The 72,067-nt window shown below is 37.4% G+C and overlaps 2 protein-coding genes across 2 annotated transcripts; both read left to right on the top strand.

Moving 5' to 3' along the window:
* Nucleotides 1-31,203: 31,203 nt before the first annotated feature.
* LOC143616887 (serine/threonine-protein phosphatase BSL1-like) lies at nt 31,204-45,441 on the top strand. Its single transcript, XM_077089588.1, has 21 exons — nt 31,204-31,411; nt 31,509-31,569; nt 31,666-31,744; nt 31,834-31,913; nt 31,993-32,087; nt 32,223-32,322; nt 32,536-32,605; nt 34,029-34,130; nt 35,062-35,143; nt 35,221-35,388; nt 35,460-35,640; nt 36,885-37,080; nt 37,193-37,360; nt 38,551-38,789; nt 39,403-39,487; nt 39,585-39,683; nt 41,409-41,608; nt 41,682-41,757; nt 43,350-43,485; nt 44,223-44,362; nt 45,323-45,441. Exons 1-21 carry the CDS (start codon nt 31,204-31,206, stop codon nt 45,401-45,403), a joined length of 2,646 nt encoding a protein of 881 aa, XP_076945703.1. The 3' UTR covers nt 45,404-45,441.
* A 12,126-nt stretch (nt 45,442-57,567) lies between these two features.
* On the top strand, nt 57,568-62,514 carry LOC143616886 (rho GTPase-activating protein 2-like). The gene is made up of 4 exons (XM_077089587.1): nt 57,568-57,878; nt 59,962-60,082; nt 61,051-61,401; nt 62,112-62,514. Exons 1-4 carry the CDS (start codon nt 57,568-57,570, stop codon nt 62,502-62,504), a joined length of 1,176 nt encoding a protein of 391 aa, XP_076945702.1. The 3' UTR covers nt 62,505-62,514.
* Nucleotides 62,515-72,067: the final 9,553 nt, after the last annotated feature.

The following is a 72,067-nucleotide window of genomic DNA, read 5'->3' as shown; positions in this document are numbered from 1 at the left end:
ATGATTTTTTGTGCATGTGACAAAGGAAATTTTCAAGGGATCTAACTCCCAAACAACGGTCCGATCCATTTGCATTTATTTTATGCGGATGATGCCCTTGTTATTGTACGTGGTCTCAAGCGAATGTTCAGAACATCGGCAGGCTGTTACAGTGTTTTTATTTTGTCTCAGGGCTGAAAATCAATTTCAATAAATCCAATATTTATGGAATTAAGGTGGATCGGGACGATTTGGATTCGTTGGAGAGTGTTAATTTGAAAAGAATTTCTAGTTGGGATACGTTTGAAGCACGTCTGTCTAAGTGGAACTTCTCAATCTTGTCAGTAGGCGGTTGTCTCATCTTTCTGAAATTGGTTATGGAAACTCTTCCAAATTATTTTTTCTCTCTCTACAAAGTCTGGATTAATATCGATCAGCTTGAAGCAAAATGAAGGAAGTTTTCTTTTTGTGGAAACTCGAACTCGGCAAATATTAAAATATGTTGGGTTAGTTGGAATAGAATCACCACCCCAATCAAGGTTGGTGGTTTGGGCCCATGCCTTTAAGAAACGAGAATATCGTGCTTCTTAAGAAGTGGTGGTGGAGGTTCGAAATTAAGCCAAACACTTTATGGCATAAAGTAATTTGTGATTTACACAAACTATTATCATTTTGATATCTACATTCAAAATAAAATGTTTTTGACTAAAAATACAAGTTATTTGAATTAGTTATGATAAAGATATGACCCTAAGAATGTGTGAAAAGATTCTGGATCATTTTCAAGGGTCTTTTCAAGTGCGTATGAACTTATGACATGTAATCCCGCTTAAGGTATGTGCGGATCTTCAATGGAGAGTGTCACTTGCCACATTAGAGGTTGTTTATCTCTTTGGTCTAGTCAACTAAGTTAGCCGTTACGAGACCTTGGTCGGTTTTCTGGCCGTTGATTAGGTTAATTTGTAAGTCGAGTTATTTAAACCATAATATTTAATTACCCTTCATTTCCTAGGTTTGTTAGGATTACGAGCCTCAAAGGGATTTGTGAGTTTGATACGGACCAAGTAATAAGTCACTAGGGTACTCAAAGAGTCAATTGTGCCTTATCATTCTTTCAAGACACGTTAGAGGATTTTAGCAAAAATGACCATGGGACCTCCCTAATCATTGTCTAGTCAGTTTACCCTTAAACCCTGGTTTCCTATTCTTGTTGACACCTGAACGTCTTTGATAGTTGTTGAGAATCCTAAGGTGGTTCGCTTTCATCATATCTAGGGTTGTTAGCGAACAGGACGTCCGGCGAAAGTCCGGTCATCCGTTCGGAAGTAAGTTCGTTTATGTTCGTCCGTTGAATAAAAGAACCGGACATGGACAAAAAATTTCGTTCAGTAAGCTTAGTGGACGAACACGGACAATGGCCAAGTTCGTTCTATAGTGTTCGTGAATGCCTGGTAACGTTCGTCGGATTATGTCCGGTAACGTTAGTCTGGTTACGCTCGTCGGTATTGTAAGTGTTTAGATCTATCTAGTATTGTAATTTGATTGTGGAATTTCTAGTGTTATTAATCACACTTTTCTATTACTACATATGTCTAATGTCTCTTATAGTGATCCATTTTATGTTAATATATTAAGTGTTAAGTATATTTGGATATTATATGGTGTAATTCCGAATTTGTAGGTGAAGTTGTTTGGATTTATGTTTGGAATTAATATGTATCTGTTTATGTTTGTTCATTAGTGTTCGTTGTCCATTAATGTTGTAGCATTCCGGAAAATCCCATAATTATTTTGAGCTAAATATGTCAACTTTGAAAGATGAGGGATTAAAAATAATCTCAAGGACAAGTAAATGGGAAAAAAATGAGAGAAGAAAAATAAAACATCTTATGTTAAGGAAGTAAGAAATTTCATCCCACATGAAAAAATGGAAGAAAGTGGAAGCATTCCACATGGGTATAAATAAGAAAGAGAACTTTCATTCCACATGGAAAGAAGAAAGAAAATTGAAGCTCTTAAATGTTCTTATATGGCTAACCACTCTTCATAGTCTTAGCGGAGGGTGCGAAGCACCCGACGCACACACGCACGCGCACAGACTCGGACACGGACACAGACTCGGACAATGGGTGTAATGTGGCGTTTTGATGGCGCACTTTGTACTTCGCACGCTCGCATCGCCGCAAGCCGCATACGCGAAGCAACCAAATTTGCATGCATGACACGTACGGACATGTGGCGACACGTGGCAAGCCGTCTGATGACTCAGCAATTTTATTGGCAGTTCGCGTCGCGCAAACGGCTAGGACACTTGTCCTTCGTGCTACGCGAAGGAACTGAGAATCAACTATAAATAGGATTGGTCACGGCACTTCACAAATCACACTAATCACACATCACTTTCACACGTATAGCATCGTTTTGCGTGCCGTATCTTGTAGTACATGCCAAGCTCTAAAGCTCTGACAATCTAAACTCAAAAACACGATATAGAGTAGAAGTGCCGCTCGATCGGTCTTAGACAACTAACTCCAAATACCGTATGAGGTAGGGGTTCTGCTTAAGTTATTATTTTATTATTATAATGGCTTAGACCATAGTTGGTGGTATAGCCCGAACCTTGATTACAGATAAGCATAATATAACTTTTCATAAGCAAAGGCTATAGTTAAATATTGTTTCTTCATTATTAAGAAACGTAAGCATTTACACACAAAGGGTATAGTTAAAATAATTATTCTTTATGGTTAAGAAATATTCATTCACAATGATTATAGTTAAAGTAATGTTTCTTCTTGAAGAAGAAGCCTGGTTTAAATGTTTCTTCCTGAAGAAGAAACCTAGCACATAACTGATAAACAAACAAAAGGACTAAAGGTCCAAATGTTTTATACAAACAAATGATTTGCCAAGGTTAAAGTTATGCAAAACAGACTACAGGCCTTAGCTAGATCATTGATCTAGATATTTATACAAAGGTTTATCGTACTATAGGTCCGAGATAACAATCAATCAATCAATCAGAGAGCAGAAATCAGAAACATGAATCAGTAATAGAAACTGATTACAGACAGGGGTCAGTAACTGAAACTGATCATAAACAAGAATTAGTGTCAGAAACTGATTACAATTATTATACGTCCTAAACTTTTACAACTCTTTTAGAGTCTGACTGTTTGCATAGGATTTACGAATCCTTAAAACTTTGTGTTACAGGTATTAAGAAACGAGCATACTCAGATTAAGAGTATACATGTGTCTGGATCCATTCATACAAGGTGTCTCGTATTTACCTGGGGCCATGGTGTATATGATTAATTGTACATGTACTTAATCCCAATTAAGTTGGGTGCCTAATGAGTTGTCACAAAGGTATTATTGTTGATTTCACAATGGTATTGAAAAGATTTCACAACTGAGTCAGCATCATTCACCGGCTGTGTGCTGACGTATCCCCCCCCCCCCCATTTAAGGGAAACAGTAAATAATATAACAAACAAGCAAGATAGATTAGAAGATTAGATATATAGTCAATAGAGATTATCTGATGGATCAGATATTTTATTCAGAATATTATAAAGAACCATATTTTCAAAGACAGGTGTTTGAATTATCAAAACGGGTATTCAATTCCCAAAGTTTTCAATATAATAATATTTTATTTTAAAGACTTCCGTGAAAACAAACCCGCAACTCTGATATATTTTCAAAACATATACCAACTAACGGGTGTCACGCCTAGGCCCTGAGTCAAGGTGTGACAAATTTTCACATGCTCGTTTGTCCATTAATGTCCATTAGTGCTCATTAATGTTAATGTGTTTGTTTGTCCATTAGTATCCGTTTGTCCATTAGTGTCTGTTAACGTTCGTTTACAATATTAACGGATGAACACGGACGGACACAGACAAACTCAATTTCTTAATGGACGGACAAGGACATGAAATTTTGTTCAGTAGAGTGTTCGTGAACCGTCGGTTTGTCTGTCAAAAGCTTAACGGACGGACAAGAGCGATATCCAGACTTTCTAGACTGTGCTACTATGCGACTGGTAGACTTGTCAATTGTGTGAAGCTTAGTTGCGTTAATCCATTTTTAAAGTTTAGTTGTGAATTGCAAGATTTTGATATTAATATTTATTTATAGATTTTCGCACATTAACAGTGTAAACCTAAATTTAACTTTCCCATATGACATTTTCTTTCTCCTTTGCTCACAACTACTCATTACCATATCATATAATTTACAAAACTCACTCAGATAATTATAGAATAATTATAGGGCAAAATGGTCTAAGAAAATGATAATCTAAACAGGGAAAGAAAAACTAAAGGAAGAAAAGAAAATTAAAGAATGAGCTTCAAAGAATAAAAAAATAAAATAAAAATGAAGAGCGCAGACTTCGAACTCGCTTACATTTGTTGTAAGGCCCAGGGGTATACCTTAACGCTCAGGGTGTTAAAGCTGAGCTGAAAAAGGTTAACTAGTGGCATGCCACTTCCTTAAATCCTTTCATGAGTTAAAGGGCATTAAATGCAATGTAGGTTAAAATGTAAATATGCTTTAAATTCCTCCGCACACAATAATTTAAAAATCAAATTTACATTAAATAAAGAGAGGTAAAACCTTAGAGTGAGGTGGAGTGAAATAGGGTAAAGTATGCAATCTAATACCTACAAGAAGTTAAGGAGCTTGAATGTATACCCTATGGCCTAAGGCTCGCGTAAAACCGACAAACCAGTTATGGGGTGAGCATAAATTGGGTAACCCGGACCAAATGTACCTGAAACCCAGACCTGCTTGTATTTAATCGGGCATTCTTCGGTTCTCGTATTCAATAAAAGTCGGTTTCAGTCCAATTCTCGGTCATTGCACGATGAAAACCAAAAAATCATGATTGACCCAAAAAGAAAATGAGAGTTCGTGTATTAGTGTATGCATGTTGGTTTTGCAAAACTTAAGTGTGAGACCGAGAGCACCTAAGAGTCTTAATGTATTAATGGGTTGGCAGATGCCATGAATAAAAAAGGATTTGAGAAATGACGAAGAAGAAGATGGGGGCGGTGGAATTGCAAACATGTGATGTGACTATGTGAGAAGTTAATTTCTCCTCTTTTTTGTTTTCAGACTTTGATTTACAAGAGAATGGAAAACAAAATGTTGTCTTCTTTTTTTATATTGTTTTAATTAATAAAACAAAAACTTTTAATTTGAAAAAAAAGCTTAATGACATGCATGGTTTATCTACCATGGAAAACCCCAACCCTACACAAAACAAAAGGTTTGCAACCGTTACTTTCCTGACATTTTGTTATTTAATATTTTCCTCTCCTCTACCATGTTAATAACTTTATCCTAATTGATTAAAAATACTCTATTTTTAATATTGACAAAAGCCTGATCACGACGTCATCCTTTGAAAAGACCTTCAAGAACTCAACAGATGAAATTACCACCACTAGCATTCAAGATGCTTTAAGTTTCAAGACTTCATATAACATCCCTATTTTAAAAAGTAATTAAATAGATAAATAAAATAGGTTTTCGTTTATATAAATGACGGGTGACGTTAGGTAAATTAATTAAATAATAAGGGGAAAGAATAAGGTTATGGAGGTTATTAGACTTGAACATAATTATTGGTCTAAAAACCTTTGGGCTTGCCTTATTTAAACCCTAAATCTCATCCTTATCCTCATCATTTCATCATCATTCCCCAATCATTATCACACACACCTATTCACACACAAATTCCCTGTACACAACATTCAAGCCAAGATTTTAAGAGATTCGTTTAAGATTTCAAATAAGCAAGGTCTAAACAATTCCGAAAGGTATGAATGTATTAGAATCGTTTATGTTCATGCTCATCTTGTTTTCATTTCTTTTAGATCTAATAAATCAATGAATGAACTTTAAAAGTTTGAAACCAAAACGAGCTCATGAAACCGACATAATGAACCCGATTTAGACGAGCTTCAATTGAATCAAAAATGATGATGATAATAATAATAATAATATATGACAACAACAAGGTGTAAGTGGCCTTGACGAGGAAAGACGCGACTGTAACGAAGGCTCGGCACAAACAGGTTTCAAAGAAGTTACTGAACATGGATCCCAAACAGCTCGGCTCAGCCGAGAAACCTTGAACCCAAAGAAAAGACGAACCCGGGCTGGCTTAGTGGGCCTCATATCCGAACCCAAACCGTTCCCTGTTCTTCACGCTGGTCACGAACGGCTCGAGTGCAGTAGGAACCATTTAACTGAACCAGATATGATTCCCTTTAAACCCTATGCGACCTGGATTATGAACCCCCCGTATGCGATCCATCCGAGAAGAACAAATCGCACGACTCAAAAACCATGCGATAAGAATTGATGCGATGCGATTGGAACCTGTGCGATTCGTTCCTCATGTGATTGGTTTGCAAGCTTTGAATCGCACGACCTCATGCGAATTGGTTTGAGTCGCATGACGTCATCCTTGCGATTTGATTAAATGCAACTCGTTCTCGTGCGAGTTGATTGTGTGTGACTCAGTCAATCGATGCTCAGACCTGGTCCAGCCCCTTGTCTTTTATGGTTGTCGGAATCAAGGGAGGTAGCGACGGTGGTCTTCAGTAGGTAAGGAAAGGAAGAAAGAGAAAGAAGGGTGAGAGGGGGGGGGGGGTACGGTTATAAAGTTGGGTTTGGGTGTTTGGAATTTGTTATATAATAATAATAATAATAAAAGGATGGCAGTGATGCGAGAACTTGAACCCGAACCCGAACCCGAACCCGAACCCGAGACCCGACTCGTCTAACTATCCGTGACCCGCCTCAAACAAAGGAATGAAAGTTGAATATGAACCAAACACCAGAACCTACTTGTTAAAGAAATGAAATTATTAATGGAGTTAAATGTAGACCCGACACGAACCCGAACTCGCTTAACGCAACGCTGACTCATAAACACGTTAATGACATGAAGTAATAATAAAGGAATGAGCATAACAATACATACATAAATAAAAAAATATAATAATAATAATAAGAGATCCTTAATAATGCAAACTAATGGAGTCGGTCCAAGAGTAATATAAGGTTAAAGTATATTAAATTAACTAGGTTTTATCCCCCGTATTACGGGGGTTGTTTTCATTTTTCATTTGTAATATTTATATATTTTTTATATTTTAATTTTATTTATTGTTAGAAAGTTAATAATATACTTAGGTTTGATGATTAAAGAGTTTCATAAACAAATGAGATGTTATAACTCATTTAAAAACTATCTGGTTTTGGTGAGACCCATGACCCGCTTATTTTTTTTACTATCAAATTGTTTCTCCATTATAAATAATATATTTTTTAATTAAAATGAGACATTAATTTTAGTATATCCCTATTTTGTAAGATTTTCGTATCAAATATTTGATAAGATTAATTTTAATATAATGAGATGTTATAACCCGTTTAAGGGTTATCTGGGTTTGGTAAGAACCATACCTATAAATTCGGGTCAAATGTATGAGAAGACTCCATTTACAAATAAAACAATCTGGTGTCTTGAGAGTATGTAGGAAGCGTTTTTAAGTAGTAGCAAACTCAAGATGTTAACTTTGTGACAACTGAAAACAAATACGAGAACTTTTATACTAAGTTGATAATGTTCATTGAGACAAAATGTCAAAATTACTAATGTTAAAATAGCTTTTATATAAAATTGATGATTTGACGAATTGCCACCACTCATTATAAAATGAACACAAAAAGGAGAACTAAAAAGTGATTCGATAGTATGAAAATAATAAAGGAATGTTGTACTTAGACGTGCCATGCAAATGTTTGTTTATTTTATAAGCATAATACTTTTTACTATAAAATTGTTTATTAATCATAAATAATATCTTTTTCATTTTAAATTAGATATTAAATTTTAGTATATCCCTATTTTATATGATTTTCATATCAAATAATTGGTAAGATTAATTTTTAATATAATAAGATGTTATAACCCGTTTAAGAGTTATCTGGTTTTGATAAGACCCATACCCATAAATTTGAGTTAAATAAATGAGAGACCTCCATTTAAAAATCAAGCAATCTGGTGGTTTCCATAAAAGAAGGGAGCTACCACATTGCGACACGTAGGATTTTAGGGGTTTTGTTTATATATATATATATATATATATATATATATATATATATATATATATATATATATATATATATATATTATAGATATGAACGGTTAAAGAAGAATACATGACGGTTCATTAACTTAAAAGTTAACCCCGTTAACTTTAGAGATTAAATAACAAGCAAATATAGATGATTAATACGTGTATGTTATTAACAGTTAGTCGAGCACGGTTGAAGAAAGGCATTACAATTAAATCAGGAAGGAATCGTCTATAGGTGAGTTTTAGCCCCCTTTTTCCTTAAATGTTTTGGGGCTATATGCATACTCAAGAAAGAAGATAAAGACGAGCGAGATATGTTTAAAGGAGAAAGTAAGTGCGTAGATTAGTAATAAAATTATTTAACTATAAATATTAAGAAAGTATTTTGAATGTGAGTAAGTCATGATGTGGACATCCGGGGGGGTCATAGTACCTTATACCTGTCCACATCATGAGTACTCGTGAGCGATGTGCAGACATGTACGCAATAGACAGAGGCTCTAGTTAAGGAAACAACATAGTTCTATGAACGGAAAGCACATGCACGAATACAATAAAGGACTAAAAGCCTATACTGTGTTCGGGCACGTATAGTGATAGTAATGTGGTCTAGTTATAGATACAACGAACTAATTGATTAGAATAATATAAATAGTATGGTCCAGTTATGGATACTATGGTGAGGTGGTCCAGTTATGGATACAATGATTAGATGGTCCAGTTATGGATATAATGAATAGGTGGTCTAGTTATGGATACAATGAATAGCTGGTCCAGTTGTGGATACAGTGAATAGCTGGTCCAGTTATGGATACAATGAACAGGTGGTCCAGTTATGAATACAATGAATAGGTGGTCCAGTTATGGATACAGTGAATAGCTGGTCCAGTTATGGATACAATGAACAGGTGGTCCAGTTACGAATACAATGAATAGCTGGTCCAGTTGTGGATACAGTGAATAGCTGGTCCAGTTATGGATACAATGAACAGGTGGTCCAGTTATGAATACAATGAATAGGTGGTCCAGTTATGGATACTAAATACAGTATCTATTAATTATGTGTGTATAGGTAGTACGATTGCATGACATGATAATGTGATTGCATAGATATATGTTATATGAATGCATGGTCCAGCTATGGATACTATTTTGTACGGGTAAAAGTTAGTGAATAGAACATAAAGAAGGTAGGGGACAAGTCCTATCAAATACCTGTGTAGAATAACAATATGTATATTGATGTGAATGAATGATTGCATGTTCGTGTGTAGAGCCTTCGGGCCTCATGCATGCGCAATAAGTTAGGATGGCAAATCCATTTAGTTGGATATGGTTCGATTACGAGTAAAAATAGAAGGCTCGATTATGAGCAAGTACGTACGGGACTAGTTATAGACGAGTGCTACGTTGCGTATGAATAAAGAATGTGATTTAATTATAATTTGAAATTTTATGAAAAGAAAGAATGTTAGAACTCACTCAGCGTGTAGCTAACTTTTAGTATGCATGCAGATATTATTGATGATCCATATTGAAGATCTAGTGAGAGTTAGAAGTATTTTAATAAAGTTTAAATTTCCGCTGCGGTTTGTATAGACTTCCGCTGTAACAAACTGAATTTATGAGTAAATCCAACGTTAAGTAGGGAACCCGGGCTCGGGGCCTTACACTTCATCCCTATGCTTGTCAAGTGTCTTCCACACCACAGAGTTTAGAGGCGACTTATGGATGCTTATTTTTAAGTTTGGATCTGAATCTAAACAATTCTTCTCTCTGTTTCTAACTTTGGTCAACACCAGCACGGTAGTCCTAGGGGATATCATCGCTCTTGGTCTTTGATGGGTTACCCGAACCACCGGGTACCCGAAATGTATATTAAAGTCCCGTGGTTGTCGGTTCTTGGGTTGGGTCAGGTTCAACCCGGTTCGGTCTGGTTATCTCCATTTGCACAACCCTAGTTATGATTTTTTGTTAAACATATAATACCTAATTTAAAAAAAAATAAATAAAAATTCTTTGCGGCGCTAAACCCTAATAATCGGTGTCCTATATATATATATATTCTTTCTTTGATAAGGATTGAACAAAGTCTGTAACGAACATGTCTTTTTACGGTATTATACATAGAGCACCAGAGCTTTTCATCATTGTAAATGGAGGACCTGATGATCGCATCGATGTGTTAATCGACATCGACCCCCAGCGCTCATCAACAGCCCGTGATTTCACTGAAGAAGATGATTATGATATCTTGTTTCTTGATTATACAACTTGCTACTTGCGATTCACACACGATAACAACGGGTCCGTAGTCAACGCCAGTTTCTTGTATTCTGAATGCGGCGAAGCGTTGGACTACGTTGAGGATGAACGTAATCATAATGCATCTTTGAGCTATGCAAGGCTTGTGTTATCGTGGGAACAGATTCGTAATGACTTACCAAAGGCTATTGAAGATCTTGCACTCAAGACGTCTACGAAAGAGAAAGAAGAAAAAGATAATGACGATGAGGTTTGTGTAATTTGTTTGGATGAGTATCAAGACGGAGACATGATTGGAACAATGGTAGCATGCAAAGATTGCATCAAAAAATGGTTGTTAAGGAGCGCTGCTTGTGCCATTTGCCGGGCTTGTGCTTTTGGCAACTATTCGTCTTAAATATAATGGTTTTTATATTTAGAAAATGGTATGCTTTTTTAGACTTTGTTTTCGAAAATGGTGTTACCGACAGATTGTGAAGCTTTTTGCCTAATTTCCAGACATGTGTCAGATTGAATTGGCAAAACTTTAAAGCAAACCATGGTCTGAAACCACATATTGGTTTTATTAACATGCCACGGTGGGTTTTTTTTTAATTGTCACTTCCGTTGTTTACAACCACGGTTTGCTTATTGCAATAACTTGGATCTAACCCCTAAGGCTGGAAATTGGGCAAAAAGCTGCACAAACCGTAGCTTGAAACCATGATTACACCAAAAGTAAAGCGCGCACACAAAAAAAAATCGGTAATAATGTAGTTTACTCTTCATGATGAATATAATATAGTTTATGCCTCTCTTCATAAAATGAAAAAAACATTCTAGCATTCCTCCTCTAATAATAAGAGGATGAATTTGATTTGCAGGGCTTAAATTGTAGATTTTACTAATCTCATGTTCTAATCGTACAACCTCTATTAATGTATTGGATCTCCATCAATTAGTTTGTATGCCATCTTAAAGGCATTATGCAGATAAAGACTGCAATAATAAGAATCATAGGAATTCAGTTGGTATATTTAGGGTTGACCATTGACTTTTTGACTTCAAAATATGTGAGCATCAATAGTTCATTACAGTTGGTTGAAACAGAAACTTAAAAAAAGAAAAGGCTAAAATGAAACAGATTCAACTTGTCAAGCAGATCAAAAGTCACTCAAGGTGCATTCACGATGCACAAATGGCACACTATTTGCAACTTTTATTTCCAAACCGTTATAGCGGGTCAACACTTTTTACCATCTATATTCAAACACCCTCCTAAGCACATCTTCAGCAGCCTACAAACAGTCCAATTTGAATGAATGAAAATCAAGAAAATTAAAAGCTCTACATAATATATGCTCTTGAAGTCCGGAGTAGATGCACCAGATGTGATACCAATTGTCACATGGCCCTTTGGTAGCCAGTTTTCTTTTTCAACCAAGTCACCATGCTGTAAAAGTTGAGATAGTTAGAATGTAAATAAACCATAAAATAAATTATATAGTAGTAAATTACGTGTATAGGTACAAGTGTCGTTATAGGTTATACGGTTTCTAGGACCCACTCTCTCTACAGTATCAACCCAATAAGATGGAATACCCTGATCATCTGGAATCTCTTGTAGATGTGAAGTATTGCTCGAGTTCCGTAACATAAGATAAGTTTTTTCATCCATCAATTTATACATAGCATCTTGTCGTTCCTAATTCATACAACTAACTTAAGATAAATTTTTTCATCCACGACTTTGCAACCTTGGTGAGAATAATGAATGATGTTCTTGAGGAGTTTATACTTTATAACTCTTAGGGAAGTGGGGGTGGTCCGTTATAGCGTGGCCATCACGCGTGATGGTCACGGGAACACCGCCGCCGGTCCTCCCATCACGCGTGATGGGGGGCCGGCCGTGATGGCCATCACACACTCAAATCCAATTCGACCGTTAATGTGACCGTTGAGGGGATAAAAAAAAACTTAATTAACCTATATAAATATAATCAAATCCAACTCAAATCTAACTCAAATCCTCTACTACAAACAACATTCTAACATCACACAAATGGAGGGTTCAAAGAAACGTGGCTCGGGTTCAAAGAAAACTCAATCCCGACCAAAGGTTCGACAAAATCTTGGCGAGCCGGCGAGATTCCGATTACAAGATGAACCCGACACAACCCAACCATTCCAACAACAACCTTTTCAACCACAACCGTTCCAAAACCAACCATTTCAATCTGAAACATTTAATTCACCGTTTTCATCGACACCGTATAAAAACCAACCGTTTATTCCACCTTTTTCTAGCCAAATATTTCAAAATAATCCTTTTGAAACGTTTCAATCTCAACCGTCACAAACGTCCGTCGATCATTTAGAGGATAACAATGTGATACATCAAATTGCACGTGCTTTTCGTGATGAAGACGACGATGTGGATGAAGATGAACCCGCGGAGGAGGGTGCCATCGTCCGTAGACCTTGGTCGTCCGCGGAGGAGGTCGCCTTGACCAAGGCTTATTTACACGCCTCCGAAACAAAAAAACACGGAAGCCAACAAAAACGAGAGTTGTTATGGAGACGTGTTATTGCACATTTCGAAAAACTTCCCGGTGCAACTGATCGAAACATGGATAAAATGACTTCCAAGTGGGGAGATTTGAATAGAAAAATGTCAAAATTTAATGCTTGCTACATCCAATTGGTAATTATTTTTTTAAATTTATTAGTTATTTTTTTTATAATTTATTACTTTATTTTTACAATTTTGATATATATATATTTTTCGAAATGTTTTGTAGAGCTGAGATCCACAAAGCGGAGCAAGCGAGGCAACTATCATAAAGAACGCCTTGAGCAATTATATCAAGATTTTCCGATATAAATCTTTTCCCCACTTGGATGCGTGGGAGATTGCGAGACACCACCCGAAGTGGGAATCGGTTCCCGTGGTCGCATGGACGGACCGACGGCTCCAAGGAAAAAAGGATCTTCTTCAAAAAGATCAAAAACTTCCGATTCGGAACTACACAACGTCTACCGACGGCTTGTCAAGCAACACGCCGAACATGAACTTGAACGATCAACCCGGAGACGATCCTGACGAAGACACACCCACACCCACATGGCCGCATCACAAGAAAAGTGGGGAATCGTCAAGATTAGGAAAGAAAACGGTGGCTGAGGACTTCAACGAATACAAGTCGGCTAAGTTGGCGGAAATGGTCGAGACGAAGGAGCGAAAGCAACTAGCTCTTGCTTCAAAATTAAAACGTGACGAGGCGTATATCAACCATTTGAATGTGAACCAAAAAAACGCCGATTTAACATTCATCGTACAACCGCACGAACATCTTAACGAACCCTTTAGATCGATCTTACTTCAACGCAAACGCGAGCTATGCGAGAAGTGGGGTTGGGAAGCGCCGTAGGTTTTTTTTTTTGTCGGTTTTTTTAATTTATTTATCTTTGTAATATTTATTTAATCTTGTTTTATTTTTTATTTAATTTAACCTTGTTTTAGTATTTATTGTCAAAAAAATAAAAAAATAAAAAAAAATTCCATCACACCACCACCCCTACCAAAATATGGAAAGTGGTGGGGTGAGGTGACACATCGTGATTGGTGGTTGCAAGTTATGGTTTTTAAACCACACCCATCCCCCTTATTATGATCATTACTAGTGATAATGATGATCCGTTAAAAAACTCTTTATATTCTCTAATAAAGGTACCTAAAGGGAAATCATAATTGCCCCTTAAACTAATCAATATTGACAATTACTACCATCAAGTAATTGTCGAGACCAGTTGTGTCATGTTAGTAAGGTTACTCAAATAATCCATAAGGTCACATTCGCGGGTTATTTCCAACAATAATATGTTATAACATTATAAAAGTTATTACTATGTAATTTTATCTAAGTATCTGATCCAGTTATTAAAAACTTATATGCTTGATAGGTTAACAATGTATATTTGAACTTTATTATTTAAGATAATTTGTTATTTAAAACTTGTAAACAAAAAACATACAATAATAACTTAAAATTACCCATCGAGTCACGAGTAAACTCGAGCTCAAAGTGAGTCGAAACCGGTTCATTATGTATATTACATTCATATATGATGGATGGTAGCTACTCACAAAAGTCATGTTGCCTGAATAATCTCCTGCGCATCTCTCTTGATCAATACAATGCTCAGGCATCGATTTAATCTGAACCCTTTCGTCTTTGTTTCCACTGTCAAATCTTTCTTCAATTGGTGAGATTGGTTATCAGTTTTTAATTATTTTTTGCTGTCGGAAACGGCCCATCTGTTTGTTCGTCTTCTTTATTCTTCATCCATCTTATATCTGTTTTTGGTTAAGACTATTGTGATTTTGCTCATTCTGATTCGTTTGTGATTAACAATATATACTGATGGATAAAACAGCTCTAGGTCGAACAAATTGATGCTTTTCTGTAATTTTCACACATGATTATAGGATAAGCATTTGTTTAATTGGAATTACGAATCATTCTCTTGTAACTTTATCATTTGATGATTAGAATTATAGGGCTATGGTTTCTGCAATTAAAATGCAACAGGTAATATATATATATATATATAGCTATATGTTCATCAGGGAAAGAAGGGAGTGTGAAGAGGTATGTACCCGCCTTAACATCGAGCGGGGCGGATCAACCCACAAGATATAGACAAGAGGCTTGAAATCAAGATATCATGAAGGCACAAAGCCAAAACCTATGCTCACGGCGCATATCACATATGCTCACGCATCACATATGCTCACGCATATCATATATGCTCACGCATCACATATGCTCACGCGTATCACATGCTCGCGCACCATATATGCTCACGCATATCACATCTGCGCGTGGCGCATCTGCGCGTGGCGCATATCGCATGCTCACGCATTATATATGCTCACGCATATCACATCTGCGCGTGGCGCATATTACATATGCTTGCGCATATCACATCTGCGCATGAAACATCTGCGCGTGAGAATAAAGAGAAGACTTCGCGCATCCTCAGGATAGGCGCATATCACACGTGCACATAATCAACCTCGTCCTTATCCAAATCAGGATAAGGACAACCTTGATTGTGCTCGTCAGACAACCTTCCAGAAGGTATCCTTTAAGGAATAAGAATATGCTGATGTTGACAGCTGCCAATGAAAGGTGGACAACTCAGCAAAACCCATGTGCTACCACGTGATTGCACATGGGTCAGGTAAAATGCCTGGGTCAGAGAATAATCAATGAAAAAGCACCAGGTGTCCTAAGGACACGTGGCGCAAAGCAACAGGAGGAGGCCAAAAAGGCCCTAATGGGATCTGAGCCCAATCATTGGAAACCCTAACACTATAAATACCACACCACCTCCACAAGGGGAGGTAAGCAAGAAAATACATTCCAATTCCTTACTCACTCTCAGATTATTATTATCTTCTCCTACAATCTCTTATTCTCACACCGGAGGGTTACCCCAAAGAGGACCCTTCTGTCCCTTTCTGAGGGGTAAGTTCACGGTGCTGCTCGTTTTGTAGGTGGAAGAACTCATACTCCGGAGAACCATCGGTGAAATAGCATACTCATACCCGAGGAAAGTTGATCGTCTACCAGTGAGCCGATCCACGTTTCTTCATTGGCGCCATCACCTGTTACAACGGCAACAAAATCTCATCAGTTCTCTCTGAAAAACTTCACCATGGTTTCTGGTGTTCGAAACAGCGATCAAGTTCTGGAGGATATTGAGCGTGAGGATGTTATGTTTCTGAGGGTGCCGCGTGATTCTGCGCGCACCACAAGTAACCATCCCTTCATCACAACTCCTCATAGCCAGACTGAAACTCCTCCAGACGATCTCACGTTCCAAAATTTGACCGGCGCGAAACAAAAAGGACCAATGGGTCCAGAAGATGAAACAAATGACCCTAAAGAATGGCTCATAAACGAACAACGGCGTTTAATGGACAAATACAATGAGCTGGTCAAACACAAAAAGTTAGCCGACCTAACACAAAGGCTTGCGTTTGATAAGCAAACCATTCAAGGAACAACAAAAAGGGCGCGCGTGCCGGAAGATGGTCACTCTGTTCACACTGAACACGCTGATTTTAGTGATAAAGAAGTGCACAGCATGAGGAAGACGCGAGATACTCATGCAGGAGGCTCACAGCTCCGCGCGCACATGAACATGGCGCCTGGAGCCAAAGCCGATCTGGATCTGTACACACCGTACAACTCACCAGCGAGAGGGAAAGTGGACGTAACCACACCGTACAGGCCAGCCATCTTGGTGAAGCATTCAAAATTCACTGAGCGCATCGCGAAGGCTCCCATTCAGCACAAAACCAAGATGCCAAGTGGGTTGAGCAAGTACGATGGCACAACAGATCCAGACGATTTCTTACAAGGTTTTTATAACACTGGAAACCTAGAAAGCTGGACGATGCCAACATGGTGTCACATGTTTGCTCGCTGCCTCACGGGCGCGGCGCGTGTCTGGTTCGAAAGCTTGCCGACTGGGCAAATCGATGGGTTCGAAGAGCTATTGGAGAAGTTCCAAGCTCACTTCGTACAGCAGCGCAGACACACGCGCGACCCTGATGACATCATGCACTGCGTGCGCAGGAATGATGAAACGATTGAAGACTACATAACTCGTTTCAATCAGGAATCTCTTGCAATTGGAGGTATCACTGAGCAACTCTTGCGCGTGGCCTTTATACAAGGTGCGCGCAGTGATCAACTCCGCAGAGCTCTCGTGAGCAGAGATGGCATGCCAACCACTTGGGCCAAGCTAATGGAAGCATCGCGAGTCTTCGCGCGAAATGAAAAACAAATTGCCCAAGATAGAGCAAGAGAAAGAGGGCACCAAGCAGAAGCACCGCGCAACAACGAAAGGAGGGGCAAACAAAACTCTGTATGGTCCAGGTTGCAACAAACCAGTTTTTCTCCCGCAGAAAAGCAGGCGCAACCAAGCTCACCCCAGCCCCAAAAAGACAGTCGTAATCGCGGAGAGGGTGACAAGAGGGAGGGGGGCAGAGAGCCTAACAGACCTCTACCAAGAATATGGACTCCCCTCACTAAAACGCCTTCACAAGTGTTAAGCACAGAGAATGTCCAGTTTAAAAGCCCTAAGCCACTACACTATAAGGGACCACCAAACAGTGGCAAGTATTGTGAGTTTCACAAGTCCACAGGGCACAACACCGATGCATGCCACCATTTGAAGGATGCGATTGAAAGAGATGTGAAATCAGGCAAGTTGGCTCACCTGGTGAAAAACCCAAGACCAGAGAATGAACAACCAGATGGAGCCTCAGCCAGCAAAAAGTTCAAAAGAATCTGTGTAGCCGAGGGAGGAAGGCAAGGGCAAAGATCGAGAAAGAGAAGCGCGCAAGTCCAAGGAGATTGGCGCGAGCAACAAGTAATCTTCCCAAGAATCAGGGGAGGCCCTTCTATCAGCAGTCCTCTAGTCATCACTACACACATTGCTCATTATGAAGTGTCAAAAGTCCTGGTGGACACTGGCAGCGAATCAGACATCATGTATGAGCAATGTTTCAGGAAGTTGGATCCAGCAGACCAAGCAAGGCTCGAAATTGTGAATGCACCAATCTCGGGTGTTTCAAATGAAATCATTCACCCCTTAGGTCAGATACAATTTGAACTAACTATGGGGGATGAGAAACACAAGCGAGCTGAAATTGTCAACTTCTTGGTCTTGCCCACCACTTCATGCCACAATATGATCTTGGGTAGAGGAACGATTGCCCAATTCAACGCCATACCGTCGCCAGCGCACGGCGCGTTGGGGTTCCCAACACCAACAGGTGTAACATTTGTATACCGAGATCATTTGTGCGCAGTGACAAGTATTCCACGGGAAGGGAGAATGAAACTTCCAATGGCAAACAACGCACCAGAGGAATGGATTCTCAACCCAGAATTCCCAGAGCAAACAATCACAATTGGAGCTACGATATCAGACGACACAAGGTCGAGAATGAAAAGATTGCTCACAACGTATATGTCGGTCTTCGCGTGGCAACATTCCGATATGACTGGGGTTTCGCGAGACCTGGCGCAACATTCTCTCAACACGTTCAAGTCCGTAGAGCCAATTGCTCAAAATAAGAGAATCATGGGGGATGAGAAGGCAAAGGCCATGAATGAGCAAGCAGAGGATCTACTGCGCGCAAACATCATCCGCCCAATACAATACCAGACATGGGTAGCCAATCCTGTGGTGGTAAAGAAGAGCAACGGGTCATGGAGGATGTGCATTGACTTCAAAGACCTCAACAAAGCATGTCCAAAAGATTGTTACCCCCTCCCAAACATTGACGAGAAGGTGGACTCCGTGGCGCCATTTAAGCTCAAATGTTTTCTGGATGCCTATAAGGGCTATCACCAAATTCAAATGGCACCACAAGACGAGGACAAGACTGCTTTCAGAACCGACAAGGGTGTTTTTTGTTACACAAAAATGCCCTTTGGTTTGAAGAACGCGGGAGCCACCTACCAAAGACTCATGGACGCGGTTTTCAACGAGCAAATTGGAAGAAACCTAGAAGTCTACGTGGATGATTTGGTGATCAAAAGCAGGGAGGAAAAACAAATGCTCAAAGACATCGAAGAAACCCTTTGGCGCCTAAAGGAAGTAAACATGAAGCTCAACCCGAGCAAATGCACATTTGGCGTAGAAGAAGGGAAATTTCTCGGTGTAATGGTCACCAAGGATGGTTTCAAGGTGAACCCAGAGAAGGTGGAGGCTATCCTTGACATGCCCTCACCATCCACCATAAAAGAAGTTCAAAAGTTGAATGGTAGATTGGTATCAATCAACAGGTTCCTAGCGAACCATGCAAGCAAATCTACCCCATTCGTTAACACATTGAGAAATTGCCTAAAGAAAAGCCAATTCAAGTGGACGCCTGAGGCCGAGCAAGCTTTCAGTGAGATAAAAGAATGTCTGATAAATCTGCCTGCGCTCACAGCTCCACTTCCTGGCGAAACTTTAACATTGTACCTGTCAGCAGGAGAGCGCGCCATCGGCGCAGTGTTGTTGGTGGATCGCAAGGGAATCCAAACACCAATCTATTATGTGAGTCGGGTGCTGACAGATCCTGAGACGCGCTACTCCATCATGGAAAAGTTAGTTTTGTCACTAACACACGCGTCGCGCAAGCTTCATAGATATTTCAATGGTCATCCTATTGAAGTTCTGACTGGTTACAACATCCAGAAAGTCTTGCGGCGTCCCGCGCTCTCAGGAAGGCTGACAAAATGGGCGCTGGAATTAGGAGAGCACACGATCGTCTATAAGCCCCGTCCAGCAATAAAGGGACAAGTCTTAGCTGATTTCATCGCAGAAATCCCTGAAGGAAAAATTGAAGAGGCTCAGCGCGAGGTAGACCCTCCGCGAGCCAATAATGAAGAAAATGTTTGGAGATTATTCACTGATGGAGCTTCAAACAATGAAGGGTCCGGCGCAGGCCTCAAGCTGGTGGATCCAGAAAGTCATGAGTATACTTACGCAATCAGATTGGATTTCAAGAGCACCAACAATGAAGCTGAGTATGAAGCCCTGCTGGCTGGTCTGCGCATCGCGCACAAGTTCGGAGTTAAAAAGCTAGAGGCCCATGTTGATTCATACTTGGTAGCAGCACAGGTCAATGGCCTTTATGATGCCAAGGAGAACACCATGCCTCTGTATCTAGAGCAGGCGAAAAAGCTCATCGAGCAATTTGACTTCTTCAGAATCATACATATTCCGCGCAGTGAAAACAAGTCTGCTGACGCGCTGAGTAAGATGGCATCAACCAGCTTCGATCACTTTGGCAAAGATGTCAGGGTAGAAGTAATGAGCAACCCGTCGGTGGGAGAGAAGTCTGTCCTTGTAATTCATACAACCCCTTCATCATGGATAACTCCAATAATGGAATTCTTGAAGGAGTGAAAGGTACCGGACGATCGCGCACAGGCGAGGAAGATAAGACACAAGTCGCAGAACTATGAACTGCTTGATGGTACATTATATCGACGCTCTTATCTTGGACCGCTCATGAAATGCCTAGATGCTGAGGAAGCAAGCTATGTGATCAGAGAGATACACGAAGGAATCTGTGGAATACATGCTGGCCCGCGCATGGTGGTTGCCAAGGCAATGAGCGCAGGTTACTATTGGCCAGGCATGTACTTGGACGCGTTAAAAGAGATCCAAAAATGCAAAGCGTGTCAGAGCTATGCGCCAAACACCATGCGGCCAAAAAACAACTTGATTCCGGTGACCTCCGCATGGCCTTTCCACAAATGGGCAATCGATATTGTGGGTCCCATACCGCAAGCGCAAGGGCGAGTAAAATTTTTGGTAGTGGCAGTAGACTATTTCACAAAATGGGTTGAAGCCAAGCCACTAGCAAAAATCACAGCCGAGGCGATGAAGCAATTTATCTGGGGCCACATCATATGCCGTTTTGGCCTGCCCATGGAAATTGTGAGCGACAATGGCAAACAATTCACTGACAGGAAGATATCCAGCTGGCTCAAGGAATTGCGCATCAACCAAATCTTCACTTCAGTATACCACCCTCAGGGGAATGGCCAAGTGGAGCGCGCGAACCAAAGCTTGCTAAATGGGCTGAAGAAAAGGTTGGAGGGAGAATCCCATTCATGGGTCGAGGAGCTACCTAATGTCCTGTGGGCGCACACGACATTAAGCAAAACCAGCAATGGTGAATCCCCGTTCAGCCTAACCTATGGAACGGAGGCTATGATTCCAGCAGAAATTGGATGCCCATCCCATAGAGTGCTCATGATGAGTAAGATTGATAACGAGCGCGAAAGAAGGTTGGATCTCAACTTACTTGAAGGGCGCAGAGAAGCGGCTATCATCAGTGAAGCCAAATACAAGAAAAAACTAGAAAAGTATTACAATCAGCGCGTGAAAGAATGCCACTTCAAGAAGAATGATTTTGTCCTTCGAAACAATGAAGCTAGCCGCGCGATACCCCCGGGAAAGATGTCCCCCAATTGGGAGGGACCTTATCAAGTCTCGGAAGAATTGGGAAAAGGAGCACACGCTTTAAAAGATTTGAATGGAAAGAAGATCCCGCGCGCATGGAACGCAGCACAGCTTAGAAAATGTTTCATGTAAAAATTGTCAAGTTTGTAATCAAGGCTTTTTAGCCATTATGAATAATGATACGCGCTATCTTCTCTTAATGTGTGTTCTATTACCTTTTGCATACATGTTTCACACTTCCCTTTATTAATTTTGAGCAATATGACAACATTGTATTGACATCAAAACAAAAATAAAACGAAGTAAAACATACATGCGCGAGCTTCAAGCTCAAACGCGTTAACGAGTTTTAACTCTAAAACGTCAGGGCCTTAGCCCAATAATATGAGCCTTAGCTCAGGGCCTTAGCCCAATAATACGAGCCTTAGCTCAAATCACTCACAAGATCCATCCTACATGCTGCGCAGCTAGACCATAAAAATACCTAAGCACAACTAAGGCAAAGCACATGCCAAAACATAGTTGTTAAGGTCTCAGGTCGAGGTCGCGCATGGAATTGTAATGGATATCAGAGTAACACATACTGACACGTAAAGGCTAAAAAACTCATAATTCCCTATAATAAATGCGCGATAACGTCGCGCAAAAGAGGAATAATGAAACGCCAAGGCATGTGTCAACATAGTCAGGATATTACAAAATCACTTAAAATATGACAAGGATTAAGTAAAATAATTTCCTTAAAACCTTGTTCTTATTTCAACATGCAAGCATATCTTATATTCAACAAGCAAACATGCAATATAAAGAGATGAATGGGGAATGCGCAAGATGCGAATAAGGGAAAAACAAAATTTCATTCCAAAACATAGAAGGTTACAAATTTACAAAATGATGAGATACAAACTGCAAATAAAAAAAAAATATGAAGGGCTTCTCAAGTCTCTATGTCGACGTCAGCCTCTTCATCGCCCTCATCATTACCTCCCTCAGCATCTGGCGCAGTCCGCTCCTCGTCATCTCCAAACTTGCCATAGTCAAGCTGTTCGTCTTGAATGGAGTCGTCTTCTATCACAATAGTGTCAGGAGCGGGTCCTTTGGCCACGCCAGAGCCGCTAGCAGAGGCAGCATTGCCCGCGCCATCATCGCCGCCACCAACCCCTTCACACTCGTCAAGTAATTTCTTTAGAGCGCCGAGATCGGGCTGATCAGCAAGCAAGGCTATCTGCAAAGCATAAGGAAAAGTGTGAGTACAAAAAGACTAGGAAAATAAGTCAAGGTAAACTCATTAAGGTTAAAATACCTGCTCAAGGATGGGAATGTGAGTATTCAAATACTTCTCCCCCACCTCGGCCATGTCCGCGCAGACAACGTCGAGCTGATAAGGGTAGTCGGATGGGTTCTTCTTCAGCATGCTATATTCACAGCCATCCTTAAACCCTTCAGCTCGACCCACCAAGCGCGAGGCAGCGTTGCAATCCATCACAAGGGTCTGAAACTCGTCTGAGTATTTCATCGCATAAGCGCAACGAGTCATACCCTGTGAGACTAGCCATTGGCGATCCTGCGCGAGGGAAGAAACAGACGTCTCAAGAGCAGGAATCTGAGAGTTTAACAACTCAACAGTTTCCTTGGTCTGTTTCAGCTCCTCTCTGTCGGACGCTGCCGCCGCCAAGGCCTCTTTCCTTTCCGCTCGCGCAGCATCGAGCGCTTCTTGGCTGGACGCTGCCGTCGCCAGGGCTTCATCCTTCTCTGCCCGCGCGGCCTCAAGCTCCTTCTTCAGGCGCGCAACCTCACTCTCTAATGAAGATTTGTCAGTGATAGACTGCACAAGCGCTTGGTCACGCGCCTCTGCATCCAGCTCCAAGTCGCGCACTCGCCGCGCATACTTGGCCGCGTCCTCCTCTGCTGCCTGCAGCTTCTCCCGCGCAGCCTGCAGCTCATGCCCGCGCTTCACGAAGGCAGCGTTGGCACTTGCTCAGTTCTCGCTGAGTTCTGCTTGGAGTTTCTCAGCTCTCTCTCGAGCGTCAGAAAGATTCCAAGCAGATACCTTAGCCTCTTGCTTGGCCTCCGCAAGAGCATCACGCACCTTTACATAATCATAGCGAAGCTCTTGGGAGGCAGCAAAGAACGCTGACCCAGCGAAAAGATGGTCGTTGAGCAAGTACACGCGGGCGCGCTCCTCCTGAAACCTCCTTTCAGCTGGAGGCACGGAGTGAGCCCAGAAGTCTTCACACACCCCCATGGACTGAAATGAGCTATCCTCAGTAATATTCCATCTCGGGCGGTATATGTGATCGGCTTCCTGCAAACACAAAGCAACGTTCTAGTCATCAAAACACTAATATGGAAGTCCGCGCAGCGGAGCAAAACGAACTTATACCTGGGGGGAGCAAGCAGAAAAGTCAGCGCCAGCCCCACGAGAAGACTGCGCCATGAAATCTCGTGGCGCTACAGGGCTTGCGCGGCCGCCATCGGAGTCTTCAAAATGGGCCTCCTAATCTTCCTCTGTAACAGGCCTTTTCTCCTGCGACCTGGAAAAATCATAACCAGTCTCGTGAGGAGGGCTGCGCGCAGGAGGAGGTGAGGGAGGTCTCGACGCCGCGAGATCAGCGCGTAAAACAGCCTCCTGCTCCTTAGTAATCCCAATGAGGGGAGATTCAATGCTTGCAGGAGCAGGAGCAGAACCAACGGCGCTGGCGCCGGCGCCAGCAGTGCCGCCAGCAGCTTGTGTGCCAGCTATAATGCCTATGAAAAAACCAACAAAGAGAAATGATTCAAGACTTGATCTAAAAAGAAAAAAGTCAGAAAATAAAAGCGCAATATATACCTTGGCGCACCGCCGTTCGCGAGTTAAACATCGCCATGAAGTCTATTTTCCCCCTTTTTGAGGGTAAAACAGGGGACTTCAAAGCAACCTTCGGCGCAGCCTCGGTACCTTGTTGCGCCTGAGGTTGATCCACCAAGGTCGCCGGCTCTACAAACATTTGAGTGAGCAAAGATTCATTAATAACTCTATCGGAATCACGCTCATAAAACCATAAAGTATAAACAAAGTATACCTGTTGAAGAGGAAACAGCAGGCGCAGCGCCGCTTCCCTTTTCCGCCGCGCGAAGAGAGGAGGTGGCGGCACCATACATCGTGTGGACAGGAGGACTGCCCACACCTTGAGGCAAAGAAGACAAGGAAACCTTGGAGGTAAACCCTTTGGTTTTCTTAAGTCCCTTCGCCTGAGTAGGAGGATCCTGAGCAACAGGGGCATCATTTTTCTTCTGTTTTTTACTGGCCCCTGAGCCAGTTTTCCCTTTAGCTTTACGCTTGAGTTGTGGCACCTCAGCTTCCTCCTCCACCTCTTCTTCCGCGAGCTCCAGCTCATAGTTCTCAAGCGCATCTACAATACGTGCAACAGAAATGTTAACCAAATTTGGTATTCTAAAGGCATAAGCATAAGTACAAAGGCCTACCAGGCGCATCGCTGTCAAAGCAAAATCCCAAATCAACAGGGATGAACATATCAGCGAAGCGATCGGGGAAGCCAACTTCCCCAGCGCCCAGCGCGACAGAGCCACCCTCCATATGCTCATCATAGGCGGCGTGGACGTACTCCTTGCTTACTGCATAAAACAAGACAAATGATATCAGCAAAACGAATTATATTCACGCAGAAATAATGCAATGAGCTAATAACTCACATAATCCATCAACTTGGATAACAGGCTCAGTCGCGCTGTCGGCCCACCTCCCGCTCATGCCAACCCCCACCAGCGCTTCCTCGCAAATATTCTTGGCGGGGGATGGTTCAGCAGTCAACTTATTAACCCATGCGCCAGTTGGGTTCTTAAGAACATTCACATCCGCGGGCGCAGAAGTGATCGCGCGCATGGTCATGCGGATGGGAATCACACCAGCCTTAATATAGAAAAATTTCTCAGACCAGTCATGAAGGCTCTTGAAGGAAACAGTGCAGCACTTGACCTTCTGACTGCGAGGAACGAATGAGAACCAAGAATCTTGGATTTTTGGCTTATAAAAAAATTGAAAGCGCCGAGGGGTTGGCTCCTCGCGCTGAGCTTTGCACATGAACTCAAAATGAGTCATGCGCACAAGTCCAAAAGGATGGACTTGGGATATGTGAATCCCATAAAATTGAAGCAGCGCACCCATAAACCTTGTCATCGGGAGACGAAGGTTGCAGTGAGTGAAAAAATGGCAATATAAGGAGATATAGCCGGTGGGCGGATCTGCCGCCGTTTGCCCGGCCGCCGGAAGCATACAGCCATACTCGGGGAGAAAACCCTGAGAGGCGATGAGACTGTCAAAATCAGACTGTCTCAATTTACAGGGAATCTCATCCCACCTCTTTACTGTCTTGCCCTTCCCCACCTCCTCCGACGAGGCCTCAGCAGCCCGTTTTCCCTTGCCGGTCTTCTTCAAAGTGGACATGACTAATGATTTTACACGGCGTTTGCTTGGGGAGATTGTGGTGTCTGGGTTATCAGACATACAACTGTGAAATCAAACAGAGGTTACTTCAAGAACGGAAATCGGAATAAAAATGGAAGGAAAGGAAAGCTCTGAAATAACAATGAAGATGAAGAATAATAACTCAAAAGGCTTGCTTTTATAGGCCCAGGAGAGAGAGAAACAGGTACTGATCAGAGTTCACGCGCCCCCACTCGCAGGTGCAGGCCAACGCGAGCGCGACACGTGTTCCTGACACTGTGTGAGGGGACATGAAAGGCAACTGTAGCACCTCGAGCACACGAAAAGTCTGACACGTCTCCATCTCTGACGCATGTCAGCACCAACCAACCGCGTACATGGACGATTCATTTCAACCACAAGGATAGAATTTCGCGCAACGATGAGAAATAAAAAAGGAAAAGACAAAACCCTATTAAAAGAGAACTATTAAGTCTAATATCTATCTTACCTCGCTCGCGCGAGACAAGACACACATTAGACTGGGGGGGCTTGAAGAAGTATGTACCCTCCTTAACATCGAGCGGGGCGGATCAACCCACAAGATATAGACAAGAGGCTTGAAATCAAGATATCATGAAGGCACAAAGCCAAAACCTATGCGCACGGCGCATATCACATATGCTCACGCATCACATATGCTCACGCATATCATATATGCTCACGCATCACATATGCTCACGCGTATCACATGCTCGCGCATATCACATCTGCGCGTGGCGCATCTGCGCGTGGCGCATATCGCATGCTCACGCATCATATATGCTCACGCATATCACATCTGCGCGTGGCGCATATTACATATGCTTGCGCATATCACATCTGCGCATGAAACATCTGCGCGTGAGAATAAAGAGAAGACTTCGCGCATCCTCAGGATAGGCGCATATCACACGTGCACATAATCAACCTCGTCCTTATCCAAATCAGGATAAGGACAACCTTGATTGTGCTCGTCAGACAACCTTCCAGAAGGTATCCTTTAAGGAATAAGAATATGCTGATGTTGACAGCTGCCAATGAAAGGTGGACAACTCAGCAAAACCCATGTGCTACCACGTGATTGCACATGGGTCAGGTAAAATGCCTGGGTCAGAGAATAATCAATGAAAAAGCACCAGGTGTCCTAAGGACACGTGGCGCAAAGCAACAGGAGGAGGCCAAAAAGGCCCTAATGGGATCTGAGCCCAATCATTGGAAACCCTAACACTATAAATACCACACCACCTCCACAAGGGGAGGTAAGCAAGAAAATACATTCCAATTCCTTACTCACTCTCAGATTATTATTATCTTCTCCTACAATCTCTTATTCTCACACCGGAGGGTTACCCCAAAGAGGACCCTTCTGTCCCTTTCTGAGGGGTAAGTTCACGGTGCTGCTCGTTTTGTAGGTGGAAGAACTCATACTCCGGAGAACCATCGGTGAAATAGCATACTCATACCCGAGGAAAGTTGATCGTCTACCAGTGAGCCGATCCACGTTTCTTCAGAGTGCGACTTAAAAGTTTGTCTCTTGAACATGTGATTTTTTTATCAACACCTATTAGTAAAAATGTAAAGCCTTTTATCATTTTGGCTGATGAATAATTAAACTGTTGATATACATATTGAGTATGATATTGAAAAATCTGCCACTAGAGTTGCTACCAAAGTTTTGCTCTTTATGGCAGGGTAAATACTAATTTCAGTTTTTTAATTTACCTCTTAAGTATCAAGATTCTAGAAGTTTATTTTGAAGAAAGAAAAACTAATTGTAAATTTTATTGAAAGTTTGAAGCTTTTTTCACATTTTTTTGGCATTAACATGTGAGATTTAACACCTTGTGAGTAAATTTTGAAGTATTAGTTGCGTATCAATACCTTGAGACAACAGCGCGATTCATGAAGCAAGGCTTTGGATGACGGCGAACCTGACAAAGGCAACAAAGTCTTCCGTCTGTGGGAAATCCGTAAGTGTGACGGCACTGGTAGATAAAGTAAATGTGCAATCAAGAGTTGAAATTTGGCCCGGTAAGCATTGGAAGAAAGATGCAATCATGAGTGTGCTCAAGTAATTGGGCTTCAGCCTTTATGTCTTAGCCCATAGTTTCAACTACCAACTTAAATTAAGGAATTGTTATACATACTCTGATTGTTTGGGAACTCACCTGCCCAAGTCAGGAAAAACACAGGTGGCTGCTACTTTGAGCGTCGAACAGATTCAATGTAATATGAAGAGAAGATTTGTTTGAAGAATGGCCCAGTAAGCATTAGAAGAGAGAGGCAACTATGAGCGTGCCAAGCAACCAAACAACAGTTCATAACTTGTCTCTAACTCAATTGCGGGTATTGTGATTCGTACTCTGATGTTGTAAGATTTAAGGATTTAACGTTGACTTTTATATACGATACGGAATTGACTTCAATGTTTTTGTTGATTCTTTTAGGTGGAAGTTTTGTACCATCATGCTTAATCAGCATATGTTATGCTCGTGTATGTATTTCTTGGAACTAATCATGCTCTACCACCAAATGCTTCACGTCGAGTTGGTGTTGCTTCTTTTGTTGTAAAAAATAAGGGGAGGTTGGCTTGCTTTATTTCAAAAAATTTCACTAGAAGATTTTATGTTTAAAATATTAAAAACAATTTCATTATGTCTTATTAAGATATTACGTGTTTAGATAAGGCATATTGGCGCTTTATATTGAGACGGAAAGAAGCGAAGATTATTAAGAAAGTAAGACGTCTATACGGTCTTTAAGATATTTGCTATCAAAATTACCAACTCACTAAATCAACATGCATTAAGCTTTCTTCTCTTTTCACTTTAGTGTTATATTCATTTTATATTACAAGGAATTATACATTTTCGAAAAATTAAGAACATCCGATTAATTCACCTACTGGGTTCTTACAAATTACTTTTATAATCACAATAAAATTAACTGACACTTTAACTTATTTAATATTATTGATCAAATTTATTTGTATTTATATCGTTTGGATCATCCCGTGTATTACATGAGTTTTAAATCTAGTATACTAATAAAAGAAAATAATGATGATGACGTGACAGCTCCATATTCTTTCTTGACTAAATTTTGCCGCTCAAATTCCTAATATCTATTTATAGACATTCTAAAAACTTTCCATATTATAAATGAAGATTATATATTTTAAAATTGAACAATTCCTTATAAAACAAATAACTTGGACAATTCCTTATAAAACAAATTGCGTTTAATGCAATTTACAAGTGAAAATATAAACCTAAAATTGGAATTGAAATATTTAACCAATTCCAATTTTAATTTATAATATATAATAATGTCATGCATAATAATATAAAAAAAATATACTAATAATAATAGTATACATTTTCTTAGATTACGTGTACATTTAAAAAATAAATAATTTTCCTTGATATCTTAACTTTTTTAAATATCTATATTTCTTTAACATAACAACAAAAACATGGATACAAATATATTATCTAATTTAAGAAAATCTTTTCATATGTAAAAAATGGATTTACATAAAAAAAAATTCGGGATTTTTGACATTAATAGCTAATCAACCCAATATTTATTCAATATAACAAAATTTGTATTGTATCTAAAATTTCTATTTAGTCTTTCTTATTTGTTTCAAATAATTTATTATATTAATTTGCACATTGACAAATTCCGTGTAATACATGGGTTATAAAGCTAGTTGTTATAATAAATTATTATTATAGTTACCTTCGTCATTATTTTTCTCGTATAACTTTTAAGATACGAAGTTGTATAAAGTTCCAAATATGTCATTGCGACGTGTTTATTTTCGACATGATATTTTTCTCAAATTCGAGCCCTGAGTAGTTTTTTACAAGCCATCAAAGCTCAAAAGTACATGTCATCAAAGCTAGCTAATAGTTTTGTCATAGTTTAATGCTCTTTTTCATAAAGTAACCCCGCTTACTCTTTTTATAAAATTCCAAATATATAGTTCCAACAAGTTCAAATATATCTAGTTTAATTAAAGTTTTGTTCAGAATCAAATTGTTTTGTGATCCAAAGATAACCATTGCGGTGTGCATATACTTTCACAAAGTTTCAATAACATTTTTCCTTTATCGTGACGAACCGAATAGATTCTGACCAAAAAACATTGGTGCTGCCGCTACCATAATGAACCGAACTCACACGAATCACACGCCCTTGCCCTGAGTTCGATTAGCGTTGACTCAAGTCTAAACCGGACCAGGGGTGCAAACGACCCGAGCCAAGCCCGAGCTCAACTAGGCTCGAGCTTGGCTCACTTAACTTACATAGAGCTCGAGGTCGAGCTCGGCTCGTTTTAAGTTCTATTTTAAAAACTCGAGCTCGGCTCATTTACTATATTTATAATTTATCAATTATTTTTTTGTATAACTATAATTATTCTTATATAACTTTTTCTAATATATAATTTTAATATGTATAAAAATAATATATATTATTTAGTTATATTTATTTATTTTTTCGTAATATTATACTTATATTTATTAATAATTATTAAATATATATTTATTAAATTATATAAATGACAGACTCGTTTAGGTTTGCAAGCTGGCTCAACCTCGATAAGTAAAGCTCGGACTTGGACTCGTTTATTAAACGAGCTTACTTTTAGATTTGAGCTCGGGCTCGACAAAGCTTGACTCGATTGAGAGTTTTTAGCTCGTTTGCACCATGCTCCGTGCGACTCATACACTGTATTATTAAGTTTTTTATTTAGGGTTTGGAAAAGAAAAGACAGGAAAATTTTTTTTGTTTCATTCTTGAGTTTTTTTATTAAAAGAAAAGAAAGAGAATGGAAAGAAAAATTAGGCTTTTTTTCCTCCAAAACTTTTCTGCCAAATATGACCGGATTGTGAAGGAAAATTTATATATTACTAATTTACCCATCTTTTCCTTCCTATCTAACTCAAGAATAAGGGCATAATTATAAATTTATAAATTAACACTTTCTTTTCCAATCTTTATCGTTTTTAAATCAGAGAATACTGTTATATTTGACAAACGAACGTGATTTTAAATCAATTCTGTTTCTTTGTATTCCTTCTTTCACATCACTTTTTCAAACTTCAATCCGTTGGATCAAACTTCAATCCGTTCACTGATGCTTGCAATCACTATCTTAATCTAACAATTATTGAGCTGATTGCAAATCAAAATCAGAATATTCCGGCAAATCGCACGGAATATTCCGATTTCCACTTCATTATTTCACTTATATAATTAATTAGAGATCAGTAAACAACTTAGGGTTCCATGGCTACTTCAAAGCCATGGCTACAATCAGCTCCAAATTATCATCCATTAGAGTCCTACTGGGACACTGACGACGACGCGCCTGGCCCTCGCTGTGCTCACACGCTAACCGCCATCGCCCCGACCAAATCGCATGGTCCTCGCCTCATATTATTCGGTGGCGCCACCGCGATAGAAGGCGGCGCCGCCTCGCCTGTCCCCGGCATCCGTAATTATATAACCCTAGCTCACTTAGTTTAATTCATTAATAATTGTTGAAATGTGTAGTAGGTTAATTGATGAGTAGTAGTTTTTGTATGTTTTAGGGTTAGCTGGAGTCACTAACTCGGTTCATTCGTATGATGTGTTGACCAGAAAGTGGACCAGGTGAGTTTATACTTTATAGTTTGTTTTAACTTTTAACTTGTTATTGTGTTAAACTTACTTAATTTGATTAGAATTATGGAATTAAATGCCTTTTAGGATTCGACCAGCTGGAGAACCGCCGTCACCTAGAGCCGCTCATGCAGCTGCTGTGGTCGGAACCATGGTTGTATTTCAGGTAATTTTGGATCATATTTGTATACTAGTGTTAGTATTTGTTGGTTTTGATTTTGAATTTTGTTGAATTAATTAATGCTCCATTATTAGGGTGGAATAGGTCCTGCTGGTCATTCAACTGATGATCTTTATGTTCTTGACATGAGTAATGATAAATATAAATGGCACAGGTAATGTTTTGTTCAACTTTCACTTTTGCATTACTGTTTGTCGACTTGACTTTGACTTTGATATGTTTCTGGAGTGCAGACTTGTTGTTCAAGGGGACGGGCCGGGCCCACGTTATGGCCATGTGATGAACTTGGTTGCCCAGCGATACCTTGTTACTGTTAGTGGCAATGATGGTGAGTTTGTTTATATATTATAACTGATCATTTTTGATGTTAGCAAAGATGAATAACATGCAAGAAGAATATTAGTAAATACTACATTTTTGGGACAGATCGGTTGCAATTAATTGCATCTACTTTTTATTGTAGGAAAGAAAGTACTGTCAGATGCTTGGGCCTTGGATACTGCTCAAAAACCGTATGCGTGGCAAAGGTTAAATCCAGACGGCGATAAACCTTCTGCCAGAATGTAAGTATATATACATTCTGTAAGATTGCACCATTTTTTGATACCTTGGTTTTTACTTCCCTTTTCTTGTTTTATGGAATCATTGGAAACTTTGTAATTTTAATCACATGAATTTGGTTTTTGGTTTGACTGATATGACACAAACCGAACTCAATATCTCTTTGTGTGCATATATATAAGTTTGTATTTTTAAGCGAATTTTTCTGTTTGCAGGTATGCAACAGCTAGTGCACGTTCGGACGGTATGTTTTTGCTTTGTGGTGGAAGAGATACCTCTGGCACGGTATGGACTATCATTAAAATATACACTTAACATAATAATATTATTAATTACTTCCCGATGTTCTGACTTTGGTTCCAACTTTTAAGATATCAACTACTTGCTTTAAACTGGTGCCCGTGTGGTATTTATTACCATGCTTTTGTTGTACATTTACCCTGCATAATCCCGGTTGGCAATACAAATATGTGCTTACCATGTTAATGAATTGTAATTAATGTCTATTCCAACACATTTTTTTTCTGTTGATGATATACATGCTATACTTGTTGCATTTGGTATTATATATATGTGTGTTTAATTTGTAACATCTCATCCCCAAAAGGATCGTGTGTAACACTTAAGAGTCATATATCAACTACAAAAAAGTGTTATTCCCATGCAGCCGAGCTTATTCTTAATGAAATGAAACATATATTAAGTGAAGTTGAAATAATAATATCATATTCAAATATTTTAACAATTTCCCGATAACCGAATAACAAAACCCAAATACTTTCTGAATCAAATGAACACATATATTCAAACTAGCAAAATAACATGCAAAGATATTTGAATTGAAACCTGTCAAGGTTGAACAACACCAATTGTAAGCCTCTCTATTATTATCAACGAAATGCAGACACAGAACCAAGCTTCCAATCTCTAAAATGCATACACATACCTCCCAAGCATCATCACAATGGCTTGAGGATTCGTCCTAGAAACTATGCTTTTGCCTCTCTAGGCTTTGCTCTCGCTCATGACTGGTATATGGATCTCTCTATGTAGTGATCGGCATTCTAGAAGCTTCGCCAGAAAGAGGGACCCTTTGTACAATTCATCGCGATAGCTGCCTTTGGCTCTACTCTAATTGGCAACGAGACAGTGGATTGATTCCTACACCTACGGACTCAGGTTCCTTCCTCCTCTAGTCCGAATCAAGATGGCTCCTCTCGATCTTGTGATGCCTTCGGCCCAAATTTATCCAGATAACTGCCTTTACTTTTAGATTAGTCAAGGGAAAGCTTATGAACGGTTCTGAAATGACATGCTATTTCGTTATGTTACAAGCACACTCCATATAATTTCAAAAACTTACATAACTATCGCATGCATGATAAAATGAAACGCCGACCTTTAACAATAAGCAGCACATATCTAATATGAAACAAAATGAATCAATTTAATGTGAATAGAAACCGCACATTATTTTTATTCATAAATTAAGTTTTATCACCTGATTATTGTTAGCATCACCATTATTTATTGATCACCACTACTAGTCTACTACTATTATTATTGCTATAAAAATTCTGGCATCTTTTGGTCTCAGACAAAAAATAAAGATTTGGGTAGGTTAAGTGGTTGAACTAAAGCTTATGAACTCTTGTAACTAATAGTTAATTATATTGCATTGTATATCTGCTTTATATGTGGACCGCAGCCATTGGCAGATGCTTATGGATTGCTCATGCATAGGAATGGCCAATGGAAATGGACTCTTGCACCTGGAGTTGCCCCTTCGTCAAGATACCAACATGCCTCGGTAAGTAATTGGATTTATATCAATATATCATTACTGTATAAATATCGTTTTTGAATTTTTGTTAATTATAATGAACACATTAACTATAGTTGCATTTATTGACACATGTCTCCCTCTCGCTTCCTTTTTACTTCTCCAGCATTATTGTCCACTTCAGAATTGGATATTGTTATCTATTATCTACTCATTTTATGTTAACTAAAATCACATGAATTGAAATGTTTTTTTTTTACTTATAATAATTTGGGACGGAAGGAGCAATTATCTTAGATAGAGGTGGCAATTTTGACCCTTTTTCTTCTAAACACAAGCATGCAAATGAATCGCAAGTTCAGTCAACCGTTCGGCGGGAAGTTTGTTTATGTTTTTTTGCTTAATGAACGAACGAACATGAATGAAACTGCTTGTTCATATAGTTAAACCAACGAACATGAACGCGCGCCTTGTTTGTTCATTAGTTTACGCTTGTTTAAGTTCTTTCGTCTATGTTCGTTAAATTTAAAGGCCCATTACATGCGGTCTTATTTTAGTAGCTTTTTAGGCCTAACACATTATTGTTCACGTTTACTTTTAGTTGGTTTTAGCTCAGTTGTGTTCATTCATCTATGTTCAGTTATGTCCGTTTGTTTACGCTCGCTTATACTGTTAATGAACATGAACACACCCATTTTCTTAATAAACGAACATGGATAAGAAAACCCTGCTCGTTTAATTGTTTGTGTTCTGTCGTTTGTTCCGTTAAACGAATGAACACGAACATGCTTCGTTCATGTTTATTTGGTTCGTTTACAGGCCTGTCTAAATGGATTTACTTAGGTTGTGTTTTATCTCAAACCAGTTTAATCATAACAAAAATTAACAATTTATATAAGTAAAAGTTGATACTTAACATGCATGTGCTTACTTATCAGTTCAATTCTGGTGAAATTAGGTCTTTGTTGGGGCCCGATTGCATGTTACTGGAGGTGTCGTTAGGGGTGGTCGGGCAGTAGATGGTGAAGTTGCTGTTGCAGGTTAGTTTTAGTTGAGTTTTAACTATTGATCATATTTAGCAGATGATAGATAAAATCTTTACAATGTGAATTTACAGTTTTGGACACTGCTGCTGGTGTATGGTTAGACAGACATGGATTAGTGACCACACCACGTGGTAACAAAGGGCAAACGGACGAACCTTCGTTAGAGCTTATGTGTCGATGTCGCCATGCTGCTGCATCTGTTGGTGTTCGGTTATATGTCTATGGGGGTCTTAGAGGCGGTAAGGGCATTTTAGTAAATTACAGTTTCTCAGTCCGAAGAATAATATTTTACTTATTATATATGCTGCAGAGGTATTGTTAGGGGATTTCCTTGTAGCAGAAAATTCACCTTTTCAGTCTGATGTTAACACTCCTACACTAACAACTGAGAGGGGATCCAGTGTGAGCAGCCCCAGGGTAACTAATGTGAACCCCTTTGATCCTTTACCTTCAAATGATGGGCCTGAGAGTCCCTCGTCTACGGGATCAAGGTTATCTTTTTTCTCCCACCAATTCGATTGTTATTTGAAGCTATATGCCAAATTCAACTTGTTTACTTTTGAATGGGCTGATTTGAGCGGAATTTCGTTTATGCTCGTTTATTTAATAAACGAACATAGAATTTTGTTCATTTAATTAAACGAATGAACATGAGCACATGTCTTGTTCGTTCATTTATGTGAATGTTCATTCATTTATATTTGCCTATCTTTGTTTATGTTCAATTATGTTCGTTAGTTTACATTTCTTCAAGTTCGTTCACTGATATATTTATTTCAAATTTTTGGCCCATTACAAAGGAGTATGGTTTTAATGATTTTCTGGCCCCAACACATTGTGCACATTACTTTTAACTAGTTTTAGGTCAGTTATGTTCTTTCGTTTATGTTCATGAGCCGTTGTTTATACTGTTAACAAACAGACATAAACGAACACGAACATGTTCATTTTCTTAATTAACAAACACAAACAAGAAAACTTTGTTCGTGTTTGATTGTTTGTTCAGTTAAAGTTAAACGAACCAACATGAACATGCTCTATCCGTGCTCATTCGGTTCGCTTTCAAGCCTAGATATAGGTCAAACAGGTTGCAAGTTAGTTTATTTTTATTGTACATAACCTCATAAATTGTTATATTTAAATATTCGAATTGGAATTGTTTCTGTAATCATGTCACATTAAACACTATCCTCCATGAGTTATGTACAGAGAGAGATGAACGTGTTCAATGCTCTTTTACATTCGTTTGTTCATATTCTAAATGAACACTTCACGAACACAAACGAGCACCTACAAAAACTCCAAAAGTTGTATTTGCAAGTTAAAGTCTAAAATATCATGATCATTACATCCAGTACTTCAAAAGTAAACAAAGACACAAATAAAGGGCTTTTCAAATAGAAAATTCAAACTGATTTTAAATTATTATTAGTATTAAATATATTTAAACCAATATTTAAACGATCAAACATAAATGAACGTTCACGAACATAAATGAACGAACAAGACTCATGTTCATGTTTGTGTGCTTGCTAAATGAACGAACATAAACAAACTTCCCGCTAAACGGTTCACTGAACGTTCCGTTCATTTACAGGCCTAGGTGGTCAGTTTTTTCTATAGACAAAAAGCTTAAACAAAAAAATGGGCTGCGTGGTTGAAAATGGGTTAACCAGGTCAACCCAAACCTACTTTGACCAGCTATGGAACTCATTTTTAAAATATTTGCTAGCAGCATGGACAAAGAATCAATGGACAGACTGGTTGAAGCTTCTGCTGCAGAAGCTGAGGCTGCAAATGCTGTCTGGCAAGCTGCACAGGCACAGGCTGCTAATGCTGAACCGTCAGTAACAGATAATAACTCACAACCTGCAGATAACAATTCAGAAGGTAGTGATGAAGAGGGAGATGTCCGACTTCATCCACGGGCTGTATGCGTTTTCTTCTTTTAACTTTGTGTATCTTATTCTATTTTATTTTCAATCATGTATTATTAGTTTTGAGTTTTAGATTGACTCATTTGAGCATGCTAATATAATACAGGTTGTGGTTGCTAAAGAGGCTGTAGGTAACCTGGGTGGATTGGTAAGACAGCTATCATTGGATCAGTTTGAAAATGAAAGTAGACGAATGATTCCTTTGCAAAATGATACGCCATATTCTGCTAAAAAGTTCACAAGGCAAAAGTCGCTGGAAGGCTTGCATAAGAAGGTAAGATTTTAAAATTTTTTTAAAATGTATTATCTGAGGGTAAAAATTAAGTCACTTATTTACCCCCTCATGTAATCAATTTTTTTTTTTGTTTTCATTTAAGTAATGTCTTGTCTTAAAAAGAAAAGCTATAATCTTTTAAAGAAGTTACTAATATGCTCCTTACCCTAAACAAACACTCTCTAACTATAATCACAAATGCCTTTTCTTAAAAAGAAATCATTTAAAGAAGTTACTAATATATTCCTTCCCCTAAACGAACACTCTCTTAACTATAATCTTTTTTAAGCTTGCACACGAACCGAACATTCCTTAAACCGTTTGATGAGAAGTTGGTGTATTTATTAAATGCACGAACATGAACAGAACTTTTTTGATCATTTGGCTAAATGAATGGACAAAAACGAACACAAGCACGTTCATGAATGTTCATTTAGTTCGTTAACCGTTTGTTCATTTATGTTCATGATGTTCGAGTGTGTTCGTTTAATTAAATTTGTTACGGTTAGTTTATTTATGTTTGTTCTTTTTAATTATTTTTGGACTCATTACAATTTAGTCTAGTTTTATGAAATAAAAAATGTCACACCTTACAATTTAGTCTAGTTGAATTTTTTAGGCCCAATAAACTTATGCTCATGTTTATTACGACTTATTTTATGTTTGTTCATATATGTTCAGTTATGCTCGTTCGTTTAAGTTTGTGACCTGTTCGTTTATACTATTAATGAACGAACTACATGAACACCCAGCACGCTCATTTTCTTAAAGAATGAACACGATCATGAAAACCCTGTTTGTTTAACTGTTTGTGTTCGGTTGCTTGTTCAGTTAAAGTTAAACGAACAAACATGCCTGTTCGTGTTCAGCCGTTTACGTTTGCGAACTGTTCGTTTATACTATCAACAAACAAACAAATAAAGGAACACACTCATTTTCTTAACAAACGTACACAGACAAGAAAGTCCTGTTCATTTAGCTGTTCATGCGCGCTCGGTTAAAGTTGGACCAACAAGCACGCCCCGTTCGTGTTCGTTCGGTTCTTTTACAAGCCTACTTGTCTTTTATGACTGCGGAATGCATAGTGAAAATTTTAAAAAGATCAAACTTACAGGACAGACAGTAACAATAACAATAGCAATAATAATAATAGTAATAATAATAAAAATAACAGTTTCATCTTTTTTCAGGTCGTATCTACTTTACTTCGGCCTCGAAACTGGAAACCGCCTGCTAACAGGAGGTTTTTTCTTGATTCTTATGAAGTTGGAGAGCTTTGTTATGCTGCTGAACAGTTATTTTTGCATGAGCCAACAGTACTTCAGTTAAAAGCTCCCATTAAAGTGTTTGGTGATCTTCATGGTCAATTTGGTGATTTGATGAGGTTGTTTGATGAATATGGATATCCTTCAACTGCTGGAGACATAACGTACGTCTTGATTTTAAATCACAAGTTGTTAAGACGTTTTTAATTGCCTTTTTGATGGATAGATTTATAGATAATATGATAAAAATGATTTCAGAAACTGTTTTATAGTAAATAATTATCAGATTATATTTGAATAATGGATTAGGAGGCTACATGCCTACATGCTTATAACGTAGGCGTTGGTCAACTTTCAAGCCGTTTGACCTACTTGATCTGTGGAAATATTATCGTTGAATGATATTAGTATATGCAATAATCTATATTTATACGCTAAGATAATATTGGTGAACAAGCAAACCTAATCTTGTTAGGAAACTAAATTAAAGTAATAAAGTTGAATATTATCTAAAAATCAAAACTAACAAACCCTAAACGATAATATCCTATAATAATAGCTACAAGATATATCTTTATTACATTTATTTAGCATCACTCAGTTAACTAACTAGAGGGTAATAGTTTCCTTAAAAATTGAAAGCGGTTTTTAGTTTGTGTTGTTTTCTAATATGATAATGCTGTTACTATTATATTAAGACTTATTGTTCCAGTTTACTGGTAATGTGTTTATTCTCATGAAAATGTATTTAAATTACCTTTTTTTTCTGCCTTTTAGGTATATTGACTATTTATTCCTTGGAGATTATGTTGACCGAGGTCAACATAGTTTGGAGACCATCACTCTGCTTCTTGCTCTAAAGGTAACTTATTGTTCTTGCCGTTGACTTTCTAAAATTTCGAAGTCTGACTTGCTGATTTAATGTAAAATTCACTTTTTTATTTACCATTACTTTTCAGATTCAGTATCCCGAGAGTATCCACTTGATACGTGGAAATCATGAGGCTGCTGATATAAATGCGCTTTTTGGTTTTCGGCTTGAATGCATTGAAAGAATGGTATGGGTCAACGCTTCTTTTTTTATGTTATTGTTTTGTTGAGTTCGCAGTTTTGATCTATTTACTTACTAGTGGTTTGATTCAGGTTATATTTTTATTTAGGAAAATTGGTTTTAAATAATCCCAACTATCACCTATTGGCAAATAACAGGCCCAACTTTGCACTTGGCTGGTGGCGGTCCTAACTAAAAGGGTATTTGTTCTTAACGGGCCGCGACTAACGGATATTAACCCCGTTAGTGATTTGCTGACGTTGACCTTCTTCTCCGGCCGGAAACCTGCCGGAAACCTGCAACTCGCCTCCATTCTCCCTAATATCATCACACCGTCTACCTCCCTCTTCAAAACACATCGGAAATTTGAAAATGAAGTACATTACATCTTCTTCCATAGCCAATCCCTAGATACCAAACCCGATCTTATTTTCAAAATTCGAAATCAATGTTACACGATCTACAAAATAAGCATAGGGCTTTTGTTAAGGGTGTCAAAACGAGTCAAATGAAGTGTCAATTACCTCGAATGACGCACGATTGACGAGGGTGGACTTCGCCGGAGACAACGACGGCGACACGCCGGTTAGGTTTCGTATGAGGGGAAAGATAGAGAGAGACGGTGTAACGATGTTAGGGAGAATGGAGGCGAGTTGCAGGTTTCCTGCTAGAGAAGAAGGTCAACGTCAGCAAATCACTAACGGGGTTAACATCCGTTAGTCGCGGCCTGTTAAGAACAAATACCCCTTTAGTTAGGACCGCCACCAGCCAAGTGCAAAGTTGGGCCTATTATTTGCCAATAGGTGATAGTTGGGATTATTTAAAACCAATTTTCCTTTTATTTATCTAACTGGTTGAATAGGTAAACTGAAATTTAAACAAGATGAATCTCCTGAAGTGTACTTTTACTTATCAAATCCTCCTAACTATTTCATTTAAAAAATTAGATTATCACTTCAATATTATTATTTGCAATAATTTTGACAAGTGGGTAAAGTGGTAAACTTTAAAATTTAGCTTAAAAAGGGGGTCAAATGGGCTGAAACTAGGCTTGTAAACTAGCTGAATGAACACAAACCGGGCATGTTCGTATTCGTTCGTTTAACTTTTTCTGGACAAACGATCGAACACTAACTACTAAACGAATGGGGTTTTCTTGTTCATGTGGTGTTTGCTCGTTAAAAAAGGAACACGTTTGTGTTCATTTATGTTTGTTCGTTAACAACATAAACGTGTGGTTCATGAGAGGGATGAACATAACTGGGCTAAAAGCCTAAATCCAATTGAAAGTAAATGTGAACAACAATGTGTTTGGCCTAAAAAGTTGTTTTACTAGGCTAAATTGTAATGGGTCTTAAAAAATGTGAATAAATTAACACACGTAAGGAAATGAACTTAAAACAAAATGTAAAGTAATGAACATAAAGGAACGCAAGCTAAAGGACATAAACGAATTTAGATGAACAAATGTTCACGAACATGAATGAACGAACAAGACATGTGTTCATGTTTGTTCGTTTATTAAATAAACAAACTTCCCACCGAAAGCTGAAACGTTCATTTCACTGGCAGGCCTAGCTGAAACACGTAAGTTGTTTCATATGAAAATTCAAATTATTATTCTAACACTATGATTCTTTTTAAGCATATTTGACACATGTAGTTTTTGGAAGGAATTCTTTTTTCAGGTCAATCTGATTCTCACATGTCCTGTTCAATGTATGATTTGCAGGGAGAGAATGATGGGATATGGGCATGGACTCGGTTCAACCAACTATTTAACCACCTTCCACTTGCAGCACTTATTGAAAAGAAAATCATATGTATGCATGGTGGCATAGGGAGATCAATACATTTGGTTGAACAAATTGAGAAAATAGAAAGACCCATAACCATGGATGCTGGATCCCTTGTGTTAATGGATTTGCTATGGTAAGTTATTTTCTTTTATCATTAACGCAAAACCTTCATGTTTTGCATTTCTTTTGAATTATTTATTTTACAGGTCTGATCCGACAGAAAATGACAGTGTTGAAGGTTTGAGACCGAATGCTAGGGGACCCGGTCTTGTTACTTTTGGGGTATGCTTGCAGTTTTTAGTTTTACACACACACGCACTCAATCAATCAATCAATCAATCATACCCAGTAAAATCCCACCGACAGCAAAGCTATAAGTAGGGTCTGGGAAGGGTGGGATGTAGGCACACCGTACCTCTATCCAAAGGAATAAAGAGGTGGCTTCCAGAGAGACCCTCGGCTCTAAGTACATGTGTATGAAGCAAAATAAAGGAAATCAAAGTTTAACAGCTATATAAAAACTACTGCTAATTATAATAATATTAATAATAAGATCACAGTTTAACAGCTATATAAAAGCTAATAATAATTATAATAATAACAAAATATATGTAAGGGAAATACCATTATGGTATGTGACCTAAATAAGTTAAGTCTAAGCCCTAAGGTATTCAATTCTCTCTAAAAATCCTTAACTTTAATTCTACTTCTCCACGAATTCCTATCCTCAACCATGCATATATTTTAGATCACAGTTTAATTCTACACACACGCACTCACACATGTATATATTTTAGATGGTTTAATTGTTGTTTTACTACATTATGAGTTATTGTCAAAGCCTGCAACAGTTATTGCAATTTGGCATATGCTTTATGGGATATAGGTGGCAGTTTTGTCTCTATCTTTGGGCTATGCTTTGTCTTTAACGGATCAAAAAGGAATATTTTGCAATGTGCTGAATGGGCATAAAGTTTCAGAAGTTTTGTTAATTATAATGGCTTTATTTGGAAAAATATTATTAGTGTAACTGTATAGTTTTGTACTTTTGTTACATAAAATATGAATTTAGCTTTTTTTGTACTTAATGACCGGTAACATGGAAACATGCCGGTCAAAATTGTGAGTTGGCATGGTGAAGCGTCCTTTTCTTGACTGTTTTGGCATTTTTGTTAATCACAAGTGTTGGTGTTTTTGTTATGCTAAATAATCGAGAAAACACCATGTCAGCATTTTTAAATAACAAAAAAAGTTAAATAATAAACAAAATGACACATCGCCATGCCAACTCACCATTTTGACCTGCTTTCCCAGTTACCACAAAGTCCCAAACAAAACAAAACAAAACGTCATCTTTAATGACCATTTAGGCCCTAATTTTAGCAAATTTGTCTCATTTGGGATATATGGCATACTACATTGATATTTATTCAAAAACTTTACATTATTCATAGAATAGAACTCAAAGAATGCTTTGCAGTCAATCCAATTGTCCTGACCCATTTTAACCACTCTAAAGGTTGCTAGTCAACCCGCCCGACTGTTCAGTTTGTAACCTGTACTTGATGGCAACACCTTTCTTAACGATTTTTATGAATAACTATTGTGTTAAATATGATTACAGAAGTATATTATTTCACTGCTTATCTAATTTTCTGAATTAAAATACAATTACAGAACTATATTATTACAATAATGGACTGATTTAATAAAAACTGATTTAGAAGGTTGACTTTCAATCTTTTGACCCATCTTTACTTATTTATGTTTGCTTAAACCCATTTGACCACCGGTCAAAGTATAAAATAAACATGTCATATTTTTATCACCTTCAGATTTACATCCCTTACTAATAACTAAATAACTTCTTGCAGCCTGACAGGGTTTCAGATTTTTGTAAAAAGAATAAGCTTCAGCTTATTATAAGAGCACATGAGTGTGTAATGGATGGATTTGAAAGATTTGCTCAGGGACAGTTAATTACCCTTTTTTCCGCAACCAACTATTGTGGTAAGTATTTTATTTTTCTTGCTTACTAACTTTTAATTTATATTAGAGCAATTGTTAAAAATAGAAAACCGTATGAACTTTTGATGAATTTACACACAAGTCCCAGGACTTTTGACACTTAACGAAGAAGTCCTTTATATGAAGTTTGGTGACTTTATCTGAAGTGAGTAGAAACCAAACCCGAAAACAACCTGTTTAAATAAGAAAGGCTCACTTGACTTTTTATTTCAATAATGAAGTTTCGGTTTCATGTTGGAACTCAGACCAGTATAAAGAAATGCTCCGTTTTTGTTGGTATTTTTATTTTAAGGCTAAAATGTTACATTGGGCCATCAAAGTACTTGTATAAGTAATGCTATATTTTCATTAGGCTTTTTTAAAACTTCATGGGCCAAACCCATTCACCTTTAAACTGACCCATTGGTGACCAGTAACTGACTTAACCGAAGCTAAATAATGTCACTTCTAAATGACCTGAAGATTCTAGTTTTAGGTTCGGTTGTGGGTCATCAGTCATAACCAACAAAAAAAGGACCATTTCTTCTAATGTTAAAAAGTAAGATTTTCATTACACAGTAACGAAAATTTTCTGTAAAATAAAGTTCATAGTTTTAATTGTTTGGCTTAAAAAGCTTCAGGGTTTAATCATACACAAATAAAATCCAGTGACTTACATGCAAAAACCGTATGGTATTGTTGTGATTTTTGGTCTAAGTGGTAAAAAAAATTGAATTTAGGGACTGCCAACAATGCTGGTGCAATATTAGTTATTGGCAGAGGATTAATGATTGTCCCAAAACTAATTCATCCATTGCCGCCTCCACTTCAATCACCAGAAATGTCTCCAGAACGTCTACAAGACGACACCTGGATGCAGGTATTTAACTTATTTCTCAATTTTATTATATCTCATTTTTCCCGCTTTGAATCATTAACTTTGAAAAGCATCCGTGGTTATTTTTGCGGATGTGAAGCTTGTCTAGTTGTAAATCTTAATAGTGAGGTGTTAGCAGTTCGTATAACCTCAAAATTTTGAGAAACCTAACACTGTTTAGTGATGAAACACCGTTTCAGGGTTAAACCATGTTTTTGGTTCAGAATCATGAAACCTCAAGGGTCCAAATAAAAAAAAGAAAGAAAAAATGTTTTTGAATAGAGTTACATAAGTGACCAAACCTCTGGACACGAAAATGGCACTTTACTCTTGTTCTTTAACATACAATATTCTTTTCTATAATTATAATTTGTTTCAATATTTACAAATTCCAGTTAAACCAGGTTTTATAATTTAAAAGGTGGAAATGACATAAAAGGAGACAAATAATTAGATTTACATAACTGGTGTTAAAAGATCAAATACAAGTAAAATTTACGATGCGAAGTATGCAAAGTGAAGAAAAAGCTCACACGGTGGCTTTTACATAATTCCTCTTAATAGAGTAATTATGCTTAAACAAAATACAAGTAGAGTGGTAATAGTTACACTAATTGTAAACTGTAGTGTAATTAAAATTACTCTAATTCATTTCGTTTTATTATTGCTATACAACAAAATGAAGTAGAGTAATAAGAAATTAAGTTACTCGTAAAATGTAGCATGATTATTATTACTCTGCTTGTATTTTATTGTAGCACAATTAATCAATTCACAGTAATACCCCTACATAATTGAAATATTTTGTATATATAGTGTTAGAATTTTTCCACGTATGTCGATTGATGTCTATATAAACTTTATTTGTACCAAATATGATTTGTTGTTTTTCCATTTTTAAACTAGTAAATTTATAGCGAACCGGTCTTCACCCTAATAATTTATATTCATCTTTTTTTATAGGAACTTAATACTCAAAGACCGCCGACTCCCACAAGGGGTCTTCCACAAGATCACGATAGGGATTCGCTTGCATATATATGATCTCACCCGTTACATAATTTTTGGAGTAGTTTGTATGCTGGAAATTTACAGATGGATGTCAATTGTTTTTGTACCTTGTATAGATAATAGTAACAGTCAAAAGGAGTGCTTGTTATTTACAAGGGGTGGGCTTTGTTATTTGATTTATTTCCATGTATTTGTTTATATATGTATATTATTATGGCCACACCTTTGATGGTCTCACTAGTGAATGTGGTTGTAGCTTTTGAAGTATTATATTATGAAACCTATACGTTTAGGGTCCAAGAAAATGAAGTACGTTATTATTTGATAAAATGGCATAAATAAGAAGTATTATATTATGAGACCTTCACTTTGTAAGTGAGAGCTTTTTTCATAAAAAGTGTTGATTTAAAACTCTAGAAATTATATGTTTATAATGTTTGTTATTGAATTTAGGCACAAACTTATTATTTGGGCCTCAAGGTTTGAGTCTTGTTTATTATTAAGTTGTTATTAGTAGTTTTTGCTAAAAGTTTCGGGCTTGAATTTATGGGTTTGGATCATATACAAATGAAATTAACGTGCTAATTGTAAAAATCAAATAAAGTAATTATATGTACAAGTATAGTAATTACTCTATTTGATTCTTATAATTAGCATGTTAATTTCATTTGTATGTTAACTTTCCTCTGAATTTATAAATTTTAACTTTTTTCAGGTCCTAACATCTGAAGCTGAAATGTGAACCAGAAACCAATCCATAACATGTAGCCGAAAATAAAATAAAATAATCTTAATTGAAAAACTGAATGTAAATCTATAACAGACCCATACAAACCTCTAGTTACAAACTATGTTAAAATATCAGGCTTACACATATAACTAAAAAGTATATTAACAAATCTATACGCATACGTGTAACATTATTATTATTATTATTATTATTATTATTATTATTATTATTATTATTATTATCACGCGACCAATATTTTTCTACACCTTTCAGCTTTATATTTGACTTCAGTGTATAAAATATGTGTTACAAGCAATAATTCAACATAAAAGTTACGTGTTTTGATAACGACATTCTTAAAAAAATCACTTAAAATTTTTGTCTGTACTTTAATATTGAAAAGATACTTTATATTTTTTGTTGTCTATAGAATAAAGTAATATTTTTTAAAAATATTAAGGTTCATCGTTTTAATGTCTATATGATAACTAGTTTATATTTTCATGCTCGATCCTACCGGAAACCAATATATAATTACAAAGTAAAAGTGTTTATTTTAAAATGATATTTCTCACATGTTAGTTACCATAATTTACCTTTTTGCTTTTTATTCATCTTTTATAATTGTTAATTAGGTTTATTTACTAAAAGTTGTCCCATGTAAACAAAAAATAAACATGTCACATGCACATGATCATAGAAAATATTGAAATGTGTTTTACGTTAATGACAATTATTACATTATTATGAAAATGGTTGTCATATCTTTTAAATCATTGACATGTAAAAGGTATCAGGGGTTTCGAGGAGGAGGATGAGGAAGTTTGCATTTAGTGAAGAGGTTGAATCTTCGGCTTATTTAGCGGTAGTCTTTTTATTAAAATAGAATTATGAATTCAGGCAATGTTTAGAAATTAAATAAGTGTTAAAACATATAGATGTGATGAGAAATTAAAGAAGTTGAAAATGACAAGTTTTAATAATTTTAAGGATTATATACTCTTTGTACTATAAGTTTAAGCAAAGTTAAATTTTGCATGGGACTAGGGGTGCTAACGAACCGAGCTGCACACGATCTACTCGAGATCGGCTCGTTAAAAAGCTCGATCGAGTCGAGCTTAATCGAGCTCGAGCCTAAAGGTAAGCTCGTTTAATAAACAAGCCTGAGCCTGAACTTCACTTATCGAGCTCGAGCAGACTCGCGAGCCTAAACGAGCGTGTCAATTATATAATTTTTTAGAATATATATTTAATAATTATTAATTAATATATATAATTTTATGAAAAATAATTAAAAATAACTTAAATAACATATATTATGTTATACATAAAATTATATAGAAATATATATATATATATATATATATATATATATATATATAATTATAATTATATAAAAAAAATTATAAATAGTAAACAAGTCAAGCCTGAGCCGAGCTCGAGCTTGAAAATCTGCTCACGATCGAGCCGAGCTCGAGCTTTGAAAATAGAGCTCGAAACGAGCCAAGCTCGAGCTTAAGCTCTATGTAAGTTTAACAAACCGAGCTCGAGCGTGGTCGAGCTCCGACTCAACTCGGCTTGTTTGCACCCCTGCATGGGACCATATGGATTGACATGTTACTTGCTTATCATGTTTTTATATAGTTTTTAGTGCACAACTTTAATTTATTTTTATTTTATTAGTGTTGACTGCTAAAAGTTTGGATAGCATTTGAAGTTGGACATTTTTTGGACCAACGACTTCTTTATTTTGATTTATATGTGTACGAACTGCTTTGTTTTTATTAGCTGGTTGTTTAGGACTACGAATAAGTTTTTTAAGACTTTCATGTATTTTGGTGGTTCATTTTTATAAACCCCAAACCGTGAAGTCATACAAGATCAAAACCATTTCGGTTTTAGTTTAAACGATTTGGCTTGTGGTTTTTTGTTATTAAAATATCATTACTAATGGTTGTCTACTTAACAAGACCTTAAACACCGGTTAACTATGTAGTAAGTCAACATAAATTTTTATAGTTTTATGTGCGTGTTTTACTGAATATTCCAAAACCCATATACAAATCAAATAATGGGCATGAAATATTTTTTCTACGTAATATACCTAGTTTTATCTTCTTTTCTTTATATATATTAACTTTCATGGAAATGGAAAATAACATTCTTAAGATAAATTATTAATCATATAATTAAATATTTATTTCATTTACCTTCAAATTATGTTACTGAATAATACTGCTGGTAATAAATCAAATACAGTAGATAAAGAAAATAAATAAAACAAATTAGTTTGAATATACATATTATACTATATAAAAATGAAAACCTCTTAGCTATAGTATATTTTAGTGGTGAAATCAGTGGTTGTCATGTGGCAGCCACTAACTATCTGTTTTTCTTTTATTATTTTTGAAATATGTTTGAGAACTTATTAATTTGAAACTAGAAAAAGTAATCAAAATGGAAGCTGGTGCGGTGGTTTTGTTGTGTTGTTGCAAGTTTAAGGTTGTGAGTTCAAGCCTCTTTGAGGCGTTTTTTTTTTTGTTTTTGTTTGTCTTATTTGAAAGTAATAATAGTAACAAAAAAGAAAGCTGCTGCTGTTGTGGTATTGTTTTGTTGTTACAACTTGCAAGTCCCGAGTTCGAGCATTCTTGAGGTTATTTTTTTTTTGTGTTTTTTTAAAATTGAAATAGATTTTTGTATTTATATGTTTCATACTTAATCAAGAAATGAAAATGTAAGGTAGTGTGGTGTTTCGGTTTTTAATTTGTTTTAAAAACGTTAGTTTGAGGAATTATTTTTTTGGTTTTGGTTTTAATACCGTAAAGAACGTTGCCAATACCAACCGAATTCGTGTCAACTTACGGAAACGACGCCGAGGCGTAACCAACACAGAACTGCCCAGCGCACCCAGGCGCAACGCACCGGGTAACAACCTAGTTGAAATAAATAAAGGAGCAAAGAATAGAAGAAGAATGAATGAGGATTCCTGTTGCACATAACTAGGTAAGACATGGATGCTTTAAAACATATATTCTAGAGTAAACTGCGGTTTTTATCCTCTAGTTTGTTGAAATCTTCGGTTTTAGTCCAATAATTTTAAATTTGTGATTTTCGTCCATGTGATTTCATTTCACTTGTATTAAACCCGATCCCACTAACCCTGATAAGTTTGGTCGTTAAAACCATAAGCGTGTACCTCACCTGAGGGGCAGTATAGTGTTTTTTCTCCCCATAATAAAACCCGGCCCCACACGTGAGAGGGCTTGCGAATTAAGGCTGGGGTTTATTTAGGGAGAAAAAGGACAAAGCTGCCCCTCACGTAAAGTGCGTAGCGATGGGTTTAACGACCAAACTTAACGGGGTTAGTGGGGTCGGGTTTAATTGCAAGTGAAATAAAACCACAGGGACGAAAATCACAAATTTGAAACTATTAGACTAAACCGTAGATTTTGACAATTCATTGGACGAAAATCGTAGTTTATTCTTTTTATCATCTTGGGCCAGGAAAAGGGGGGGGGGGGGGGGGGGGAACATGTCAAGTATTAGCTTGGGACCATGGCTTCTTAGGACTATTCTGGATGTACAATTCAATTTCAGTGATCATATTTCATTTCAGTTGGAAAATGCAGTCAAATGTTTGGAGTAGTATAAGCGATCGAGGAGTAGTAACTCATATCACGGGAGGAAACTTTGTACAGAGTTCTATTACTATTAATGGGTGGCTCCACGATTTCTTATGGGCACAAACATCCTAGGTAATTCAGTCTTATGTTTCTTCATTATTCGCAATGACCTTTTTTTTCTAGATGCTTATTTTGTATGGGCTTTTAGTTTAATGTTTTTATTCAGTTGAGGTCGTTATTAAAAAGAATTGTTTTCGTTCAATGGTCCGGACATTACTTCTGTAGCTGTAGCTGAAGTCGATGGCACAATAGGCTAAAATATGTAGTTATATTATTATTATTATTATTCCACTAAGTTTAAAAATCTACGTTTTATGATAGTTTTCTAATTTCTTTATCCTCTTTATATGCTTTATTTAATAATTTTGCCTGTTGAAACTTAAGTGAACCGATTTTTTTATTATACACTTCAAACAAGATGTATCTAGACATGGAAGTCAAAGTCTACTTTTGCTAACGCAAACGTATTATTAAATTGGATATAGTGACGTGATTAATTTAATTTTTGTTGTTGAGTAAACTAATAGAGAAATTTAGTTTATATTTATCCCTTCAAATTTTCATATCGGTTAAATTTCATATTTTACGATTCACGAAAGGCTCTATAATTACATAAATGAATACATATGATAAATCGATCATGTATTAATACATCTTAGTTTACAAATTTATGATATAAACCTAGGTAGTAATCGTAAAAAACAAATACCAGATTTAATTAAATTTGTATACACGCATATGAACGTGCACTCGAGTCAGTTCCGACACCAAAAAACAACATTGATGGTCGGTTAATTTGTGTATATTCTAGTTCGTTAATTTTATATATTTAATTGTTTATTTCGTGAACTTCGATACTTCATACGTGTTTGTTATGTTTCGGGTAGCAGGTAACTGATGCAACTATTTTGGACCTGTATGAGCACGCAATGAAGACTCGAGATGTTCAGCACGCAAAACGAGACAATAAAATGAAGAATGCTGGCGAGGAGACTCGTCGCTCTACGCGATAGGTGTGAAGATAGTCCATCATGTATCGCAATGGACTTAAATTAATGACCATTGACTTTTTGGTCCATTGCGTAATGCGATAGACCTATGAAGACCCCATTGCGCATCGTGATGGGTGCCAAAATCGTGAAAGTTAGGGTTTTTTATTATACAACATGTTGGACGATCCTATCATTATCATTCACATTCCAGAGCAGTTCCAGGGCAGGAAAAGACCATTTCCATCCTCCCGAAGCATCCAGAGATCATCTACATGGCATACGTTATCAGAATTAAAGATCTTTTGATATCGAAGCGCGGCTAATCTTCTCGAATCATACCCGAGATGTAAAGTATTGTATTTTACAGTTTTTCTCATGTGTTAAGAACGAATGAGTTGTAATTGTCTTCGATTAATCTAAGAGTATTGATATATAATATTACTTTGCAATCAGTCGGTTTAGGTTTATTTGGATCAGAACGATTTGTTTGCTAGTTGTTATGATAATTGCTTATAGGGTTGTTTGGACTAGTTGAATATGACGAAGCATACAATTGACCTTAGTTGAGTCACACTGGAAGGGACTATTTGATAACTAGTTCCGTGTGTTAGCAATGGTTGATGCCTAAGGTTCAACTTGTTTATCAATTTGAGTTGATCTTTGACAATTAATCTGTTAAGTAAATATGAGATTACTTTTTATTTAATTACTTAAACCCCGGGTGTGATTTGTCTTTGTCTATTGATTGGACTTTGCTCAGTTTACTTGTTTGGCTATTAAATCTAATCTCTTGCTAGTGTGATCAGCACTCATTACTGTTACTTCATAATTTTAGAAATTGGTTACATATTACACTGACCATATACTCATGATGGATACGATACCTGACTTACCCTATCTGCATAGGTTAATTGGGTTTTTCATGACTCGAACGACGGTCATCAAACATACAATATATACATGCTCAAGTCCTCATAATATTAAATGGGTCCTGTCGGGGTATGGTACTAAGAACCCTAATTTATTATGTTTTGGGCTTATTTTATTATATGGGCTAATACATTTGTTATTGGGCTGAGGGGGTTTTGTGGAGGTAACCCTAACTGGGCTAGGCCCATTAGGGTACCATGATGGTGGCCATGAGGCTCCCTATATAAGGAGGTCTCCACCTCCTTATCAAGGGTTGGCAAATAGCTCAATAAGAGCCACCACCATATTTTTGTGTCTGTGAACAAGAGATCCTCTGGATTTCTTAGCGGTCACCTCCACACCCCCAAAAGTCACAGCAGATCACAGCAGCGGTCGGAGCAGAAGCAAGCAAGTCGTGGTTCATTCATCTCGAAGTCCGTGGAAACATCGTCATGGGTCAGGTCAGATTCATTTCACGTTTCTACATTTGGCGCCATCCGTGGGAGGGCAATGATCCACACTTCGCTTCTCGTTTCGGCCCTCCGATCTGTCCATCAGCATCTCAGATCTACGGATCTGTTCATCAGATCTACGGATCTGTTCATCAAGATCTACAGATCTGTTCATCAAGATCTCAGATATACGGATCAATATTCCAGATCTGTTCATCAATATTCCAGATCTGTTCATCAATATCTCAGATCTGTTCATCAATATTCCAGATCTGTTCATCGATATCTCAGATCTACGATTTCTTCTCTCAAATATGTTCTTCCGTAGATCTAAAAAATATTTCCAGATCTGGAAATACTATCAGATCTGTTGGAAGAAAAACACAAGAAGAAATACTATCGGATCTGAACAATGATCTGGAAATACACAGGAAGAAATACCCGATATTTTGGGGAAAACCCTCATATCTGTGCTGAATCAGATCTGGGTTCGCTCATGCGTCAAGCATGCTTAAACATCAAGCATGCTCAAACATCTAAGTATGCTCACGCATCGATGCTCACGCATCAAGCATGCTCACGCATCAAGCATGCTCAAACATGCGCGCAGGCACCGAGCGCGCGACAAGCATGCTCACGCATCAAGCATGCTCAAGCATCAAGCATGCTCAAGCATCAAGCATGCTCAACCATCAAGCATGCTCAAGCATCAAGCATGCTCAAGCATCAAGCATGCTCAAGCATCAAGCATGCTCAAACATCAAGTATGCTCACGCATCGATGCTCAAGCATCAAGCATGCTCACGCATCGATGCTCAAACATTAAGCATGCTCAAACATGCGCGCAGGCACCGAGCGCGCGACAAGCATGCTCACGCATCAAGCATGCTCAAACATCAAGCATGCTCAAGCATCAAGCATGCTCAAACATCAAGCATGCTCAAGCATCAAGCATGCTCAAACATCAAGCATGCTCAAACATCAAGTATGCTCACGCATCGATGCTCAAGCATCAAGCATGCTCACGCATCGATGCTCAAACATCAAGCACGCTCAAACATGCGCGCAGGCACCGAGCGCGCGAAAAGTCAACCCACAAGATACAGACCAAGGCTTAAAATCAAGATGTCATGAAGACAGCCAAAACCTATGCTCATGGCGCATAGCACATGCTCAAGCAGGCTCAAGCATCAAGCATGCTCAAACATCAAGCATGCTCACGCATCACGCATGCTCACACATCACAGATGCTCACGCATTCAAAATCTCTAGATCATGCGCGCCACCGCGGATCAACTTCGGATTCCGCATGCGCGCTCCCGGCGATCACTCTTCGCCACAGCGGTTTGCATTCGCGCCACCGCATACATGTTTTTGCATACATGTTTCACACTTCCTTTTATTAATTTGAGCAATATGACAACATTATATTGACATCAAACTAAAAATAAAACGAAGTAAAACATACATGCGCGAGCTTCAAGCTCAAATGCGTTGACGAGTCTTAACTCTAAAACGTCAGGGCCTTAGCCCAAAAATATGAGCCTTAGCTCAAACTTAAAAGTTGGGAATCCTCATAAACCCACAGGCCTCGCGCCAAGGGTGGAATACTCAGACCCACAGGTCTCGCGCCGAGGGTGGAATACATAGACCCACAGGCCTCGCGCCAAGGGTGGAATGCTCATAAACCCACAGGCCTCGCGCCAAGGGTGGAATGCTCATAGACCCACATGCCTCGCGCCAAGGGTGGAATGCTCATAGACCCACAGGCCTCGCGCCAAGGGTGGAATGCTCATAGACCCACAGGCCTCGCGCCAAGGGTGGAATGCTCATAGACCCACAGGCCTCTCATAGACCCACAGGCCTCGCGCCAAGGGTGGAATGCTCATAGACCCACAGGCCTCGCGCCAAGGGTGGAATGCTCATAGACCCACATGCCTCGCGCCAAGGGTGGAATACTCATAAACCCACAGGCCTCGCGCCAAGGGTGGAATACTCATAAACCCATATGGCTACGCGCCATACTAAAAGGTTCGGCCACGAGCCGCGCAAGCACCTGTGACATCATTATTATTATCTGGCCGTTTGTGCCTCCACTATTATTTTGAAGACAAGCCGGGATAGTCATCCTGCGCAGAAGAGGCCCTTGGCCAGTCATTATCATCATATTACAGCTCGTAAGCCGCCTTGCGCGCGAGCTTAATTATTCTACAAGCTCGTAAGTCGCCTTGCGCGCCAGCTTCATTATTCTACAAGCCCGTAAGTCGCCTCGTGCGCCAGCTTCTTTATTATTACAGCTCGTAAGTCGCAATACGCGCAGGCTCTCATTATTCTACAAATTCGTAAGTCGCCTCACGCGCCAGCTTTATTATTTTATAGCTCGTAAGCCGCCTTGCGCGCCAGCTTCATTATTCTACAAGCTCGTAAGTCGCCTCGCGCGCCAGCTTCTTTATTATTACAGCTCGTAAGTCGCCATGCGCGCAGGCTCTCATTATTCTACAAGCTCGTAAGTCGCCTCACGCGCCAGCTTTATTATTCTACAGCTCGTAAGTCGCCTCACGCGCCAAGCTTTATTATTTTACAGCTCGTAAGCCGCCTCGCGCGCAAACTTCATTATTCTTCAGCTCGTAAGTCGCCGCGCTCGCCAGCTTTATTATTCTTAGCTCGTACGTCGCCGCACGCGCCAGCTTTATTACTCAGCTCGTAAGTCTCCTCGCGCGCAGGCTTTTATTATTCTCAGCTCGTAAGTCGCTTCGCGCGCAGGCTTTTGTTATTATTATAGCTCATAAGTCGCCTCGCGCGCAAGCTTTATTATCAGGCCCCGCGCCACTATTATTATGATGCGTGCTATATCTTATTCATACTAGTGCACCATCATCATCATAAGGATCACAACATGTCACCATCATGGAGAAAACCTCCCAAAACTCAAAGACAAGGCCGAAGGAAAGGGAAGAAACCGCCTCACGATCTAGCACACCTTATAAAGTCCAGTGCTCCACCTAAACGCTTGCACGCCTAGGAGCAACACTGGACTTGGGGGGCTTGTCGGGGTATGGTACTAAGAACCCTAATTTATTATGTTTTGGGCTTATTTTATTATATGGGCTAATACATTTGTTATTGGGCTGAGGGGGTTTTGTGGAGGTAACCCTAACTGGGCTAGGCCCATTAGGGTACCATGATGGTGGCCATGAGGCTCCCTATATAAGGAGGTCTCCACCTCCTTATCAAGGGTTGGCAAATAGCTCAATAAGAGCCACCACCATATTTTTGTGTCTGTGAACAAGAGATCCTCTGGATTTCTTAGCGGTCACCTCCACACCCCCAAAAGTCACAGCAGATCACAGCAGCGGTCGGAGCAGAAGCAAGCAAGTCGTGGTTCGTTCATCTCGAAGTCCGTGGAAACATCGTCATGGGTCAGGTCAGATTCATTTCACGTTTCTACAGGTCCATAAAAAAAACAAAGTATTTGAAACCATCATCTCACAACTCTGATAGCTCCAAAGCTCAAATGATAAAAATGATTTAAAGCATCTACAGATGGGTTGTCAATAGTAGAGATCAAAGTTTGTGCATGCGAAACACAAAGACCAATATCAACCGTAGCACGTGGTTTAGTAAGGTTAATCTATTATCCAGCGGATAGAAGCCTCACTCACTAATAAGATTAAGTCTTACGTGCAGCCGAGAAAGTAGAGAAACACCATACCCCTTTGAGCGCCCGATTTGCCCATAAATATTTGGCTTGGACGAGAATATCAACTACATAAGGGTGTCTTGGGCATCCTAGATATTTTCATGTTCTAACCTATATCTTTCACTCACAACTTTCTTCTTACTCCGATTATCCTTTATAAGAACAACTAACTTATTCTCATGTCGGAGGGGGATTATAGAAGACCCTTCTTACAATAAGCTCACGGTTTGTTTTATATGTACATATCCTTTCGAGCCTTCAAGCCCTGGAGCCTTCTAGACCATCACCCACTATTATTTTTTGTAGCAACAAGGCTCATTTATTGTTACGCCTAGGTATATAAGGTTCATTGGTCTAACTCACGTAACATAACATACCTCTTTGTTTACATATAATATAACGACCAGTGTAATCTGGTTAATATTATTCGAAACTAACCATCTTGGATTTTACACACACACACACACAATTTACAACATTCTTTTCAATGTTGGTGCATTATAAGAAGTGTTATAGGTCATTCTTTTCATTTTCTCTCATTCACCACGTCTGCTCTATCTCAATGCGAACTCAGCTTTTCTTGCATCATTCAATACTACCACCCCAGCCCCAATTAAGAGTCATTTCCCCTCATTTTCCACCATTCCATTTTGTTTAATATAAAAAAAAAATAAAAAAAAAGCAAAAAAACATTGATTGGACAAGGGCCCACCCACCCTAAAGGGTGTGCATGACTATCCTCATTCTGGTCTCGTCATATGTAAAAAGACGGGGGCGACGCGGTACTCAACGACACCCTTGAAGGACCATTTGGCCACGTAGGATCCTTCAAGGGTGATGCTCAAATAACATGTTCTATGTGTTTTCTATATTGTACCTTTGTGATAATAAGTTGTACTAAGTGTTTTGTATGATATACCTTTGTTATATATTTTGTAATCTCCGCGTTAAGTTGAAAACATACACATGCCTGTCTTTCCTTTCTGTCATAAACAATGCTTCTCCTTCCAATCCGTCTCATGGCTCAAAAGTGGTTTTCAGTGTTCCCAAGTTCACTTAACAAAAGAAAGGAAAGGAAATGAAAATTTTTCCTTTCATTTCTATTCTTCTCTTTTTCTTTTCTTTCCTTTCTATCTTTCCCTTCGATTCCATTTAGAAGGAAAGAGATTCTTCCAGAGTCACTCTTACAACCTTTATTTCTTTTATTTAATGAAACTATGAAACACCGCTTAATCTTAATCCCTTTATTTTTCTTTCTAAAAAAACTCTGGAACACGTCTTTGCTTATTTCCTTCCTTTTTCTTTCTTTTACATCCTTAACACCCTGTTTCCGAGTTCTTTAAGGACAGAAAAGAAATAAAATGAAAGAAAAGGAAAAAATTATTGTGTTCCAGATATTTTTTGAAGTAAGGAAAAAAAAAAGGAGAAAGTTGGTTTATCTAACCCCGCACCGTGTGAGTCGAAACACTAGTTACAAACTTACAAATTATTAATTATATAAAAAAACAAAATCCAAAAGCCCTTTCATTTTCAACTTTATGTAAAGAAGTGTAGTTGTAGTGGTAACAACATATTAAAAAGGAAAGATTCGAGGTCTAAATAAAAAAAAGTCAAATAGAGGATGAATTAAATTAACAAACAGTTGTTTAATTTTCAAACCAACTTCATTCATTCATTATATCTTCTCGATTATCAAAACCCATCACTCTCTTTCATTTCACTCACCCAATGACCCAAGTGGTTGCCGTCGCAGGTTGCGGCGGCGTATGCGGTGGCGAAAACAGAAGGTCAACCAAAGAAGAAGACGAAAGTCAACTCTCGATACTGGAGCTAATAATCGCAGCTTTCCGGAAGTCAATGGCGGCGTGTCGAGTCGATGATCAGATTGTCGAAGCGAAACCCAAGTTCCGACAGATGGAAATCGGATGGCCGACAGACGTCCAACATTTGACTCACGTTACATTCGACCGGTTTCATGGGTTCCTAGGACTTCCGGTTGAGTTCCAAGTTCAAATCCCGTCTCGTGTTCCCAGTGCCAGGTATCTAATTTTGGGTTTTTTTTTTAAAAAATTATTAATTGTTTTAAGTTAGAAATTAATGATATCTGTGTATGACAGTAAATGTTTTGGAATTTAGGGTTTATGGTGGTCAATGGATTTTTACTAAAATCCAACAATATTGGGGCCCTCATATTATATGTTTGATTTTTAATTAATAGCTTTATTGCTTTTTATTAATTCCAACCAAACGGTCCCAACTAATAAATTGGTTGCTAACTATGTCATCTTTTAAAGTATTTTTTTCTCAGCAGTTCGCGACTAACAGAATCCTAACGCCGTTAGTTGTAGGTCGCCAGCAAAATGTTTTTGCCCGGAAAACTCAACATTTTTGTAACCTTGGATCAGACCGACCTTTAGGAACCTTTTTCTAGTAAAAGCTCGAATTATTGAGGTCGCCGAAACCCTAGAACCATCGCCAGAAGTTGGTGGTGGTTGGTTGGTGGTGAGTTAGTTGGTGGTGGTAGTGGTGTTCAAGTTGAGTTTTCTGGCAAAAAATGTGACTTTTCCGGCCAAAAGCGTTTTTCCGGCGACCTAAAAATAACGGCGTTAGGATTCTGTTAGTCGCGGACCGTTGGGAGCAAATTCATTAGCAGCCAATTCGATAGTTGGGACCAGCAACGACCAAAAGATGATTGCTGGGATTGATAAAAACCAATATACCTTTTTAATAAAACAGTAAGGGTCTGTTTGGTATGAGGTAATGGTAGTGAGTGGCGGTGGTGGTGGGGGGAGGTAGGTGGTGGTCGTGACATCGGTGGGCGGTGATGGTGGTTGGTGGTGGTGGGCGACGGGAGATGATGGTGGTTGGAGGTGGGTGGTGGTGGTGGTGTTGGGGTGGGTGGTGGCGGTAACGGTGGAGGTGGCAGGCGGTGGTTGGCGGCGGTGGTGGTGAGGGGCAGGGGCGACGGTTGATGGTGGTGGCCGGCGGGTGGCGGTGGTGGTCGCCTAACACTGATGATGATGGTTGGTGGCGGTAACGACGTCGGTGGACGACAATGGTGGTGGATGGTGGCGGCAGCGGCGGTGGTGGTAGTGGTGGTAGATGTTGATGGTGGTGGAAGGGTGGTGAAGGTGATGTAAGGTGAAAGAGAGAATGGAATGAAAAAAAACATGGGGTATGGATGGAATGAAATTGGGGTGTTTTAGAGGGAATGGATGCTTGCGGTGCGCGCATATAATGTATATATGTGTGAACCCTCGGGTGGGCAAAAGTAAAATTGTACTAATTTTGACGTTATTTTACTAATCTCGTGAAAATAACGTTAAAAGTGATGGAAGGTTAATCAGGCATCATGTGGTGGCGTTGATAGCCGAAAGGCAAGGGTACATGCACCAATCAGCCAGCGTCCCGATGATTGAGTGCTATGTGCCTTATGTCCAAGGCTTGATGCAAAACTACTATAGAGCCGGGGGTCTCACCGGAAGCAGCCTCTCTATCCCCACGGGGTAGAGGTAAGGCTGTCTACATCTTACCCTCCTCAGACCTTGCCATAGCTTTGCTATTGGTGGGATATACTGAGTACGATGATGATGATGATGATGATGATTATGGAATGTCATTCCATTCCTTTGGTCAACCAAACACACTTTTCTCCATTCCCTCACAATGGGTCATTCCATTCCGCCCTCCATTCCTGCATACCAAACGCTACCTAATTAAAGCTGTCTGGGAAGAATCCTAAGTTCAACAATTTGGGACCTACTTCTTTCATTGCTCAAACTCTAAGTTTGAGTTCTGAGATTCATAACATTAAAACTGATTACTTAATAAATATTATTATTGTGTTGCATGTTGGCATATAGAGGTGGGCGCCAAACCCGGTTCCGGACCTGACCCGAAGGTACGAACCAGGTTTCAGTTTCTGGCACCATTCCTGGACCTGGAACCGGAACCGTTTCCACCTCTACCATATCAAAACCCGATCGTGCATGGAACTGGCTCCTAGCCGACCTATTTCTTGACCTTTTTTTACCATACCTGGAACCGGGTCCTACCAGATTCCAGTTCCTGAAAAAACCTGATTAGCCCACCGCTATTGACATATGTTTTGTTTTTGTGTAGCGTTAGTGTGTTTGGTGTATCTGCTGAATCAATGCAATGTTCTTATGATTCAAGAGGAAATAGTGTCCCCACGATTCTGTTACTCATGCAAAAGCGGTTATATGCTCAACAAGGTTTAAAGGTATACTTTGTTATCAAATAATAATATAACTTTTGCTTTTAAAAAGGTGTAAATTTAGGTGATTTTCTGCTCATGTGATGTCACCCTTTATAGTTTTTTTGTTAGTTACCCAGTTAGTTGAATTAGGGGCGGAAATTCCCAAAACGATACAGTTATATATGGGTTGAGTTGGGTCTAGTGTAACCCGTCTAATAAACGTTCATGTTTGGGTTGGGTTGGGTTGGGTTGTTGCCCTTGTGGATAAATAGCTGAACCGAAACAAAAATAAAACACCAAAAACTGAACCGAGAAAAAAAAACCCGAGAGTTTGGTTCTGTGTTTTCATTAAAGCCAAACTTTCGGTTTTGCGTGTAATTAAAACCGCAAAAACATATCCGAAATTATAAATTTTCATTTCTTATTTTCGATTTTAAGTAATTGTTAATAGTTTAATATCTAATGTAACCCGAATATTTTTAGCCCAAAAGTATAATATTCACAGTTAATTATTATCTAACAAAATAAATTAGGCCCAAATTTGTTATTTTTGGACCCAAATTTTCAAGGAAATGGCAAAACAAAAAAAAGCGTAAACTTACCGAAACCAAACATTCTTAAAAAACTGTAAAAAACCAAACCAAAACCAAACGGTTTTCAAACACTGAAAAGACAGAAAAAAGTTTGGTTTCTAAAACTCAAAAATCGAAACCAAACGATTTCAAAAGTCAAAAACCGAAGAAACCGAAACTGAACTTTTTTCAAAGACTCAAAAATCGAGGCTTGAGCCCCAAACCGACCCCTACCTAGCAGCCTGTTTGATCAGTTCAGGTAAACAGGTTACGTGGGTCGTAAATGGGTCACATTGGTCCGGGATAGAGTTGAGGTTTTCAACACGATTAAGTAAATGGGTCGGGTTCACATGAATGACACCAACCCGCAACCCATTTTATCTAACCAAAAACCAACTTATTTTTTTCTGTTATTCATAGGCAGAAGGAATATTCCGTATAAACCCTGAAAACAGTCATGAGGAGCACGTGCGGGCCCAGTTAAACCAAGGCACGGTTCCTGAAGACATAGAGGTTCATTGTCTCGCGAGCTTAATTAAAGCTTGGTTCCGGGAACTGCCATGTGGTGTACTTGACGGGCTTTCACCCGATGAGGTTTTGCGGTGCAACACTGAAGAGGAACGGGTCGAGCTTGTTAAAAAGCTAAAACCCACTGAAACCGCGTTGCTTAATTGGGCTATTGACCTTATGTCTGACGTGGCGCAACATGAAGAATTGAATAAAATGAATGCTAGAAATATCGCCATGGTTTTCGCCCCGAATATGACTAAGGTAACTTTTTGAAATTTATGGTTGTGTTTGTGTTTGTTTATGTTAATTTGTTAATAGTATAAACGAACTGTTAACTAACAAACATACCTCAACATAGGTAAACAAACCTTTGAGCAACCACCAGCTAAAAATAAATGTGAACATCAATTTGTCGGGCCTAAATGATTAATAAAACTACACTAAACTGTATGGGGTCTAAAATTTAATTGAATCAATAAACAAACGAACTTAAACACATGTAAACCAACGAACATAAATGAATGCAAACAAGCGAACGGTCACGAACATAAATGAACGAATGACACGTGTTCATGTTCGTTTGCTTAACTAAATGGACACAAAATTTTGTTCATGTTCATTTGTTTGTTCAGTTCGTTTACAAGCATACAAATTCGGTGTGATTTACACCACTAAAACTTTGAAAAGTATGATCTTATTCTTACCCTTTCATTGTTTTTGTTTTTCTAATAGTTAGAATGCATAATAGTAATTTTAAAGATATTTTGGTGGTGTACAAATCAGCCGCCATATTTTGGCACGGACCCATTTGGCAGGCCGCTTACGTTGAGTAACGGGTCAAAACAGGCAAGTTTTAGAACAGGTCAAACCTGGTCACAATGCAGTAACGCACCCTAAGCTAAAATATTTTAACTGCTTTTAAAATACCATCTGGATGAAATTAATGTTTTCGCACTACGTTTCTTGTTCAGATGTCCGATCCGTTAACAGCACTAATGCACGCGGTACAAGTCATGAACTTACTTAAAACCTTAATCACAAAAACACTTAGAGAACGTGAAGAGACTACCGCCATGCGGGGCCCACAAACCTATAATGTGGGGCCTGATAGTGACTTGAACAACCCTGAAGGGATGCAAACTAGTAGTGAACTCAGAAGACCCGTATCAGAAGATGAAGACGGGTGTGGTCAAGGTGACAATAGTGATTATGAAGTCGAATCGTTAAATGAGATGGAAGAAACCTTCTTGAAACAGATAGAAAAGAACAAAAACGCTAAAAGTCGGTTCAAGAAAGAACTTAATAATTTGGTAATGCAACATTCGAGCCCGACTAACGGGTTTGATTACAAAGAGGGGTCTTAAATTTGATTGTTGTATTTATGTGAAGTAGCTGTTATTGTTGTCTTTTATTTAACTTTTATGTAACCCATATATACCATGAAGATGATGTCTGTGAACTCTTTTCTAACCCTTGTAATCCTGTATTAACAATGTAAACGGTGACAAACAAAACCGGCTATAATAAAATATTATTCCAAACATGAAAGAAAAATATATATAAAAGTGAAAAGGTTAGATAGCTCAATCCAAACGGGACCGAAACCTAAAACTGACAAACTGTTAAAACCGTTGGACGGTTTCAGTGGTTTTGAACTATCTAAATGTTTTGTTATTTTCTATTTCTTGAACAACATATGGTCTTTATATATATATAGGGGTGGGTTCTAGTAAAAACTCCTTTTAAAAAAAAAACTTAAAAACTTTTAAAAACTTTTAAAAAACTATTTTTAACTTTTTTTAAAATTTCTTTTGAAGTTTCTTTTTTTTTCCATTATTCTTATATGTTGTTAATGGTTCAAAAAAAAAAAAAAACTTGTCGGTAACTTCGTCGGTATAGTGCGCATGTGTAATAGTGTGCATTGCATATATGCAAAAGTGTTTGTATTGTATAGAATACAACACTATTGCACATATTTGATACACACTATTGTATATATGCAATATAAGACTAATACACACATCAAATACACATTAGTACGTATGTGTAATACAACATTAACGCGCATGTGCACCACATCGACTTTTATTTTATTATTATTTTTTTTCCATATAATACAACACTACTACACATATACAATACACAAATATTGAATATATGCAATAAAACACTATTAAACTCAAAAATACATAGTAATACACATGTGTAATACAACGGTATCGCGCAGTAATACGTATGTGCATTACGGCGGGTTTTTTTTTTATTTTTTTTATATTTTTCGAGTGAAATATAAGAAAATATAAGAATAATGGCTAAAACAGAATTTTGAAAATATTTGTTTATTTTTAATTAAAAATAATTCTTTAGGAGTTTTTTAGTTTTCTCTCTAAAGACGAGTTTTCTTTTGATCCTCTTCCTATATATATATATATAGGGGAGAGATGTTTTGAGAACCATGTTAAGTTTTAAGAACTCAATTCTAGGCCACACATTTAATTAAATGGATTGGAATATGTGATTGAGATTAAATCTGGCAAAAAAGTCAAAGTAGGAGAGAAAATAAATATGTAAGTGGTTACACTAACTTTTACGTCCGTTACACATGTGTAAAAAGTCGACTCGGTGCGTAAAAAATTCTGTAATTTTTTTACGTGTATGTAACTTACATATATTACGCATGTGTAAAAAAAATTCGAAAAAAAAAATCGTTATACTGAGTTCTTTCGAGTTTTTAAAACTCAAAGGGGTTCTTAATTGTAATCTCCCCTATATATATATAGGGTAAGGTTAAAATGAAAACCCACTTAAGTTGTGAAAACTCTAGAAACTCATTCTTAACCACATGCTTTTAATTCAAGTTTAAATCTTGTGGTCCACAATTAAAGTGAATAAAAAATGTAAATATAAATATAACTTTTTCTCTCTTCTGAAAACATATATAAAAATTAGTAAAAAAATGTTAAAAAATAACAAAACATTTTTATTTTGATGTTTCGATGTTTTGTATTAAATTTTACAACATATATTATATGTAAACAAAAATGATGTTACATAGGGTTTTCACAACTCAAGTGGGTTTTCATTTTATACTTTGCCTATATATATATATATATATTCTTAGAACAAGTGTAGGTTATATGTCTTTTTGTAGGGTGTGTACTTTTTTGTTGATATTTAATGCAAACACATGTAAGATAGTTTTTCGTACTATTCATCACAATGCAACTACATGTTGATGTATATTAATATATTGAGTAGGAAGAAATTGGTTTTGGATAGAAGGAAATTTTAATGTATGAATAAATTATACTTGTGTAGGATAAAAATGCAAGAGAGAAAAAATAAGTTATAAAAATAAATGAATTCTTAATATTTTTCAATTATAATAATTTGATTAGTTATATTAATTGAATAGATAACTATTATATTTATTAGTTATATTAATTGAAGAGAGAGCATGCATTAATACTTTCCTCAATTTATCTTTAAGAATTTAAAACCTAAAATGAAACTAGTGACCCATATCCATTTATCGCAGTAATCTTATTTCTCTCCTGAACCATCCCTATATATATATGTGTGTGTGTGTGTGTGTAGAAAATGTTCAAATAAAAATGAGTTTTCTTGGAATTGTAAAAACTAATAGATTTTTGACACGTGTCATTACAACATATGGTGAAAGAACAAGTATAGGAAACTATGTCAGTTATAATGGTGAAAGGGTAATTATAGGATCCTAAGTCGGTTTTTGGTAATTTTAAATCTCAACCGTTGATTAACATGATTCAATGGGTATGATCTATTCATAGTCTTCCTAGGAAACTACTTGTTTTTAGGATAACCCTCCCAATATATATATGGGATCAGAATCATATGAGAACTTTTTGGGAATTGAGAATTATGAGAACCATTTTGGACCACAGAAAAACCCAAAAATAAAAAAAAACACAAAAATAAAAAAGTAAAAAAAACCTAAAATTCTTATTTATCATCCCGGTTTCTAAAAAAAACAACGAAAAAAAATTCTCGGTTTAGCTAAATTATACATATACATATACATACATACATACATACATACATACATATATATATATATATATATATATATATATATATATATATATATATAATATGTACATATATGTACACATATATTTTTTTATACACATATGTATAATTTAAGGTAAATGATAATGCACATATGTGTACATTACGTAACTAGAGATTAAATGAAATTATACATATATGTTTAGGTTTAATATTAAAAAAATTTTCGGTTTTTTTAATGAAGCCGGAATAAAATATAAGAATTTTGGTTTTTTTACTTTTTTAAAATTTTCATTTTTTTTGTTTTATAATTTTTAAAAGGAATATTGGTTTTAAATAATCCCAACTATGGCCTATTGGTAAATATCAGTCCCAACTTTACACTTGCCTGCTGACCGTCCCAACTATTGATGTATTTGTTTTTAACAGGCCGCGACTAATGGATGTTAAATCCGTTAGTGATTTGCTGACGTGGACCTTCTTCTCCGGCTGCTTCACGCCGGAAACTTGCCGGAAACCTGCAACTCGCCTCCATTCTCCCTAATATCATTACACCATCTCTCTTTATCTTTCCGCTCATTCGAAACCTAACCGATGTGCCGCCGTTGTTGTCTTCGGCGAAGTCCACCCTCGTCAATCGTGCACCATTCGAGGTAATTGACACATCATTCGACTCATTTTTATCCTCTTAACAAAAGCCCTATGCTTATTTTGTAAATCGTGTAACATTGATTTTAAATTTTTGAAAATAAAATCGGGTTTGGTATATAGGGATTGGCCATGAAAGAAGATGAAATCTACTTCCTTTTCTAATTTCCGATGTCTTTTGAAGAGGGAGGGAGACGGTGTGACGATATTAGGGAGAATGGAGGCGAGTTGCAGGCTTCCGGAAAGTTTCCGGCGTGATGCGGCCGGAGAAGAAGGTCCACGTCAACAAATCACTAACAGAGTTAACATCTGTTAGTCGCGGCCCGTTAAAAACAAATACATCAAAAGTTGGGACGGTCAGCAGGCAAGTGTAAAGTTGGGACTGATATTCACCAACAAGCCATAGTTGGGATTATTTAAAACCAATATTCCTTTTTTAAATATTTTTTAGATGTTTTTTTAGTGGTCCAAAATGATTCTTAAAGTTTTCAATTTGCAAAGGGTTCTCTTAGGATCCTTACTATATATGTGTGTGTGTATATATATATATATACAGAGGTGGGATCTAGAGAGAACTCCTCTTAAAGAGAGAACTAGAGAACTAATAAAAACTATTTTTAACTTTTAAAAAAAAATATTTTGCGATTTTTTTCTTTCCTCTTTCTAATAAGATGATATTGTTACTAAAAAATAAAAAAAACCATCGATGTAGTGCATATGTGCACTAATGTGTATTGCATATATACAATAGTGTTTTATTGCATATAATCAACACAATTGCATTATATAATACACACTATTGAATATATGCAAATATAAACACTAATAATTGTACTCAAAACAACCTATCGTATATACGTAATACAACACTAATACACATATGCACTATATTGTTTTTTGGTATTTTTGTATATAATATAACACTATTACACTAATACAATACAAAAAATTGCATATATGCTATTCAACATTATTGCACATATACAATAGTGTTTTATTTAATATAATCAACACAATTGCATATACAATACACACTATTGAATATATCCAAATATAAACACTAATAATTGTACTCAAAACAAACTATCGTATATACGTAATATAACACTAATGCACATATGCACTATATTGTTTTTTTTGGTATTTTTGTATATAATATAACACTATTGCACTAATACAATACAAAAAATTGCATATATGCTATTCAATATTATTGCACATATTAAAATACACACTAGTGCACATATGCAATAAAAAAGTCGATGTATTGCATATGTGCACTACGAGTTTTTTTTTATTTTTATTTTTTTTATATTTTTCGAGTGAATGGTAACAAAATATAAGAATAATGGCAAACACGAAAATTTTAAAATATTTCTTTATTAGTTCTCTAGTTCTCTCTTTAAGAAGGAGTTCTCTCTTGATCCTCTCCCTACATATATATATGTAGGGGTAGGTTAACGTACAATAATTGGTTATTGTACATTAGGTACGCGAGCTTTTTGAACGTCAATTTCAATTTCACGCGGTGGCATAATTGTAAATAACTTAAATTTAATTGTATGATCTAATTCATCAATTGATTCATCGAGCGTCCATCCATATCAATATAATTCAACCGTCGATCAGCATCAAACTAACTTGCAGATTGATATCAAACTAATTGAGTTAACTATCTAACCCTAAAAATGTTCGTTACCTGCAAATAAAACAGAACGTTTTATCAAAACGTATTAAAAAAATCAAATTTATTTCAAACCAGAACGTATTAAAAGAACGTTTTATCAAAACGTATAAGAAGACATCAATTTTATTTCAACCTAGAATGAATTAACAGAACGTTTTATCAAAACCAGAACGTATTATCAAACCAGAACGTATTAAACCAGAACCTATTAAAACAAAACTTGAGCGTATTAAAACTTGAACGTATTAAATTGTTTTTGATATAATATTAAAACAAAACTTGAACGTATTAAAAGTTGAACGTATTAAAACGTCTTTGATATATATAATATCTAATAAAACCTGAACGTATTAAAAACAATTTTATATTGTATAATCAATTTTGATAGACCAGAACGTTTTATAATCAATTTTGATAATATATCTAATAAATTTTATAATCAATTTTTATAAGGGAAAACTTGAACGTTGTCGACAGCGATGATGGTGACGAAAAGTGTTGATGGCGCCGGCAAGCGAAGGTGAAGGAGGTGTGCTGGTGTCGGTGAGGGCGCGGTGGAGACGGATTGAGGGAGAGGGACGAACAGATGAGTGTAATTGTGATTTTGGGTTTTGAAAATCTATTGGTTGGAAGTGTCGTGTACGTAATGTACGATAAAGGATTATTGTATTCTATCCTTTATCTATATATGTGTGTGTGTGTATATATATATAATACACAAACACACGCACACACACACACACACACACACACACACACTCACACACACACATAAAAATACAAGGTTACGAGTCCGTGTTCAACACGGGTTAGAATAAATAAATTTATTCAACGACAACACGTTATAAAACACTAATAATGTGTTAAATTGTTTATATAAATATGTAGTTTACAGTAGTTTTCTAGATAGGCTCACATAGCTTCCTAACATTAAATTTTATCCTATTCTTACCAATCTAATGAAATTTTTCATTTTTATTTTAACCCTTATATATATATATATATATATATATATATATATATATATATATATATATATAGGGGAGATTTCAAATGAGAACCATTTTGAGTTTTAAGAACTCGAAAGAACTCAGTGTAACGATTTTTTTTACACATGTGTAATATATGTAGGTTACATACACGTGTAAAAAATTATAGAATTTTTTACACATCGAGTCGAGTTTTACACATGTGTAACAGACGTAAAAGGTAGTGTAACCACTTACATCTATATTCTCTCTCCTACTTTGACTTTTTTACCAGATTTAATCTCAAGCACATATTTCAATTCATTTAATTAAATGTGTGGCTAGGATAGAGTTCTTAAGTTCTTAAAACTCAACATGGTTCTCAAAAGATCCCTCCCCTATATATATATATATATATATATATATATATATATATATATATATATATATATATATATATATATATATATATATATATAGGGGAGGGATCTTTTGAGAACCATGTTGAGTTTTAAGAACTTAAGAGCTTCATTCTTGACCACACATTTAATTAAGTAGATTAGATTATGTGGTTGAGATTAAATGTAATACCTCAAAAACACCCTATTCAATTTTGAGCTAAAATTGACAACTTTGCAAAGTAAAGGGTTGAAAATGAAATTTTTGATTCTTCAGACCCATCACGCTACGCGATGGGCAGATAAACAAGATCATCACGCTACGTGATGTAGATTCCCAGAAATTTAGAAAAAAGGGGCGCCGCGCTACGCGATGGTCCAAAAGCAAGTGGGCATCGCGCTACGTGATGACCGAGTTAAGTAACCAGTGCCACATGGCCAACCACGTGTCAACACGTGGAATCACCTCATCAATTTTGGCGTTACGCTGCGCGACGACCCAAGGAATAGGGCATCGCGCTACGCGACGGTCCCAAAACTTTGCCTATAAAAGGGGAGCTACGGGATTGAACCCCATTCACGATCTCAAACACACACTTAGCATTGGAGTACGTGCCCGGAAGTACCGTGAAGTTCCGAGGTTCAGTTTTCTCATGAAACGTGTAAGAAACGAAGCTCTGACGTTCCATTGATCAGGATAAGCGAGTTAGAAGCGAATTTCTGCCAGTCTAACAGTCATTCTGCCTTAGCATATGAATCCCGAGCATCCACTAAGGTAGAATCTAAGTCAAAGTTAGTGTTAATTATATTATATTAAGCTTAGACTCAGTCAAGGCTATGGCCTTTAACTTGAAAGTATTTTCAAAAGCATTCACGAACAAATTTCAACCAAACATTATTTTTTATAAATATAAAGTTATACAAAACTATATTTTGAAGGGCATGTAGTAACTGGAAGGGGGATATCATCAGTAGACTCTTCTTGCCTAACGTAAGTAATTCGTACACATCCCAATCAACCGCCGGACCCGTTTACTTACCTGGAGAAGTTTACCAACGTGATAGACTCTATTAGGCCAAAGCATGCAATATCAAACGTCACACAAAATACAATCATGATTTCAAAACATTCGTAAACCTGATCAAGGTTAAACCCAGACTTATGGTCTGCAGTCTAAACAAAATACACCAACATGGTGATCATTCAAACCTATTTGTTATAGGTTGACAATTATTTACAATCAAGAAGGCAATCACACCGATGGTACAGGTGAATACGTTAAACCTTTATAAACAGTCAAACATATTTATACTCTATAAGATAGACAGGTTGTTTGTCTTATTGAGTCAGTCAACTATTTGAATGAGATTTCGTGATCTCTAAAACATTGTAATACAAATTAGAGAATAAACCAACTCAGACCGAATACACATGTGTCTGGATCCAAACATAACCGTTAAGTCTAAATAGTCAAAGGCTATGTGGCCGCGGGCTAATGGTCATATATAGTTTCTCCGGTATGGGCTATGTGGCTCGGAGACTTGTGTGTGTGAAGGGCAGTGTTACATATACCGGGTATAGTAATATATCCGCTGAGCTTGTCAAGAAAACTATATTTGTGTTATGATTGTTATTTATATGCTTTTAGAGTCATAACGATTCACCAGCACATAGCTGACGTATTTTAATCCCACCTACAGGTAACTAAGTTTAATGATTACTAGATACAAGGAGTAGAGTTATCCTGGAAATAGAAGTCTGCTTACTTGATGGCTCAGTTTTTGATATATAAATCCTTGTAATATTTAATAACAATATTTTGTAAACTTTCAACTTGGGTATTTAATTCCTAAGTAAATTTTCAATGTAAATTAATATTATATGAAATCATTAAGTCTTCCGCTAAAATTAACCCATAACTCTGATACATTTACAAAATAGGTACCAACTATTGGTCACACTCCTAGGCCCTAAGTTGGGGTGTGACAGGTTGGTATCAGAGCCATCGGTTTTAGCGAATTAGGTATTATGATAATAGTACCTAAGCTTTAACCATAAGATTGTTATTATTTTAATTATTATTATCATGTAGGGATAAGATAGGATTGGTAATCTTTTCTATCCCTAAGACTAATTAAAGTGTAGATGTCGTATATTAATTATCTTTGCCATACGGAACTCAACCAGTATACATGCCTGGTAGCCAGCAAATGCCAATTGAAATATCGGATGACACAACAGAGAACAATCCTCAGCATCACCCGATAGAGGAAGTAGAAGTTCATAGTAGATTTAATCAGGTAATATATACCGGTTCTTCTAGCTGGATGAATTGTCACTCGGACCCAAATAGATGGCATTTTGGATCACCACCCCGGAATGCCTAAATCATTTCGGAACCCAGTCGCCGTACTCCAGTTCAACCCCAAATACCAATGGATGATTCCTCTAAACCCGAGGAGGAAGAAGAAAATGAACAAGATAATCGCCAATTTCCACCTTACATAGGTCCCATCCCAACAATCTCGGAACAGGCCAACGCGATAAGAGAGGAAGGACGTTTGATTGAGGAATTTTACACCAAAACGATACCTGATGAGGAAATATAGGCATACGTAGCTAATCCCCATTTGTGTCCTAGAAAAAATGCATATTTATACCCTGCTGCATCAGCACCCACGGGTTATCCAAATCCACCCAACGCGGTGATGGATGAACTCAGGAATGAAAGAATAAATAAAAAGAAAATAAGGAAGAAAATAATAAAGAAGTGTGATAAGATGAAAAATCTTGTCAAAAAGTGGGTCAAAGGTTAGAATAAGTTGTTATGATTATGTTGTTGTTGTATTTCCCTTTCTATGTAACATAATGTCAGGAAAAGAAAAAGCCGATAGTAACCCAACTGTCCTGGATAACAACAATAAAAGGATAGTGGAAGAAAATATTCGAACAATACCTCCCGAGTATGTATGTGGTATACGTGATTTGATTAAAGAGGCTGTTAGTCCGTTAGTTGAACTAATGAAAAATAATCCAAGTAGAATTGCTTCTCGTTCTAAACGACCAAGCCAAAGCAAAAAAGAAACTGTCCAATCAAAAAGGGAAACTAAAAAGGAGACTGAAAAGAAAGAAACTGAAAAGAAAGAATCAGAAAAGAAAGAATCGGGAAAGAAAGAAG

The sequence above is a fragment of the Bidens hawaiensis genome, unplaced genomic scaffold (genome assembly GCF_021521415.1).
Source record: "Bidens hawaiensis isolate Kalapana, Puna unplaced genomic scaffold, B.hawaiensis_p1.1 tig00050437_1, whole genome shotgun sequence".
In the NCBI taxonomy this organism is placed as follows: domain Eukaryota; kingdom Viridiplantae; phylum Streptophyta; class Magnoliopsida; order Asterales; family Asteraceae; genus Bidens; species Bidens hawaiensis.
Note: the sequence above shows the minus strand (reverse complement) of the source record. Positions and strands in the feature narration are given on the sequence as shown.

Bases quoted from the DNA above. Each gene is read 5' to 3' on its own strand.
- LOC143616886 (XM_077089587.1), top strand. From the start codon at position 57,568: ATGACCCAAGTGGTTGCCGTCGCAGGTTGCGGCGGCGTATGCGGTGGC. The intron at 60,083-61,050 runs GTATACTTTGTT...TGTTATTCATAG, and splicing joins ATGCTCAACAAGGTTTAAAG to GCAGAAGGAATATTCCGTAT. The intron at 61,402-62,111 runs GTAACTTTTTGA...TTTCTTGTTCAG, and splicing joins TCGCCCCGAATATGACTAAG to ATGTCCGATCCGTTAACAGC.
- LOC143616887 (XM_077089588.1), top strand. From the start codon at position 31,204: ATGGCTACTTCAAAGCCATGGCTACAATCAGCTCCAAATTATCATCCA. The intron at 31,412-31,508 runs GTAATTATATAA...TGTATGTTTTAG, and splicing joins CTCGCCTGTCCCCGGCATCC to GGTTAGCTGGAGTCACTAAC. The intron at 39,488-39,584 runs GTAACTTATTGT...ATTACTTTTCAG, and splicing joins CTCTGCTTCTTGCTCTAAAG to ATTCAGTATCCCGAGAGTAT.